Source organism: Lepisma saccharinum, chromosome 14 (assembly GCF_977018435.1).
Source record: "Lepisma saccharinum chromosome 14, izLepSacc3.1, whole genome shotgun sequence".
Lineage (NCBI taxonomy): Eukaryota > Metazoa > Arthropoda > Insecta > Zygentoma > Lepismatidae > Lepisma > Lepisma saccharinum.
In genome coordinates, this window is record NC_139242.1 from 60,445,881 (window position 1) to 60,506,828 (window position 60,948).

The window sequence follows — 60,948 nt, forward strand, 5'->3', positions numbered from 1 at the left end:
GTGATTTACAGTCACGAAATGGCATTAATTTGGAAAGAAAAGTCAAATAAAATTAATAAATAAATAGCATGCGTAACACAAGAAGAAACATCGCAATGTGATTCCGGACGTCAGGTGTTGGATTGTGTACTAGAGTTTATTTTTCTATGTTGTTAGAATATAAATAGTATCCTGAGAGATATTTCATACCGAGGCGACAAACCACAAATGTCGCTTGAAACCGAGCAGTCGGAAATCAATGCAGCCTTTCGAACCGTAGGGACACAAGCTCTGACTACACCGTTTCCTCAAGGAGATTTTAGACCAAAGCGACATGCGACAAATGATATGAGGATTTCACACCAAAGCGACACGGGAAATTCGGTCCAAGGCAACTTTCATACCGAAGCGACACATGTTGCTTGGAAAGGAGCCAATCAAGAGCAACATTTCACATCGTAGCGACATGACGGGAATCACAGGCCAGCGTTCGGTTGCTGAAATCCTCAAGCGATAAGTGTCGCGTGCTGCTTGTCGCTTTGGTGTGCAATCTCACTAAAGCAAGACACTCATTGCATTGCGTATGCGCGAACAACAAACCACGTCAACATGTTGCAAGCTATTGAGGAAATGGCCCAGTTTGAGAGACGCAGAAGCGACAAAGCGACACGTGTGGCTTATCGTGTCGCCTAGATCTGTTGTTGTCATATGCGGTTTATCGTGTCGCCTATCTGTTATTCGCAAGCAACGCTTGCTAATAGACTGAAGGCACCTTGTCGCTTGTCACTTAGTTGGGAACTCCCCCTGTAGCGCGTCGCTTCGGTCTGAGCACCCTTCCTTTAAGGAGCTTTCCGATCGAAGTAACAAGTAGCACGCGAATACGCCATATGAACGTGTCTTTTGCTGTTTGGACCCTCATGTGCAATGAATGCTATTTTACAGTCTGGAAGTGTGTGTCACTAGTGTGACAGTGTGAACATCCCGTGTCGCTTGTCCCATTGGTTTGAAAGATGCCTTACAATCATGTCGATGGCACTAAGAAAGTTTTGTGGGGTTCCCCTTGTCGATTCATGCAATCATCATTATCATCATCGCCTCGATTAGTTTAAAGCGGAAGAAAAGAGACAGTAAATATAAAAAATATAAATGCTTCAGTGTGTATATCTTTAAAAGAAATGATGATGATAATAATAACGAACCTAATTCATACACAAAAATTTAGTTGCCAAGAGTATTCCACGCGTATTTTTTCTCCCGGATTATTAACGAAAGTATGACGATAACAGGACGTGGTCGACTGTCTAGAATGTTCGTTAATATCTTCGCGACCACTGTACCAAATATCATAGCAATTATCACATTCATAGAAATGCTTCATGTAAAAGAATCAGACGTTGCAGTGAAAACTCCATTTACTTCCATTATAAGCAGTCGAACACCAAGCACCAGGGTCAACACCAGCGCCTCTAGCGGATCATTTTCGAGTGGAACCATCTAGAGAGCGCAGAACCATTCCGTTTTCCACACTACGTTATTCTAGGCGCTGTACCCCAGCCAAAGAGAATGGGGTTTGGCCCCAGCCTTCTCCTCTACTAGTCTTGGCGCGATACAGATACACCTAGCGACATATCAGGGAACTAGCAATTCTTCTCGCTTGTGTCCTAAACTAGAGGAAGAGCACAGGCCGGGGGGCAGAGGACCTCCCCCCCCCCCCCATGGTGGAAAGACTTGCCACCATGTCTCCCCCCTGCCTTCACCAACCCCTCTCCTTCGTGACCGCTGCGAAAGGGCACCACCTGTTTCAATTCATTCTGGTTCCGGCTTCTTTCAAGATTTCTCCACTGGCAAAATATTCACTGCATGGGAAGTGGCTACGGCAAACAGTCAGAACCTTCACAAATGAGATTTGGATTGAATAAATTTTGTTGATTACAGTGGCTGCTATAATTATGTAGAATTTCTCTTTGTGCGGTTGAGATTATAAATTGAGAGTAAAGAAGGAGGTAGAGATTATCAGTTGAAAGTAACGACGAATCAAGTAAGAATAACTAATTGAAAGTACGCTGTGTAAATGTATAGCATACCAGTGGCAGTGATAACAAGGCAAAGGCATACTAGTCGCCATTTTCTTTTTCTTTTTTGTAGGGGGTTTCGTGTTGATACAAAATTTGTATCTAATAGTAATAAGCACAAAAAATAGTAACAGTTATTATTTTAACTACTACGAACAGTGCTGATAATAATTCGAGATGGACGGGAGCGAGACTATTTCGAATTTAAAGGAAAAAGTCTCGGATATGTGGAATGACCTAGGGATAATCAGAAGAGGCGAGAGACAAACCAATGGAACAAAATGTACAACTACAGTAATAGCAATGATGTAAGGTAACGAATAGGTAAACATTGAACTTACACTTTATGTATTACCCATCTTAAAAACAGCTCAAACGTATTTGAAACTTTCTACATGTTATCATTTTGTATCATTATGACAAGTGATTCCCTTCGAACTAATATTTATTGTTGTTAATTTCCTTTCTCGTTGCACAAATGTTTATTGCTCTTTCCAATTCTAGAAATATTTTTAATGTTATTCGTAATACCTTTAATTTGCTGCGTGATTTTTGTGTTATTTAATATTAAGACCTATTACTGATGATGTCACAGAATAGTGACTCACCTGTATGTATATATCTTGTAAGACCTGATGCTATGGTAATTATGGACTGTGTTTAGTTTTTAGCTTTGGCTTTCGCACCCCTCAGGATAAGTCACGTATCATCTGGTCATCTTGCTCCGAAATAACTACAAGTATTACGGCAGTCTTACGGATGACGTCATGATGGAATGTTTACTGGAATCCGAACAATTGAAATGTAACACCACCGAGTGTGTAGATACGTTGATTGATTGTTTGATTATTTTTCGTCGCTTTCTGTCACTTTTGGCTAATCATGACATAAAATGGTGATTACATGGAATTGATGAAGGGATACTCGCAAAGAACATCCGTGCTCTGGCAGCTTATAATCCCCACCTCCCCATTTCTTTCAGTTGATAATACGCACCTCTCCATTACTATCATGAGTGAATATACTTTACAGTATTTTTCAATAGCTGTTAACTCGACATAAATCTTCTTTACTGATTTGAGTTGATTTTTGTTATTTAGCGTCGCTTTCTCGTCACTTTTGGCTAATCGCGACGAGTTTAAAATCCTTTTTGCACCACAGTAAACTATCTTATGAACATGGACGTCCGCAGGATCTTTTCCAGGGCGGGGGGGGGGGCAAAGAAGGCAGATTTTTCCCATGATAGTGATGCCCGCTCAAAAAAACATTATTTCAGTCTGGAATTATCACGCTCCTTAAACACAATTATAATGAGTAACATAAATTACTGTGATGGAAATTAAATTATCTGTGAAAGATATATATATAATTATTATGTTGACAATCATTCTCCCGTAGGGGGGACATGGCCCCTCTTGCCCCCCCTTCCGGACTCCCATGCTTATGAAGGTACAGGAACTTTTTTTCCTAAAGAGAAAATAAACTGAATAAATAACAAGCAATAGCTCTGTCGTTGACAGCTAGTACTAAGTTCCTCTGCTTCAATGAGAAATGGATATTTCTTGCATGCTTTAGTGTATTAAATTTTATATGTATATAAAGCAGAGGAACTATACCATCTTGCGTGAATAATATATTGTTAATTTCATACAGTGTTTATCCTCTGCATATGTTTCTAATTATACATTTTCGTAGTTGAAAATTACACGTTTGACACGTCTGTATTTGTATTTTATTTTCTGCTTCTGCCACATTTGACAATTAGCGACGAGGAGGATGAATGAAGACACGCACGCACGCACTCATTCACTCACTCTCTCACTCTCACTCTCTCTCTCTCTCTCTCTCTCTCTCTCTCTCTCTCTCTCTCTCTCTCTCTCTCTCTCTCTCTCTTTTACACTCTAACACTCTATATCCAGGCTGATGCCATGGCTGGAACGTTGAACCTTCCATGGTCAGACCATCGGGCAACTGCTGAGCGCGCTCGGCCACAGTTTCCTTTTTTATAATCTTCAAGTCCCTTTGTGCAGTTCTCAGTTCACAGCAGATATAATGGGCCAAGGTTGATCTGTTTGGTCTATTTTACTTCGCCTTTCTGCCACTTCTTACTATTCGCGACGATGGGAGGGAATGAGTGATGATATGAAATTGATGAAAGAACACCCCCCCCCCATGCCCAGGCCTGGATTCGATTGATTGGTTTCAAACTGAAATTTCAGTCCAACTAACGATAGTATGATTTTCGAGATGAGCACTATACGTGTTACAAAGTACTCTTAAAAAATCCCCAGTGAATTGGTCAAAATAAATTGACAGAATTTCAAGGAGAGGTCGAGCCGCTGTGAGACCACACCTTACCCCAATATACGTAAGTAAACCCGTGGCGCAACAGCCCGTGAAGGCAAGGGCCTACTCACTCACTCACAAGCGCCGGCCTCACTCACACACCAATCAGTTACAGGGTGACGTGTGGTCAGCACGACGAAACCCCCAGTCGTTGTTGAAGGTTTCCCTAATCTCCTCAACAGGTCCTAAAGACCAGCCATGTCAAACTCAATTCGTGAGTAGGGCCGCATAACGATAATGTCAAAACTATCCGGGTCACACATCTAGAACCCCAACACCTTGAAGTCCAGAACGAAGTGGTTCGACCCAACGGTGCCGGGATTCCAGTGATTATTATTGCAGCATCGATATGTAAATTATACATAGACCTCCCCCCATATTTTTTCATGGTTATAGTATTTTACATGTTATTTCGAGTATAAATTGGTTACAATTGTGCAAAACTTTTTGCAAGAAACTGTGTGCAATTATAGTTTCGTTTCGCACAGATTTGACAGTTTTTTTAACAAGCTTCTCAAAAGTCTGCAATAAGTTTTTTTGTGAGCATGAAACTCTTAATGCAGACAACAAATGTTTTGTCAGTCATTCTTGATCATTCGGCTCGGCTGTTTCATTAATCTTCATTATGGAAAACAACTTTTCACCAAGGCAAGTGAAACCAAAATTAATAAAATTTCTACAGCAAAATAGCTTATTCGAGGATACTGCTATGGGAGATATAAGAAAAATCAAGGATAGCCCACCTATACGAGTTGCACTGCAATTCAACAAGTTCCATTCGAAGTCAGGACTTGCACACGCATCATCAAAAGAAAAGGGAGCAGAGCAGGACAAGAAAATTGCTCTTCGCACTCTCTGAAGTCTTGAAACCTGTTTCCAAATTCATCACGTAGTATTTTTACTGTGGACAAATATTCCTGCCATTCCTGGTATTCCTGAGAAGTTGAGAAGGACAAATTATAACTTTATTAAAAAAGTTATAATATAACGGAAGACTGTAACTTTGCAAAATGGCCTCCACTTCCTTCAAAATATCAGCCCTTGTGTCACGGGGAGGAATCATTCAAGTAGTTTTACTGTCATATCAAGATGAGAATCGCATCCACAAATGAAGGGAGCTAACCGAGCTAGCTCGCAGACGTTCGTAATTTCACATATTGTGAGCGAAAAGGCAACAACACGAACAATTTTTGCTTTCAATTGTTCGTTGACTAAGTCATCAATCCTCTCCTCAACTGTATTTCTGATTTTTTTATATTTTTTTTATTAGCGTTGCTTTTCTGCCACGTTTGGCTAATGGCGACGATGAGGATGAGTAATGGTATGATGAAATTGATGAAGAGACACATACAAAGAACACCCATGCTCAGGCCAGGATTCGAACCCGCAACCTCTGGTGTCGCAACGGGATGTGCTAACCACTCTGCCACAGAGGTTGGCAAATTTATTTCGTGATATAGAAATACTTCTGAATGAATAAACTTTATCAGGGTACAAATTTTCTACGCTTTTCACTATTTACTTCACAACAAAAGTAAGCATTTCACTTGAAAAATCTACATTCCTCTTCTATAGTCCTTTTCTTACTCCCACGAAGTTTGGGCAGCCATATGGTTCTCTGAAACTTTTACAGAAACTGACTTTTCTTCCAGGTAAATCCTTGAAAATCAAGAAACAAACTCATAGGCGACAGAAAGTATGCACGCTGCCCTCCCCCAGCTGGCAAGATATTTTCGTACTTCAGAAGTAACATGTCCATCAGCTTGCTTAGTTGACACAACACCTACTCTATAATGGAATGTACGTATACCTGTGTAGGGAAAATTGGTCAATGTGCTGAAGTTTGGATGAGTCTGGTCTTGTATCACGAGAAAAGAGAAAACGGGATAACTACAAATGTATAGATAATTTCAAGCATGAAGTGTTAAGTGGGGCCAAGGCGGGCCGCATTAACGGATGCTGGGGTCTGCATGCGGCCCGCTGGCCGCGAGTTTGACTGGCCGAAATATCAGGAGAAAAGTTGTTACGCTTCTTCCAGGAGACTCGAACCTGCGCGCGTCCCGTAGCTGGAGAGCCCAAAGCATAACGACTTAGACCGGACGGTCACGATGCAGGACAGCTGGCCCGTAGGCAGATTTTTTTGGGGGGGGGGGATGCTCATCCCTTATCAGCAGCTGCCATCTAGGGGCGAAAAAGTGAGGGAACCCCCGAAGATGATTTTTTGTTTCCTAATTTTGATTTAGCAAAGCGGAGCTCTCTCACTGCACCAAGCGCCGTCAACCCTATGCCGGTCGTTTGAGTTTCTGTAAGTCTTCTTTATGTATAGATAGGCTAATCGGGACTGGACCTACATTTATAGTGGGATTGAACTATTGGGCGTCCACCAGGTACCAAACTCGGGACCTTTTGACATTACGAGGGTCATCTTTACCATTACGCTATAGGGGAGGCAAAAATATCTGAAACTAAGAAGACATTTTGAATGGACATGTAGAATGCAGGAGGCAGGGTTCGCGCTGAAGAGGAAGAAGACGGAATTCTCCCTCCCCTTTCCTAATCTGTACATCTCTAATGTAATTCTCAACAAGCCAAGAGTCTTGTCTAGTGTTGCCCACGAGACGAGACTTTGGCCTGTCTCGTCTCGTGGAAATGCTGTGAAATGCTGTCTCGTCTCGAAAATATTCGTTTTCCGGACACATGATCAATCTCGTCTCGTCTCGAATTTTTAAAAGCCTGTCCCGTCTCGTCCCGTGGGCAATACCAGCTCTTGTCCTTCTACATATTATGTCATTTTTGTTATTGTTATGGAGAATTCAAATTAATAATTTGTCTTTAAATCTCAAGTTACCAAGTCAGCCAAAATTATGTTTTTATACTAAATTTTAGATTAATTGAAGATTTGCAAAGAAACAGTAGACCTTTTCATGATCCTTCCACTCCAAAAACAAATGTTTTGTAAGAGTCACATCAAGTTTATGCTTGGAAATAGTGAAGTTCTAGGAACCACACACACATATATGTAAGCAACAACGATAGTAGGCTATTGTAATTTGGAGAGGATATGATTTGTGAGCGGAACAAGCATGGGAATTTAACGAAGTTCCTTTGCGAATCATCAATGTGTGTGTACACGTATTTCCTATCTGCACCGTTGACTCACAAAGTACGACATGTGAGGTAAAACTATCGAAATGTAAAAAGAGGAAGCGCTACCACCCTCCCCGCCTTTTCTACATTTTATTCAAATCGAACACCAGGCACGTATCGAGATATATATTTCGGAGGGGCGTCCTAACGTAATGTCTCAAAATAATAATATTAATAATGTTAAATTAAAATAAGTATAATTATATTAAATTAACCCTTTAAGTACCACACCTTTTCTTTTGATTTTATTGACTGAAATTCTGATTGGATATGATAAGGGGGCAGGCGCGGAGCGTCCATGTAAGCCATGTAAGCCGGGCTTACAGTTTAATACATCCAGTAAAATGTATGTAATTATGTGGCAAAATTCGTAAACAAGTTAAAAGTTCAACTTGGGTCGACACCAGTGTTCAAGATCCTGTTTGTTAGATTGCAACACTTCAGCACTAGGCGGCACAGCACATGGGAACTCCCGCCTTTTGCCTGTGGGAAGCTGTAAGCCTTCTGAATTTTGCCTTACAAGTTGCTGACCGCGAGCGAGCAGTGCCTACCCTCCTTCTCTCTGCCAACCCTATCTGCTTGGAGAAGAGCGGGCCAGAACCCTAGGTCTGTAAACCTTCGGTCAGAGGCTTACAGCAGCGTTGCAAACCTCATGTTTAGATAAAGTGTTGTTCAGGGACGTCCGCAGTATTTCTTTCCACCAGTATTTTTTCCAGGGGGTGGGGGTAAACTAGGCATTTTCCCCCTTAATAGAGTTGCCTCCTCAAAAGATACTAATTCAATTTGAAGTTTAACATTTTTCTGCAATGCCCTTACAATAATTAACATAATTTGCTGTGACTGAAATGAAATTATATGTGTGAAATATATAATTTTATGGTTGACATTCATTTTCCAGGAACGGCCTCCCCTCCTTACCCTTACCGAACATCGATGGTGTCTTTATACTCTGAAATTATGCTACATGCTACTATATTGTTCTAGGCTCTATATATTATTAATATTAATTTATAAAGAAAACAATAATTTATTATTTTCCTAAGACTAGTTTCAAGTTCAATTTATGCATCTACTTTAGAGTTTTAAAATTGCATTATTAATTAGCTACATACTATAGTTAAGTAAAATATGGAATTTCTTCCGTATAATATAAATTAGAATGGTTCAACCAACGGGATGGGTTCGACGTTAACGTGAAAAGATTGAGAAAATTCAACCCCCACGAACAGCGGCCCTCTTGTTTTATTATATCTCCGACTGTCCAACGACTTCTTAAACTTGTGCGAGATTTAGCACCATTATGCTTGGGTGGCATCACTGGCTAACCGTGAATACGGTCCAGCGAGACACCGATTGCCCCGCAAGAGGAGGGAGCCACAGCGTTGTCGGGTTTTAGCCAGGAAACAGTGGAAACTGGCCAGATGTGCATTCTGTAGTAAGGCGATCTTGATATTGCTGGCGCGTTAGCAACTCACATTGTTCAAGACCACACTTGACAAAGACCAATAAGCACATCCCTCTGAAGGAAAGATCAGAAAGCTAGCAACCACCGCGCCACCTCCCCTCCTCACTTCAAGAACTGTATGCAGTGCACTCAGTCAAAGAGTAGCAGACGACTTTCTAAGTCTCTATCGTATCTGCAGCATCTGGCAACTATGTATGAAGAGGTGGTTGCAAAGGAAATTTGAGACGGTTGTGTTTCAAGGAGGTTTTTTTTTTACAGGAAAAGGGAATTTTGAAGCAAAGAAATTAACAGGAATGGGAAAAAGAGAAACACCTAAAATGAGCAAAAACGAGAAAATGATAAAATATAATAATATATACATTAATGTGCTTAACGCTTGTTTTTGCTTGTAGGATTAGTATATACATAGGAAATCTTAAGATCTCCGTTTTTAATTTGAACTCTGCTTGTAGTAATTGAGCTAAATAGTGCAAAAAGTTGTTTTTTTAAGTTAAATGTTTGATGAAAACTTAAGATTGAACCAGTTTTACAAATTATCATATCAAATTTGAACGAAATATCATTCATTAATTACATAGTCCGTAATTTAAACACTCTCCGAAAATGCACGGAAAGCTTATTTATGGTCTGTCTCTCTTTTACACTCCCCTTAGAAATATCTCCTTTGATAGAAATTTCTGGATAAACTTCTACAATTAGTGAGCATTTATTTTATATTTTATTTTTGAATTTATTTTTTCTTCCTCTCTTTACGAATTATAGGGAATTTTAAGGCCAGAGAGGGAATTTATTTATTTCCAAAAGGGATATTTCACTCTGACTCCGGAATATCACTGCTTTGGGCAGTGGCTGCTTTTGGGTTTGGTTTGTTTCCCCTTTCTTGTTGTGTGCATCGTTAACTTCTCGTGTTTTTTTTTCTTTTCTTTTTTTGCGAATTCCATCTATTGAAAAGTGGGCGGTGTGGTGCAGTTGTCCCTGTACTGTGGTGTGATACGAAGTGCATTATGGAAGAAAACGAGTGTGATTGTGTGGTGGAGAACTTGTTGAAGACGCCGTTTTCCAGCAAGGATTTTGCTGCAAAGAAGAAACTTGTGGATGTAGGTAGGTCCACTCCTTCTCTAGCAGGCATGGTAACGGAAACAAAAAATAAAGTGCGCCGGTTTTGTGACTCATGGTACGAAGCTGATACTTGGTTATGTGGTTGTAAAAAGTATTCAGCACTTTTCTGTTGGCCCTGCCTTCTCTTTTCAACAGAAAAAACTGCTTGGACAACAAAAGGTGTCGGCGACGCTAATAATTATCATTTATTAAAGAAAAGACATGAGATCTCCGTAGCACACGTAAATTCAAAGATTGCGTTGTTGAAATTTGGAACTACGTGAATTGAAGATTGTTTAAACCTTGCCTTCAAATTAAACCGAGAGAAACACAACGAAAAAGTCAAAGCAAATAGATACATCGTTGGTTGTTTAATCGACACTGCTTGTTTTTTGGCGGAACAAGAGCTCCCTTTCAGAGGTCATTTGGAGGGTTCAGATTCAAACAATAGAGGTAATTACGTAGAAATGCTTCATTATAGGGCAAGCTATGATGAAAAACTACGTCATCATTTGGAATCATCTACAGTTTTTGCTGGCACTTCTCACGATATCCAAAATGAGTTGATTGATGCAATTGCAACTTTGATGATGAACAAAATAAAAAGTGAAGTGAAAGAAGCATTATTTGTGTCTGTCATCGAAGATGAAACAGTAGACGCCTCTCAGAAATCTCAACTTTCATCGGTGCTACGTTATGTAACTTCAAATGGTAACGTAGAGGAGCGGTTCATAGGTTTTAAGGATGTCAGTGGGGATCGCACGGCTGCTGCCCTGGCAGGCCATGTTTTTGGTGTAATAAATGACTTCCAGTGTGGCGAGAAATTAGTCGCTCAAACCTATGATGCAGCAGCTGTCATGGCTGGAGAACACAATGGTTTGCAAAAGTTGATAAGAGACAGGTATAAGACAGCGCTGTTTGTCCATTGCTATGCTCACAAGTTAAACTTAGTTCTCAAACAAAGAATGTAAAGTATTTTTTGAAACTTTGTCGGCTTTTGCAGCATTCTTTTCTAAATCTTCAAAGAGGAAAGCAGCGCTGGACAAAATGGTAAGCAGACGTCTGCCACCAGTTGCTCCTACTCGATGGCTCTACGCAGAGAGATTGGTTGAAGTTGTTTCCCAGTTGAAAACAGATCTAATTAATTTCTTTGAATCAGTGATACAGAACCAAGAGCAGTGGGATGGAGAAACGCGTCTCTCTTCTCGTGGATATTTTGCTACTCTCCATGATTTTGATTTCAATTTTATGTTAATTGTATTTTCGGCCATTCTTCCACCAGCTAAAATACTTTTCGAAATTTTGCAAACCAGAGTGAATGACATCGGCTACTGTACTCGAAAAGTAGAAGAATATCAAAGTTTCTTGAGTACTAAGAGGGAAGATTTTGAAAAAGTGTGGTCCGAAAGCGACAGTGCCAGGTTGGGAGAAGAACACTTAAAGGTGCCAAGCAAAAGACAGAGAATTGTTCTCATCAGTAATGAGAGGAAATCTTCTTATCGAAGACTTTACTATGAAATTATTGACACAATGAAAGTCCAATTAGCCAACAGATTCTCCGATATCCAGAAACTAGAATTGCTCTCCTTGCTAGATTTTGATAATTTTCAAAATTATTCTCTGAAATTTCCAATAAATGCTTACGAATCATTATTGAAATCATATGGACGATATTTTGATCCTCTAATTTTGAAAACCGAACTTACTGCTATTTATTCGTCGCAGGAGTTTTTGAAACCTTCAGTGTTAGACCTCCATAAATATTTAATTTCAACAAACCTGTGCAATGCTCTTCCGGAAACAACAAAGCTTTCTGCCTTAATTTTAACCATACCTGCAACTAGTGCATCTGTTGAAAGAACATTCTCTGCCTTGAAGAGGATACACACCTACCTGCGCAGCACACAGACCCAGGAGAGACTTACTAAGCTATCGCTGATGGCAATAGAGAGAACTCTCTTGAAGGATTTAAAGAAGAGCCCTACCTTCCATGATGCTGTAATTGACATCTTTGCCGAAAAAAATCGCCGCCTGGATTTGAACTACAAGTTGTAATGGAACAGTAGCATGTAAGAGGTATGTTTATTTTAAAATTCATTTAGATAAGAGGTTCTGAATCGAACTATTTTCGTTCTATATTTTATCTAACTTTGCGTTTTTTTTATTGTTAGGTTACTCATAGTGATAGGAATAAGACTGACGTAATTATTAGTTCTCCTCTCAATGTATTCGATACCTGGTGGAGGCATATAGTGGTTCGGATCCCACTTTAAACTGTAGGTCCAATCCCGATTAGCCTTAATGTGCATAAAGTTGACTTAAGACACCAAATCAACCAACCATTCCTCTCAATGTAGAAGAACGCAGCCTAGCAATGAAAACACCACGCTCATGGATGTTTCCAGAACTTTTAATCTGGTGTAGTGTCACTTTGTTTTTAAGGGGTGTAAGGTTAAATTTAGTGCAAAAATTAGGCTTTTCTGAACAATTCTAGGGAACTGAAAATAATGGAAAGGGGGGGGGGGTCAATATGCCATCCCCAAAATAAGCACAACGGGAAATAGCCTTCATCATGCTAGGCTTACACTGTTGGAAAGCTCACGCTCCGCCACTGTAAGGGGGTTGTTTTAAAGTGATCCACGCAGCAATAAAAAAATTACCTGTTACCAGTTTCATATAAATAACTGTCCTAAAAATAGGACGCTGGTACGAAAGGGTATCATAGTCATCATATGCACCTTTCTGACAGAACCTAAGATGATATAAGAAGTTTCAAAGCTTGGTTAAAAGTTGTATTACTACTTCTCTGTTTATTGATTATTACATTTGATACACAAGATACAAATACATTTTCAAATAATAAGAAAAGGAAACAATACATATATGGAACTCTGGTTGCTTATTGTGTGTGGTAAGGTGTGAAACAATCTTTGCACAATGTTACCTGACATTCTCACAAAATGTTAAGGGTTTAGATTTGCAGTTCAGTCGTTGGCACCTTATTTGTTTATCTCTTCGCGCAACATAATGTCCAATGCCTTCATACGTCACATCTTGAAAAGTGGATTGTAATGATTTTTTCGTGGGTTTTCCAAATGCAGATGGACGTCCTTATCCTGCCTTCAAATATGGCAAAGCAATTGATCTTCTGTATTCCAGCAAGTCCATTCCTGATTGTGATACCATTCTGTACACAATCCACGCATTTACAACTGCCATGTCAAGCATTCTTGTAAACAGACACCAATACCATTTCTTACCTCGAACAGAAGCATTGGATTTGCTTACGAGCCAGTCGTGGTGGTCAACGCCACCCATGTATTTATTACAATATGTGCCTGAGAGATGGAAATTTTCGCTCTAGATGTTCTGCTCCATCGTGAAGTTTGACACAATGGCTCAATAGTATCAAAGTTGGTACCGATTGCAACACATTTATTATCGTTCCACTTGACAAATAGTATCTCTCCTTCCGCATCAAAATAGTAGTCAAATGTGCCCCTTGCATCTTTACTCAATTCTTTTGAATCCTTCAAGGGACACTTACTAAGGCGATTCTGTCTCAACGTGCCTGTAGCTCTAATGCCTTTGTCTTGCAAGTGCACAAGTAAGTCTCTGCTGGTAAATAAATTATCAAAAAATACCCAGTAGCTGTTTGGCTCTTGAATTGGTTCCAACATATTGAGCACAACACGGGAACCCAAAACTAAGTCTTCTCTTTCATTGTGTGCTATGTCTTTGCCACAATATAGATCAAAATTAAAGCAGTATCCACTTTCACCACACAAAGCCCACATCTTATATCCAAATCGAATTGGTTTTCCCTAGGTGTAGGGATTTCTTCAGGTTCTTCCACATTCAAAGACGAAGACTTCATTTGGTACAATTTGCAAAAGTAACTCACCAGGAACATCTGAAACTTCTACATCATTTATTTGATCATCTTCAAAAATATCTTCATCGCTGATGATGTCATTATCAAGAGGCAGAACCACCACTCAGTTCTGCAGAGTTGTCAGCTACGGCTGGCTCAAGGAGAATATCCTTTATTTCACTTGCTGTAAGCCCCTTTCTAAACATGTCGACAAAGGTAAGATGATGGATACTGGACACTGCAACATGCAAGCCGTTACCTCCTGACACGCAAAAATCACAATGGCTTTGCATACGCAGCTATTCGTTTATCTTCTCTTGCAACGAATCTACAGACATTTGTGAGGAAAAAGATGATATTGATACCTTTAAGTTCCAGCGTCCTATAAATAGGACAGCAAACTTCATTACCATTCCACAAAGATAAAAACCTCATGGGTTTGAGATATTCTTCATACAAATCGTATGGAGACCCTTTCAAAGTTATGTATAGCATTTTTACACGCCTACTGCATATTGTTTGCAAACTAGATGAATGAAACTGATAGCATGACATAGTACTAAATATTGCTTTAATTAACTGTACTTTTACTTATGCTGTTCTCAACCCAAATTGTTATATTTATATATGAACATAGTTATTAATATGCTTTATTGAATAATAAAACAATTGCTTGTTCATAAACTTAGTTTTACATTTAATAAAAATTAAGAAATCAACTGTCCTATTTATAGGACGCTGGTACATAATGGGTTAATTAATATATTTTTATTACATTAATAGATAAGAAGGCGATATAACAACAGTGATACAGTATAACATCACGTATTCATTATCTAGCTTACGTGTAGTTAACGTCGGCAAAATTTGTAAATAAATAGAAACTGCCCTGGCAAGGAAATTAATGCCAAATAGGGCCTCCCCGATGGCGCAGTGGTAGCGTCGTCGCCTTGTAATCAAGGGGTCCCGGGTTCGATACCCGGTGGAGGCACATAGTGGTTCGGATTCCACTTTAAACTGTAGGTCCAGTCCCAATTAGCCTTACTGTGCATAAAGTGGACTTAAAACACCAAAACAACAACAACAACAACAATGCCAAATAGATAAAGAATATAATATTTATTGAGTATGAAAAAATGATGTTAGATTCAGTTGACGAAAGTAAAATTCCTGGTAATATTTTGCATGTTTTTATAAGTAGTAATAATTCTTGCATAAATCTTCTTTGGTACTGTCATTCAAAGTCGTATTGCTTTCCAATATTTTTGCGGAAATAAACAAATTGCGATTAGACAACAACCTTATTTTCATTACTTAATTGAAGTTATTTTATGATCTCATTATTTAATTTTTGTACTTGGTAAGTCTTTCGGGGGGAGGTTGGGACTCCTGGATCCCCCTGAATACGTCCTCCGCGGTAGGGATCGAGATAAAGTTACTGTGTCACTGGTTCCAATTGACGGTAAATATGCTCTGCTTCTCCACACTCAAAGATACACAAACTCATGGTCTTCCTGCTTTCTTGGTTTCTTGTCTGGGAAAGAGGCAATAAATCAAGCTGTGACAGCTACGGGACCTTCTGACGAGGGGACGGAACCCAGCTGTGCAGAGGATTCAAACACCCGTGCGAATTAGCCCTCCCCGTCACCCTGGGGCAATTTTCGAACAGAGACATCTAGTGGCCAAGTGGCGAACTATGATGAATGAAATTCGGCTGAAGCGGCCGTATCTTTCGCCGTCGATAATACATGACATTTTTAAACAATCATTTTGGGCTGTGCAAGTGACTTTTGAAAGAAAAGCCCTCCCTAGCTTAGTCATAAAAGGATTGAGCATTACGTTAGTATGCATCATAATGGCCATTTTCGTTGGTGCTACCCACAAATCCTATAACCATTCTGTGCTTATTTACGTATTTCCTTATGGGAAATTGAAAAAAAAAATGGAATTTGTGCACATTTAACGAACTGAAATTGCATAAATGTGTCATGTACTCAAAGTTTCATAAACTAAGTTCACATCCACTGCGTGTTTTCCGGCAAATTTTGTCCTAAAACGTTATATTCAACAAAATGCAAAAAAGCCTATGTTAAATTTAAGCGCTTTCCACGGCGACCTTCGCCAAACTCCACCTCCCTCTTAACACCACAAATAATTCATTTGTCTGTGATTCTGTGATTTCACCCACTTCTCTTTCTTCTCGCACAACGCTGGCGAGAACTTCCGTTCTGACGTCATCGTAGAATACTTTCATTTCTACGCTAAATACCTAAGTTGTTGGGTTAGGCTTGTTAAGTTTGGTTTTGTTAGCAAAAAGGCAAATTTCAGCCGTCTGTACCATGCGAGAAATTTACCAGCAAAAATATTAGTTTGCTGTGTATTTTTAGGCCGAGTCTGCTGCCACGCACCTGTCAGCAGTAAGAATAAGCTTAAAATTTGCTCCTGCCACGTAATTCGTCTGCTAAGAGGATTTTACAAATCTTAAGAACAGATTGAGACGAGAGAAATGCAAGTTTATGATTAGTGGGAATGAATGTACAGGTAATTTAGACCCTTTTTCTTTAGAAAGCATTTAGCGATATTATTTTAATGCTAACAAAACCTAACCTAACTACGAGAGCATTTAGGTTTATATTAGAAGAATGCTAAGAAACATAATCTTAAAGAAAATTTGTGAAAGTAATCGCTACAACTTCACAGTATGTGTTACAGACGTAATCGCATGCATAGCATGATGAAATCACGATGAGACAAAGACCGAGTCTGCTGCCACGCGCATCATTTTTGAGGTTCCAGCAGAAAAAGAACGTGGCAGCAGACACTGCCGTATTTTTATGCTATGGGAACCAAACCAAACAGATCTGTAAGAACACAAAGTTGGTCTAGTGATGTGCTCTTGTAGTTGGCAATATTGACAGACATGCACGAACCTGCACGGGTCTCCCTTATCGCACAACGCATCTTCAACTTTGCGTTCTGACGTCACCAGAGGCAACTCGTATTCTTAGGCTATATGCCCAAGTTGTTAGATTAAGATTGCTAGGCTTAGTTCTATTAGCAAAAAAATAAATTTTCAGTGTATTTTTGCTAATAGAACCAGACCTAACCTAACAACGTAAGTCTTCCTCATCTGACGTCAGAACACAAGATTGATCTAGTGTTGTGTGATAAGGGAGACCCAACATTCACACAGGTCACAGATTATCAAAGTTAATTTCCGTACCCGTTCTTCTTTGCAAGCTGTGACCTGTACCTCAGCAAAAGCCAGTAACAGATCATACAAACATACAAATTGTGTCTTGTGGTGTCCTGAAGAAGTGAGTGTACTTTACGTATATACAATGGAGGTAGCAGGCACATCGAGTAATCTAGGTTTGGAAAAAATGTGGCGTTGGTGGACGTTGGAATTCCCAAGGCCGCCTTCCCCTAATTTCAGTAGTGCATCCGAATATTCAAGTGTACATGCGAAAGAGACTGATAGTGTTAAGGATACCTCAGATACTACATTGACGTCGGATTGTAGTAATGCTAGTAATAGTGATATGGTTGAGTTCGAAATAGGTTCTGGGTCGGACGAGCGCCCCTTTAGTGACGATTCGTCCTCTGGTGGATCTGATGTGACCGTTGAAATTTACATTCGCCCTGTTATCGATGAAAAGGACGTATCTGATTGTTGGGCAGACATATCAGATGCATCTACTTCGTCCGATCCAGAATTGACTACGGGAGACCTTTGGACTTGTTTGAGGTGCAAGTGTGTCAACAAACCTTTACCTCGGTTTTGCCGAAAATGCTTTCAAGTTCGAAAAAATTGGTTCCCATCTCGCCCAAAAAGGCGTAGAAAAAATAAATCTAAAGTAGACAAGATTCAATTGTCAGATGACTTGCAGCACGAACACATTTACGACAGTGGAATTAGTAGCCAGTCATCAGCTGCTTCACAGTCTTCTAATGTGTCTAACGAAGAAAGGATTAATGAGGGTTGTGATTTGTGTGGTGTAAAAGATAAGAATGCTGTTTTTATTCATGGGAAAACAGCCCATCAGACAATGTGCTACAAGTGTTCAAGTAAGGTTAGGCGGACTAAAGGACGCTGCCCTGTTTGTGAAAGGAAAGTTGAAAGAGTTGCTAGAGTATTTTAGTGTAACTGCCGTTGGTTTATTTTCACAATTTTATTTTGGCCGAAATACAAATGTAATTTGATCATGATTAAAATCGACACACATCTAGAAATGAATATACATGTCCATTTCAGTCGTACTAAACATAAAGATAATTGAAGATGCAGAATAGAGTTGTTATTCATTGATTGGTAACATTATCGTATGAGAGAAACAGATTCCTTCAAATTTACAGGAGAAAGTACTTACGGAAATCATTTTCTTTAGCGTTGTGGAAGTTCCTGATTGTAGATTTGATCCATTTGAATGTGAATGCATGTTGTTTTCTGCAAAATTCTCTGTCCGACACGCTGTTTCTGCTCCCGCCATTTGCTTTCTGCACGAGAGTGCAATGTACCGTGGGTTAAGATGATGCAACCCCATAGCCAGTGTTTCAGTCTCACCGTGTTTTCACTAGAACAACGTGTCGAGTATTTTTAATGTTTTTTTTTAACTATGCTTGCCTAACCTAACCTTACGGAAAATGGTTTTTGGGGCTAACGTGAATGGTTTTTGGGGCTAACGTCAATGGTTTGCGACGTATTAGCATAATTTCAAATCCAGTCACGAAAGTAGATATTTTCCGGTGAACGAGGTTGCAACACTGCATAAATCGACAAAACACACTCAGAACGCCCCCTAAACCAGTGCGCTATCACGGCCATAATGTGTTACAGATTCGAAACAACAAGTAACAGTAAGTACTCGTAAATAGAAGAAATAGATATTATCTTAGGTAGAAATGCATTATTTCACCTTAAGAAATGTTCCGCATTCGAAAATAACATGTTAGCAATGTAAAGAAGTCCGAAATATATGATTCGTAGGTGTTTCCCTCATACGATAATAGTACCCATTGATTTGTTTATTTTGTGAATTTCTTGCATGTGATATTCACTTTCTCATCGTACTTATATTTGGTAGTGCTTTAAGGGTAGGATACTGGCAATGGGTTCCATTGTGCATTGGTTTTCACAAGTTGTTGAGAAGGATAAGAAAAGCATCAGTATTCGGAAATTGGCTAGACTACTTTACATCCTTGTTGCCTTTTGGTGGTAACCGATGGGAGTTAATAACACTGCAGGATCGTCTTTGTGTCCGCGTTGTGAATGCGTGTGCTTTGCTCGTTTGTGTTCTGCGTGGTGATTGGTTCTTTGCGTTCATGTTAGCTCCAAAAACCATGCATGGGTAGCCCCACGAACCATTCACGGGGAAGAGGTATGCCTACGAGGTTAGGTTAGGTTCCATTAGCACTCATTTCACCCCTAAATATGTGCTTCATCATTGAAAAAATTCCTCAGTACGTTCAATTACGCATATCCGGACAACACCGGTTTTTATCGATTTCCTCCTCCCAAGTAATTTTTCCTCGCTTTGGAATTTACGTTGTTGAATTCCTTATACAATAAGCTTTCCAACGATATAGGACACGTATTCCTTAGGAAAAGGACGTAAAGTAGATTCTTACCCGGAAATTTTACCGAAATGATTTATTTATATGCATGCAGGAGAAGGGGGTAATGTGATCCCAAACATGACCCTGATCCAATATCATAAATTGAGGAACAATAACAAAAATAATTATTCTATAAGATGCTACATTAAACATATTAAAATATTGTTTAATTTTGCGTAACTGTCTGTATCTATGGCAGTATGTGGTGTGAATTTTCGTGATAGGCAATGGATGGGTCAATTTTTCATTTCGGCTAATTACTTACATTTTCAAATGTAATATGTGGGGTGAGGATTAATGTGGAGCCAAAATTACTAAAATTTGGACGTTGGTGTAAACTTTTAGGAGGGTATTGAAGAAATTTGGAGGGGGGGTTGTTGGTTGTGTGAGGGTGTACACACAGGAGGGGGCTGGAATTGTGAATGGGCCTCTTGCTCCCCCTACAATTTGTATTTTTTCATATTTTCCTCCATCTAGCCTTCTTTTTTAGGAATACTGTGCCAAAAGAGGGGTTATAACCCCTGCCAATCCCCCTTTTGTACGTCAAGCAAAAGACTGATTTTCGGAATGTTCATGTTTTATAATTAACATTGCTACTACGTAACCACACAATACGTAACATCTTTGCCTTGTAATGAAGGGGCCCCGGATTCAATACTCGGTCGAGTGGTTCGGATTCCACTCGAGTCCCAATTAGCCTTTCGGTGCATAAAGTGGACTTAAACAAATTCAATCATAATATTGTCATTTTACTTACTGAGAAACTTTTAATTGCTTAATGAAAACTTTCCCATTTTACTTACTTGTTTTGGTTATGCATAGTTTACGACACGGGCTCTCCATGATTCACCACCTCCAACTTTTAAGTACAAGTTCTTTAACTGAATGGTTTGCAAAGATGATCCCTAATCGAGTCCTTCCATGCACCACTCCAAATCGATGGGTCGTCTTATTTGTCAGCCATGGTGGTTGGTTATTTTCAATGTAGACCATACTTTAACACAAGATGGCAAAAACACCACACAAAACAACAGAATAACAGAGGACGATGGCCACAGTACAGAAAATACATATCCTCATTGCAGCTCCCATGCTTCCAAATACACCCTCTTTATCACCCTGTTTGCAGTGTTGCATACCCTCTATATTTCGAAGTTACCGGCCACATGACGGATATGCCCAAGTTTGGGCTGGTGATTTTATTTGTTATAAATACCATACGAACGGTACTCGTAGACTAACTTTATAACCTAATTTTTCATTACTGTTAACTTTCATACATGAATAATCATGCCATGTTAGGTGGTGTTACGGATGCATAGAAATTTCTGGAAGTTGGCAACACTTGTAGCCAGTGTGGACGATGTGTTTCCAACACCCTTGCAAAAGATGAAGCGAGCCGAGGATCGCTTGCGGTTGACCTTTTTTTTTTCATGAAAGAGAAGGGACAGTGACCATGCAAGAACTGCGTAAGTCACTCAAGAAGTGGGGAAAAAGGCAAGCAGTCCTCTTCCATCTAACGTGGATCAGCTGTGCCGTGTTGCCGAGCGTCAAGAAAGGTGCAGCTGCTTTATGTTTGCAACCAATACGACAGGAAATAGGGGAATTCAAAAGTCTGTCCATGTAAATATGTTAGTAGATAAATGCCTTTGCAAGGTGTATAAAGGCATTAAAAAATAAACTTAAGATATCAAAATGTTTTTTTGTTTTTTTTTAAATGCAAGCGGCGCTTGCTCCGCCTTCCTTTACCTCACGCTTCTGATTTGTGGTAGTCATTTTAATTGATGAAAATTAATTCTATGTTCACCCAAACATTTTTTGAGATGCTACAGAAGTGATAGAAAAGCCATGGACATTGCAGGATTTTTACAGGAAGGGGCAAGCAAGGTTCCTGCAATGACCCTTTACTGATATTGTTTAGAATTGTCATTCCCTTATGATAATTACTCTGACAAATGAAATTACATGTATAAGATATATCATTTATATCATTTTAGTCTGACATTTTCTGTTGAAGGGAGGGAAGTATGAATCTAGTTTGGTAGTCATCACGTTTTGTTTCATTTCCTCAATAGCAAACACCAAACAAAAAATATTTACCTAAGGATATGTGTATACCGGTACCAGTTTCATAGATCGGAGACACATTAAAATTGGATATTCTGTGTTTCGCATGGTTCGTACTTATCAATTGTGTATTGCGGAACATAGTTTAAGGTGCCATTATGCTTTTTACTCGAAAACAACCTTCTTCACCGAAAAAATACCTACTACCTTGTTCGGCAAGTGTGCAAATTGTACATTATGCACGAGTAGCTGACTGATAGCCCCACGAACCATTCCGATAAGGTTAGGTTAGGCAAGCATAGTTAAAAAAAAAGGGGGGGGGCTTCGAAACACTGACATGATTTTCCGGTCAAATAGATAGCCGATGAAAGAAAATACCTCGACTAACGTTGGAAACCTTAGAGAAATTCATTTCCGTAAGTAGTTTCTTCTGTAAAAATGAAGAAATGTGTCTCCGATGTATGAAACTGTTACCGTATACCTAATTGGTGCTTCTCGGAACTTGAACCACGGAAATGCATTGGGTATACAGATTGTGGTATTTTCATTATACAAACCTGGTAAAGCAGGGAGTTTTCCTTTCGTGGCACATATTTCAGCAAAAATTAAATTCCTAAATTGTTTTTCCAGTGTCGTCAATAGATCAGTTACACTGAATATGACATTCCACAGAAATATTACATGCACTTGCCATGTTCCATCACACAAACATGACACTACGAATAAAAACAAGTAAAGATCACCCAGCAATTGAGCATCACTCCTCATGGTGAAAACATTTGGTAACAGCAAACAAAACATGAATTGCTGAATTCCAAGGCCCCTTCCGAGTATCACTGTCCTTGCGAAAACTTGGAGCTGACTGTCTCATCCTGTCAGAAGCAACCAATTCATTCCCTCCTTGCTTTACTCCTCACCCACAAACAAGGAACAAATTGTTGTGCAGGCCAACTCAAAAGTTTCCATTGGTGGATTCAGGCATGTAAGAACTTCAGTTAATAGGAATTGTAGTTTTTCTGGTGACATAATTCGAACAAGTGGTCTTGGATTACCAGCCAGGTTATGAAATCGGCGCATATATTGCTCTCATCATCAGCGAATGTAGAAAGGGAGATCGGCGTAGCTTTAATTGTATGATTATGATGCGGCTCACCTTGGATGCTGTCTCCCTATTAGCTTGCTCTGGATCCTGATGTTCTTATTGAGTAAATGAAGCTATTTCATGAGAAAGCACCAATCTGAACAGGGACATGGAACTCCAGTTCAGTCATGATTGGAACCCACTCCCCCGTAAAAACACAACACCAGCTAATAATAACGCCAGGATCCAGAGTGAGCAAATAGGAAGACGGCATCCAAGTTCCACCCCATCATAATCATACAATTAAACCTACACATGTCTACATTCCCTGATGATCTGAGCAATGTATGTGCTCCAAGCGTTAGAAGATAATGCCGATTGAACCTGGCTGCTAACCAGAGAACACTTGTTCCAACTTCAGTTAAATACTTAGAAAGGTTTGCAGAATTTATGATGTACAGTTTTCTATATATTACAGCTAAATGGCCATTCTTGAGGAGAGACGTTGGTTTACTGTTGGTAAATGTATTCATATGAATGTTGGATTTTTTTAATTTTTGAGGAATGACATGGTGAATGGAATGATTATGGTTTCAAGTAATTTCTCTCTGAAGAATGATTTTTACATGAAAAACATTCTATGTGTGTGTGTGTGCAGTATTGAGGGAAGTGCTAGAGTACTGAAGCTATCAAGCCTAACAATCCTATTTGTTCAAAATGTATGTGGTAACACCAGAAGCATGTAGGATTAACATGATACACTACGAAAACCAAACCTAACCCATCTGACGCACACACACAAATATAGGAGCATGATGGGAAAACATCGTTCATGAAATATGCAGCAAGTAATCAGAAAACCTGTTCAGTACTTGTATAGAACTTAATTCATGTTGGAAACATGCGGGTATCACAAAGATATTGCAATTATAGATTATGTGGGTTGGGTTTCATGGTCAGTTTTAGCGTCGAGCATGCTTGTGGTGTTAGTCTACATTTTGAATAGGATAGAATTGTTGTGTGATTAAAATGAAACTCCATGCCGCAATAGCCCTGTGAGGGCCAAGCAGATTTTCATTGTGTGACGAATGGTCATAGCATCATGTCCCATTGATGCTCTTTGCTGACTTTCGGGGACAGAGCCTGCTACTCAAGGTGGATTCATTTAAATACAAGCCAGGAAAATCAATTACAGCCTTAGGGCTCCCCCAGCCTTCCTGAGGAACCTAACATTTTCCACACTAGTTGGTTATAAATCTGTAATGTCTCACCAAACAGAGAATTATAATGAAATTATATTTGTTTAGATTTAGAATGAAAAGGAAATATGCTGAAAAGTCACAATTTTTCATATATCCCTGGGATCAGGGGAGACAGAACAGCTTTGATGAGAAATCTCATCTGATTCTACAGGGTGTCTTATAAGTCACTGCCTATTTTTAAATAATTATAACTTCTTTATGTTTTACAAATCACTCCTTGATGTATTGTTTAGCCCAATTCAAAACTCTGCATAAGCCCCAACATTCTAGGCACATTTTCATAATCAAACAGGTCAACTGTGGAAAATGTGACAATGCATCATTCTGCAATCCTCGGCCGTCCCTGTGCTTTCTTAACATAGATGTGAAGATTCTCACCCACCTGATATTGATAGTTGTACCTATTAAAAAAAACCTTCAACCTCATCTGATCACAAAATGTTGTCAAACATTTTGGGCCACTCAACAATTTTCTGCAAATTCCATCCTCGTGACAGTCAGTGTCTTCAGGAAGCAATTGCTGGATGGATGTATGTGGTTTCTATGGCTTAAAAAGAAGATTCATTTCATGAGAATTATTGCAGCTGTATAACATGAGGGGTCACTTTCATGATGCTCTTGACACACGGATTTCTGTGGATTACGTACCACTAAAGAGCACTCTTTGAGAAGATATTACTTTCTCATATTTTTTTAAAAAGGAAACACAAAGATTAAAAAGACCCTCTGTTGACCATCTTCCACAATGTCAAACAAAAACTTCAGGAATGGAATGTATAATAACACTAGTTATAACAGAATCGGTTAGCAAATAAAAAAGTTATAATCATAGAGTGACTTACCAGACACCCTGTACATTCTGCCAATCAAAAGCATATGTTTTAATACAAATGTGACACTACTACTTTATTTGTAAAACTGCTACGTAGCAGTTCCCAAAACAGTCAGTGTGAAAACAACATGGCACATCAGCGCAGAAGTGGCCACAAAAAAAAAAAAAAGAAGAAATTATTGTACCAGGAATAGAAAGTGTGTACAATGAGGTAATAAGGCTGTTGCTGAAAGGTACTGGGCAGAGTAGACTCTAAGTGTGCCTTCATGGTAAATCTTTGCATTGACAATGGGTCCAATCCACTCGTGCATACCTTTCAAGGGTTATATAAACTACCCTCCATGTTGCAAATGCATTTTGAGAACGAAGTGTGTGCCAAGCAACTTTTCATTGGGTTACAAGTGATCAAATAACTTCGTAATTAAGTATTCTCATGATAGTGGGTCAGCACAGAAATTTCAGAGGTCCCAGCAGGGATCAAACTTAGGATCACTTGCACCAAAGTAGAGAATCATAACCATTCAGATGTGTTGCAGCTTACTTGCTTCAATATAAGAACATATGTATCAATATATATGGTTCTCGCATTTCAAACTTGTCTCCGGAAAATTAATTTTTCAGATCAATATATACCACTGTGTGCACGTGAGAGAGAAGAAACAGAATTATTTCTCACAATGGTTTCCATGTCAATAATAATAACTACCAACAGTGCTGTTGTCCCAAAATTTTTGCAGTGTATAAGCTTAGTTTTGTGAAGTGTTATCAAATTTGCAAATAAATTTACAAAGGAATTTCATAATAAAAGTTGCAATTTCTCCAGATTGGCAGTAATTTTCAGACTATATTTTCATTAAGTTTGGCTTGGATTACATTTTGATTAAATATATGGATGAAATCAATTACCATCTACATTTTTTTTTCTAAAAAAAGGTAGAATGCCGATGACACACCCAAAATCAGCATAACAGAAGCACATTGCAATAGAGAAGGTGTTTTTAAAATAAAAAAAATATCTGAATGCTTATTTTAATAACTCAAAAGCTACAGTACAGCATTTTATAATCATTTTGTATAATGATAATTTTAATAATACTGCTAATTACAATAAAAGTGAAATTCTTGGAAAAATAATCGTCAAAAAACAATAAATGCACTGAAAAAGCAAAAGTTATATTTTCTTTTATTCTGTCAAGTGTTTCAAACTAAAATGTAACAGACCTCGGTTTGATGATAAGAAACTTTATAGTCTGCCATCAATAGTTTTGGGGATAAAAGAAAGAACATAATTTTAGGGAGATTTGCTTGAGCATTAAACATCCTTACAGCTAGGAAAATTTGTGTAAGCATCCCATGCCTGCTTCACAATCTCCATTCTGAACCGTACAAGCATCTCCCAACTAGAAATTTACACTTCAAACACTGGTTATAAGAATGGATCATACACCTTATTGAGATAATGTGGTGATGTGCATATGTGTGACAATTAATATAGCTTAAGTTTCTGTTCATGACAGTAGCATGCGGTTAGTTTGTCCTTTTATTGATTAACTTATTTTACTACGCTTTTCTACAATTTTTGGCTAATCATGCAGACGGTGAGGTGAAGGGGCAATCACGAGCATCCACTGGACGACACAACATGAGCCCTACAGAGGATTATACTGGCTGCAAGTCCAGACGCCAGATCCTTGCTAGTCTGCAAACTGCACTTCAGGGTGTACTAAGTGGAAGGGGTCTTAAGAGGCTATAGTCCGGGGGCAAAAATTACAAAAGGTTGGCAGAAACTTTTACCCCTAATCGACGCCATTGATTCGAGTAGTACCGCAAATTATTATTATCAGTGTTTTCACGTATTTTTTTTACTAGTACACAACCACAATAATTTCGTGCTTAAAAAATAAGGTAAAAGTTTGATATATCGGAGACACATTAAAATCTGATATTTTGTGTTTCGCATGGTTCGTACTTACCTATTGTGTATTGCAGAGCATAGTTCAAGGTGCCATTATGTTTTTTACATGAAAACAAACACAATTTTTTACATTTACAGTGATTTTTTTTATTCATTTCTTAGCTTTCATGACACACAATATGGCGGGCACATTTTGACATGTTGTGGGAATGCAGCGTTTCCAACCTTCTTCACCGAAAAATACCTACCATGGTGTTCGTCACATTTGCAAATTGTACATTATGCACGGGTAGCTGACGGATAGCCCCACGAACCATTTCCGATAAGGTTAGGTTTGGTTTGGTTAGGCAAGCAGTGAAAAAAAGGGGGTTGGAAACAGTGACATGGGATTATGTCATCAAACGTATGCAGCTTGCAGTTCATATAGGCGAAGCAAATGAAAGCAATGGCAATTGTGCGTCGGTGAGATATTTCTCTTGAAAAATACATGATTTCCTGGTCAAATATATTCCACGATGAAAGAAAACACCTCGACGAACGCTGGAAATCTTGTAGAAACTCATTTCCGTAAGTAGTTTCTTCTGTAAAATTTAAGAAATGTTGCACCGCTATACCGAACTTTTACCAAAAATAATATATTTATAAATTAAGTGATAAGTATTATCAATGATTCTTATAATGAAAACATGTCTGAATGCGTAAACAAAAAAAGGAGGGGGCTTTTTCACATCATGACTAAATTCGAAAAAAGGCTGAATAGGGATTTCAAAGAATGGACTAAACCAGGACGTCTGGTAGCTTTGCATGAATGGTTATAACCTAAATTCTCAAATATTACGGACTGCAGTCTTCTGGAGCTTGCCTCTCTCCAGAAAAAAAACATTCATTTATGCAAGGACAAAATCTGATAAATCGTCAATGTTATTTTCCTATTATTTTATACGTTCATATTTTAAGAAATCATAGTTCGAATAGGGGCATGGTCTTTTTGGGTACAAGACTCTTCAGGCCTGTAGCTAGAGGGGGGCAACAGCCCCCCTGAGAGCCTGCTTCCCCCCCCCCCTCTGTGAAAAAATACAGAACACATTTCTGCCTGGAATTCTCACTAATCTTTACAATTATATCCTATATTACTCTAGCAACATAACAAATACATTTATTGATTTTGTGATTTATGAAGGTGTATGGGATACCATATAATGTCCTATCAGGATTGGGGGAAAATATTCCCTTCCAGATTCAGACTTTGTGAAATGATTTCGCAATTTTCAGTATCTAGAATAGTTGTGACATTTTGAGAAGTCTTGTATTAAAGGTGTCTAATGTATTTGGATGTTTTTCTTGGATGTGTAGCTATGAAGTTTGAACTGCATATTGTTTTGTTTCCCAAGTCTACCTTTTGGTAATAGTGATTCATGTGATAGAGAGAGGGAGTGGATATTTGATTCTTGTTACTTAGCGTTGCTTTTCTGCCACATCTAGCTAATCGTGACAATAAGTGATGACGTGAAATTTATGAAGAGGCACTCACAAACAGTGCTGCAACTACAGGGGTCAGGGGCATTGTCCCTCCCCCCCAATCTTGGACGGAAGTCCAATCTAGGGGGGCAAACATTGAAGTAAAGAAACATGACTAGCAAAATTTAAGAATAGCAGAACAAATGGAAACCAAGATGGAATTTGTTTTCAAGTGTTTCTTGCATTTTTCTCTCAGACGGCTAAGGTCACTTGCAGGGGGCACAGAGGGGCAATTGCCCCTTCGATTTCAAATTTTATACAAATAAAAGTACATTTCGTAAAATTTTCTTGCTCACTTCGCTCGCATACACAAATAAGATAAGCAACATAGGTGTGTGTTATGATATCCATTTTATAAAGGAAAAGTTAAGTCAACCCTGACTGTTTCCATAGCATCTTATACATTGCCCTCAGAATTTTAAATGGCAGTAAAAATAAATGACATTTGCAACTGCGAAGCTATCAATGGGATTGCATACATTAAGGACAGAAGATGCCATATTTCGATTGCTTGTAACATCGAAAGAAGAATTAGACGAGCAAATAGTGACTGAGAAAAGTTTATTGCCTTGATGTCCTGTATATGTTGTGAAAGTTGTCGGTGCTATCAGGTGACACCCTATGAATATAGGTTCAAGAAAATGACAATACATTGTGCCTTTAGCAGACGTTGTCTGTTTAAAGTACCTCAGGCACAACCTATTTTTTGACAAATAATTATGTCAACTCTTCTGCTATGGAGTGAACTCTCCTAATTTTAGTCATATATCTTAAGCCATTCTGTGACTGGAAGAAATCCGTATCAGCATAAAAAAACCCTGATATCTGGGGTTTGTACGCTTCTACTCAAAAAGTGGTGGTGATAAGCGGCCCAGAGACCTCTTGCCGCGGAAATGGAGTAAGGAGAAGGAGGCCCTTATATCGTTTGGTTTCGTACCTAGTCATTAAGGAAGGCATTTTTCATAATTTAAATAGGATACAACATTTCCCTCTATAAAACTTTATATGAAATATTAATGATGACACTGTAATCCAAGAAGTCATTGATCAATCAAGGGATTCCTAATTGTTTTTCGGGTGTCAAACATGTATTTCACAAACACAATATTTTGCAAAATGATTAACGTAACCAGTAAGCAAACATTGTCTGTATTGATGCAAGAGTCTTTCATTTGAAGCAAATAGAATCCGTGGTGGAGTAAGGGACCCATGTTTTAACAAGTAGGCCTACAAAAAATTACAAATTTTTACACAATTCATCCAAGTGTAGATAATATATAACCATTATTATTTAATTAATTTGATTTTTCTTGCATAACACAACACAATGGTGTTGTTTAATTCTTGTTAGATTCCTTTGTGCGTAAATATCTGGCATACTGGAAACTAGAGGGCATCATTATGAAGCATGATTTATCAAGGGCTCCCTTAATCAGTTCTGCAGAGAGGCCCAAAGCTGTTGGTACATACTAATTGTCTATTAACATTATCCACCTGGGTACTACTTTACTGTACCGGAGACACCTATCAATGATTTATTTCGCAATTTTTTACATTGCTAACGTAATATTCTGCATTGCAGAACATTTCTTTAGGTGAAATAATGAATTTATAATGAAAATAATGTATATTTCTTACATTAATGAGTACTTACTGTTGTTCCTTATTTCCCACAAACCATCCACGGGTAGCCCCAAAAACCATTGACGTTAGCCCAAAAATTCACGATAGCCCCACGAACCATCACGGGGATGAGGTATGCCTACTAGGTTAGGTTAGGCCTGTTAGGTTAGGTTCCATTAGCACTCCTTTCGTTCAATTTAGCATATATGGACAACATCATGGCGGCAGCAGCAATAGCGCATCGGAAATAGATTTTCGTAGAAAACCACATGCATTCGCATTAAAATGGATCAAAACTACATTCCCGAACATCAACAACACTACAGAAAATGATTTGCGTAAGTACTTTCTCCTGTAAATTTGAAGAAATCCGTCTCCGGTATAGTAAAGTGTTACCTCGACCTGTAAATATCAAGTAGATACAGTCCCTATTAGCCTATTTATGTTAAACTTTATATTATTTGGCAATCTGGAAAGGGTCATTATCGAAATATTGCTATTTGATGTTGCTCGAAGTTTTTTTGTTCGTTGGAGTTTCAAGATGTCATCCCTTTCTGTTACTTATCTCTTGGGGGAGCGGCAATTGCCTCTGTGTACCCTGCTATATCTGCCAATGCAACACAATATATTAAAAATTTGCCCTCCCTAGAAATAATTCCTGGCTACGGGCCTGGGACTCTTCCAAACCAACCTTTAAATGCATTAAATTTATTTATCAGAAAAAGCAGACTAAGTCATTTTCGATAATGTGGAAACCAAATTACGCCTTCATGCAAAAAACGAAAAGACCAAAAACATTTCTTGCGAAAAATATGTTGCTACAAATAAAAAAAAATACAAAGTGTATTCTAAAATACTGAATAAAGATTGAAATAAAAGCCGTGCCACACTGGGACACAATTTTCGTTTTTAAAGTTTTAATTTTAAAATGTCTGTAGACATTCCTATTGCGTCTTAGCTATGTTAAACTAACCTGTTAAAACTAATAGTTTTATACATTAATAGATGAATGTGAGTGAAAATACGGTATAATTTAACAATACAGGGAATTTCTCCAATTTGTTTGAATTTTCGGTTACTTACTAATTTGGGTCTCCTAATCACGAATCTGCACTTAAAATTTGGCGCTCACGTATAAATTTGGCGCTTATTTGGGGGCAGGTGAATCCGGCCACTTTCTAACATGCCCTTAACAGGGAGTCTATAGATATAGGCGGGAAGCCGGAGCGGAGCGGAGCGGAGGCGGGGCCGCGACAACGGTTGGGGGCGGTAGGTCGATTACCCCAGGGGCGGAGCCCGGAACCGGCGGGAAATTCGGAAATCGAGGGTGTGGAAATAAGAACTTAATTTCGATTATTTTGCTATTTCCACGTGTGAGCGCCAAATTTTGACTGCAGATTCGTGATTAGGGGGCCAAAATTAGTGAGTATGCCGAATTTCAAACAAAATGGAGAAATTCTCTGTATTGTAAAATCGCTCCGAAAATACATTATTAGTTACGGTGTTTTGGTGGGGAAAACATTAACGTAAGATAAACAGTTGAACAACATGAATCCGAATAAACGAAAATAAGACAGATAAAATTATGAACACATTCCTTGTAAAGATGTGTGTCGTAGATAATCACCTAATCTGTTTTTCTTCATGATATGAGTAAGTTTTCTAGTTCCCAAAATAAACGATAAATCACTTTTATTTTGGTACTTTAGGCTTAGTTTCTGTTGACACTTGATATTCGAGAAACTTCTCAACCTTTCCTCCTTTCCTGCAGGTTCTCAACGCTACTAGGCGTTGCTGTGGCAACGACACTCCTCCGACTTTCGACCAATGAAAACGCAGGATCCGCCCACGTTTGGACCGCTCTAGAGCTTACTCGAAACAGCCTCGAGAACTTTCGTTACGTCACTCGAATAACAGCTGATTTCTATATATAACGAATTCGTCGCGAAAGGCGGCAGTTTCTATCAGAAAGCAAGAAGCGAACAGTCAAGCAGAAGACAAGTAGTGAAGGCTATTCTGCAATTGTTTTGCGAGTGATACGCACAAAAATACTTCTGTTTGTGTTGGTGAACGTTGAGAAGTGACAAGGACGATATGGTTCGAAAAGTTCCAGCGATCGGCATTGACCTGGGCACCACGTACTCCTGCGTGGGTGTGTGGCAGCAGGGAAAGGTGGAAATTATTGCCAATGACCAGGGGAACAGGACAACACCTAGCTACGTCGCTTTCACAGACACCGAAAGGCTAATTGGAGATGCCGCCAAGAACCAGGTAAGTGTCGAATGACATGTGCAAACGCAACGTAAGAAAAAAAAAAATGTTTTATATCAATAGTTTAATAGACTTGCATGTTCACGAAACTATTGAAACTATCTAATCTAGGCAACAGCTAAAGCAAATCACGTGAATGCTCTAGAAGAAATTTTAAGCATAAAAACATTTTTTAGATTTTGGAATATGGCAGAATTTCGAATGAAGAGGAAGATTCGGAAACAACTGCGGGTCCTGCCGAGCCTTAAATTGACAAGGCTAAATATTAAAGAAAGTATCTTGCTTGTATTGGCGATGTTTCAAAACAGGTGTCAACCATTAACTTCTTCTGTTTCGCAATTTTTCCAACAATTTCAATTTTGCAATCTGAGACAGGGGTGTTATCTTTCCCTCCATGATTTTCTTATGCTAAATCTTTAATCATTGGCGGCGGTTAGGGGACATGGGTGGGCAGTTACCCTCCCCCCCACACACACTATCCTCTTAATGCTACGCCTTGTCTACCAAGAGAAAGTAAACTGGACCCCCCCCCTTTTACACCCAATCGTCGCTATTGTTTTTTTATTAATGTAATGTGGAGTAGCATTTAGCCAATGTTACTGATTTTATATTACGGAAATTTCGAAATTTTAAAAATCCCAATGTCATTGTCACATTAACAAATTTTGAAATGAGATTAATTTAATTTGTGGTAGTTCCACTGCAGGAGGCTACAGGAAAGTGCTTGGTGTATTATTTTTTAATATTAATATTACTCTGAGTTGTTTTTGCCATGTACGATAAAAATGATAATGTAGAGAGCTCTTGTGTAGACACTTCGGCCCAACAATGTGTTTAATCTTTCTATTTCTCCAATACCTCCCACTTACTTCGGCCTTAACAAGCCTTCAAAATAATATTGTGAAGTTTAATTGTTTGGTTTGCAAGAGCAGATTTCTTCTCTCGCAAAGGCATACCAAAAGAGAATTAACTAATAATAAAAAGCATAATAATTCTAAATCTCGTCATTCCGGCAGATAACAAAAGTTTTTTCGGGAGATTGAGGTTGATTCCGGAAAACTCCAGGCTTTTTCGGGAGGGTTGGCAAGCCTAATCTCTAATCATTATGTCCGGCTTGTCTGGTTTTCAGTAAATAATAATAAACTTAATAGTGGTAATTTGGATCAAGATATTGTGTGTTAATATCAGCCGGTTCAAATACTGATAGTTGAATACAATTTAAAATTATCAAATCTAAATATCATCAGAGGCCAAAATCCATCCTAACACTCGTTGAAAATAAATAAATGTTTATCATTCTGGAATATACTTTGATATTTTCGCAGCCTCTCCAGTTACAATTCTAATGTATATCTGCCCTATGATGAGGATCCATAACTATTTCAAAATTTTGAAAAGATTCTCTCAAATCATCAACTACTAGTAGTTCAGCTATTTTGAAGCTTCAGCGAGACAACTGGTTGCATAACATGACCTTTCATCTTTATTCATCATTAAGAAGCAGTAGCAGGGGCCAGGAGGGCTGAGCCCTCCTGGAATTACGAACTCGTACCATCAACCCCCCTGGCACTGAGGTCAGCCCCTTTGACATTAGGTAAAGCTATTTTGTGTAATTTGTTTTCAGTGAAAAGTGAAAATGTAGATAGCAGATATTATTTTGCTCACAATTTTGGTGAAGGTTAAATTCAGGGAGCATGAACAGCAATTACATTCATTCATTTTATTTATAAGAAGTCTTAAGTAGCGGCAAGTATTTAGGAGATTCTCTTCTCTAGACTTCAGAAAGTTTCTTCAGAGGGAGCTTCTTTATATGTGCCTCCGTTGCCCCTGTTGCGATCTCTCATTTATACAGAAGTCTGTTTATGTAAATTCCCTCAAAGGTTAACAGCTTCCAAGTTTTGGGAACGAAGAGGAGTTTTATTGTTTCGGCCAGGGAGTGGAATGTACGTTAGGCACTATGACTGAAAATCCATTTTTTCTTGTGTAATATAAATATCTGTATCATCAAACGTGTATGGAGTGTGTAGTAAGGGATGATTTCAGTAGCAGCCAAGCAACACTTCAAGTGATATTTTAAAAGATATAGACAATGTAGTATTTGTGTGATATTTCTAAACTTTATCTAACTTTTCTGGCTACGGGCCTAAACAGTAGTGGTGGCGATTGGGTGCCAAAACTGGGGGGGTTACTTTCTCTTGGTAGACAAGACTTAGAATTAAGAGATCATCATATGGAGCACATGTCCATTGGTGTGAATAGAACCAATTTTAGGGCCTCCATGATGGCATAGTGGTAACGACATTGCCTTGTAATCAAGGAATCGTGGGTTTAATATCTGGTTAAAACCCCCACTTTAAACTGTGAGTCCAGTTCCGAAGTCTGTCTGTGCCTAAAGTTGTGTTGTTGATTTTTTTACAAAATAAACTATTTCTACACTTATCAGGGTTATTACTCCCTCTGTCCCATAATTATTGTCCGGTAAACTTTTGTTTGTTGTCACAAAATACTTGTCCGATATTCAAACTGTGACATTTGTGTATACAGAAGAAGAAAATGAAACACGGGAATGAGTCATACAACGTTATTACTCAAGGATCAGTACAAATTGTCCGATCAAGTATCCAAAAGAACATAAATAAAAAGTTACCATTTTGGCATACCGGACTATAATTATGGGACAGAGGGAGTACTACTTTGTCAGTTTGTTCTTGCTATCATGTTTAAATTTTATGTGTATGCTAAAGTTGGCACATACACAGCTTTTTGTTTATTCTACATGTGGCCAATATTCTCAAAATATGTCTCTCTTGTTTCTTTTCAGGTGGCCATGAATCCAAAGAACACAGTCTTTGATGCCAAGAGGTTGATTGGGCGACGTTATGATGACCCTAAGATCCAGGCTGACATCAAGCACTGGCCATTCACTGTCACCAGCGACGGTGGGAAGCCAAAGATCCAGGTTGAGTACAAGGGGGAAACAAAGAGGTTCAACCCCGAAGAAATCAGCTCCATGGTACTCACCAAGATGAAGGAGACAGCAGAAGCCTATCTCGGAGGGAAAGTAACAGATGCTGTGATCACTGTCCCTGCTTACTTCAACGACTCTCAGCGACAAGCCACCAAGGATGCTGGTGCAATCGCAGGACTCAACGTGCTCAGGATCATCAATGAGCCGACAGCCGCTGCCCTTGCTTACGGTCTGGACAAGAACCTGAAGGGCGAAAAGAACGTCCTGATCTTCGACCTGGGAGGAGGAACGTTTGATGTGTCCATTCTGACGATTGACGAAGGGTCCCTGTTCGAGGTGAAGGCAACTGCAGGAGACACCCACCTTGGGGGAGAGGACTTTGACAATCGAATGGTGAACCACTTCGTTGAGGAATTCAAGAGGAAATACAAGAAAGACCTGACGAGCAACCCGAGAGCCCTGAGGCGCCTTCGTACAGCATGCGAAAGGGCCAAGCGTACTCTCTCCAGCAGCACGGAGGCCAGCATAGAGATCGACGCCCTTTACGAGGGAATCGACTTCTACACAAAGGTTTCCAGGGCTCGTTTCGAGGAGCTCTGCATGGACCTCTTCAGATCGACGCTTCATCCGGTGGAGAAGGCTCTCAACGATGCCAAGATGGACAAGTCTTCCATCCACGACGTGGTTCTTGTTGGAGGCTCCACCCGCATCCCGAAGATCCAGAGCATGCTGCAGAACTACTTCTGCGGGAAGCCGCTGAACATGTCCATCAACCCAGACGAAGCAGTGGCATATGGTGCAGCAGTCCAAGCAGCCATCCTGAGTGGAGACCAGAGCAGCGAAATCCAAGACGTCTTGCTGGTGGATGTCGCTCCTCTTTCCCTTGGATTAGAAACGGCAGGTGGAGTAATGACCAAGATCGTGGAGAGGAACTCCCGAATTCCCTGCAAGCAGACTCAGACATTCACCACTTACACTGACAACCAGCCAGCTGTCACGATCCAGGTTTTCGAAGGCGAGAGAGCCATGACCAGAGACAACAACCTTCTGGGGAAGTTTGACCTCACGGGCATCCCGCCAGCTCCAAGAGGAGTTCCGAAGATCGAGGTGACCTTCGACTTGGACGCAAACGGCATTCTGAACGTGTCTGCCAAGGATTCCAGCACGGGCCATTCCAAGAACATTGTGATAAAGAACGACAAGGGTCGCCTGTCGAAAGAAGAGATCGACCGGATGGTGTCGGAAGCAGAGAAATACAGAGAGGAAGACGAGAAACAGAAGGAGAGAGTGTCCGCTCGGTATCAACTAGAGAGCTACATCTTCAGTGTGAAGCAGGCAGCGGAGGAATCTGGTTCCAGGCTTAGTGAGTCTGACAAAGAGAAGCTTCGTTCAAAGTGTGATGAGGCGTTGAGGTGGCTGGACAGCAATTCACTGGCAGAGAAGGATGAGTATGAGCACCGCATGCAGGAACTACAGAGGGAATGTAGTCCTCTCATGACGATGCTGCACCAGGGGGCTCAACAGGGTGGCAGCTGTGGGCAGCAGGCTGGTTATCAGAACAACTTCCAACAGGGTCCCACAGTGGAAGAAGTTGACTGAGTGCCGAAAGCGTGTGTGAAATAAATTGTGTGTTCGTCAGTGGATATATTGATACCAAAGAAATGTATGTATATGTATACAAATAATGCTCTAATGTATGTTTTCAGACAGTATTTCTGTTTCTAATGTTGGATTTCCAAGTATACTCAGAAACTATTCCGCTAATATTTCAAACAGTGAATATCTCTATTTATTGATTAGCTTTTAATAAATTTATATATTTAAATAGGGTGTTTCATTTCTTACATGAGTGTTGGTATTCATACAGCGAATGGTGAGTGACAAGTGAGATCTTGGTGGTTGTTGTTGATTTGTTGTTTAACGTCCACTTTGTGCACAGTAAGGCTAATCAAGACTGGACCTACAGTTTAAAGTGGGATACGAATCAGTATGTGCCTTCATCGGGTATCAAACCCCTTGATCACAAGGCAACGATGCTACCACTGCGCCATCGGGGTGGCTCTTGAGATATTGGTAAAAGCTTAACTTTTTTTTGTATGGACATATTATATGCACTGTAAGTATAACTTATTTACACTAAACTATGGTTTTCACAAGCATAGGAGACACTATTTTGGTATTGTAATAGTTAGGAGAAATCTCGCATTTTCTTCTTTTGTTTCCAAAGCAGAAGAATCATAATTGATTGTAACTTTGTTTTTAAGTCCACTTTATACACAGATAGGCTAATCGTGACTGACGAATCCGAACCACTAATTGCATATGGCCCCACCTGTCATCGAACCTGGGATCCTTTGATTACTGAGCGATTACATCCATGCCATCGGGGAGGCCCCAGATGGTTTTTAAACTTAAACAAAACTTTACTTTTTATGCCTGCAGTTCAATGCCAAAATACTAGAATTTAAACTTAATTGAAACTTGTGCTCTGAAGGAAGGCATTAGATTGATGATGTGATGTATTTTACTTTGCTTTTCTGCCTCTTTTGGCTAATTGCGAAGATTAGGATGAATGGTGATAATATGAAGGGGCAATCACAAACACGTATGGACAACACACAACAGAAGTCCCACAGAGAAATATACTGGCCATCGGCGCCAGAGACTCGTTAGTGTAAAAAGATGCAGTCCAGGATGTAGACGTGGAAGTGAGGTTGACATTTGGGTGTCCTCAGAAGGCATTAGAATTCAATTGTTTTAAGTCACATTTATGCACAGATAGGATAATCGGTACTGGGCCTACAGTTTAAAGTGGGATCCGAACCAGTGTGCAATGTGCCTATACCGGTTACGAAGGCATTAGAGATTGGGAAACGCAAACGCAGAGGGATTTTCCCCCTTGTCATGGAATTATGTATTGTACACCCAACAGCGAAAGAAACAGTAGGCGAATTGTCCACCACTATTTTCATTCTGTCTGAATTACACAATGTGTTGACAATGAATTGAAATAAAGACGTCAATAAGCAGAGAACAATGCCTGCTTCTAACCAACATAGTTTCATTCCTTAAAACAACGCAGGATGTAGAATAAAAAAGTAATGAAAATAGCGGTGGACAATTTGCTTACCATTATCTTTGCCGTTGACTGTACCAAGATATGTGCATCGTCAGAAAATATAGGCTAAAGGAATCCCCCTCCCTTTTCTTTCATACTCAATATGTATCCTGATACTCCAAGAACAACAATTTCATCTGATGCAGAGTAACATTTTTAAAACCTGTTAAAAAGCTAATCTTGACAATAGGCACACAGTTTTTTTAAAAAATATATAATTATATTTTATAATTATATAAAAATATATGCCGAATTATTGTTAATTTCTAGCATATGCAAAAGAGTATCTTGCTTTAAAGCAGGGGTTCCCAAACTTTTTCGTTCCACGGTGCCTTTAGTGTTTCAAGATATTTCCGCGGCGCTCCAATCAGAATGTAAGCCTATCTAACACTTGCAATGCTCAGTTAGTGTGGTTAGGTTGCTTGCCTTAAGTTAACAAATATAAACATATTTTGAATTCAGAAACATTTTATATGTAAGTACTAGGACAGCGCATATTTTGAACAATCATATAATTTCAGTGAAAATAATGGAACATTTCGCGGCGCTCATGTAAGCCAGCCGCGGCGCACACTTTGGGAACCAGTGGTTTAAAGCTTAACAGCTAGGTTTTAGTTAAATGAATCACTGCTACCATTAAACTCAGGGGCCATTCCTCAAATTGAAATTTGAAAGAGTATCAGTCCTTATGCTCAACAACCTTCTAAGGGCCAAGGATTGCTTTCTCTTTGTGTGACGCGTGGTCAGCGCATCGAGTCCCATCGCCGCTGATTTCTGCTTTTGAGACAGGAGCCCACTACTACTTCTTTTCAAGTATCATGAGGCTGGGTCAACGCCGAAATTTTGGAGGCTCACACCGGGAATCGAACCCGGGACCGCTCGACCAAAGGCGGGAGCGCTAAGCATTTGGCTAGCATTGAAGGTAGTTTTTTTTTTCGGATTATTGACAACTAAGGTGTATCTTGTAATGTTTTCAGTTTTAACTCCACTTTATGCACAGATAGGCTAATCGGGACTGATGTGTAATTTAATTAAATCAAGTACAACTAACTATCATTTTAAGAATGAGATTATGAGAATCAATAACATAATATTATAGCATGCAATAACTTACATCTAAGCTTTTTTTTTTACAACATACGCTTATCTGTGTAGAACATCAATGAAACTACTTGTGGGTTCCTCGTGCCCCTCAGTTGACAGCTTATACGCTTATTGAAGCGTATCCTGGACCTACCTATTTCTTAATTTTGTCATCACCCTATTCATGGCGCTGAATGACCCTTCTACGCCGGCAGTCAGTTATCAAAACGGACGATAATGCAAATTAGTTCACTATTTTAACTGTTCATTATAAAGGGGACCGAATCAGTGCTTATTATAACGAAAAAGCAGGGAAAACGTACGTTCAATGTAAAATTAATGTGAATGAAAGAAAGCCAAAGTAAACAACGTTGCCAGATTTCTTAGCTGTTGTCCGAATTTTCTTCCAGATTATTGAAATTTTCGGGGGTCTCTCTAATTTCCGGGGGATTCCCCCCACCACGGGCCACCCCAGGAATTCATCACTAAGGTGAGTCCATCTGAAAACATTTTGTCTACCATTGATTTCACCCAAACAAAATTACCCGACAACCACCCATTCATTTACTCATGTGAAACAATTCCGCGAGATTGCTTATGGAAGATACGGTAATGCAGAATGTGGTTCAAATTTTGTATCCCTGACAGCGGGATTACTGGTTTCCTTATGGTTGAGTTCTGATGTCACCCGTAGCTTGGGATCAAATTTCATCGTTCCTTTCCCAGGGCACGTTCCATTTCCGAGTCGCTTCCTGAAAAAATTGAACATATTCAGTTAATGCTTTTAGCGTGTGTGTCAATAAAAGAAAAATATCTACATAACTTTTCTTTCCTCAGTCATTAAAACTGATTTCCAACAGTATGTTCTGTTGAACTGATATATGTGCAATCAATGGTATTAACATGGATATAAGTTATGCATGTGTATGTATAAATGACCAGTGGTGGATTCTCACTTCTCAGGGTAGGCATTGAGTTTTTTTTAAAAAAAGATAAATTGTCCTGCAGGGTGTTTCAAAAGTTATTTTCTAAGTTTCCTCTTCACATTTGGGATTTAGATGACAATCGGTAGTGCGGTTTCTGTGTTTTCTTTTAATCGACAATTAAATTGCATGTTTATCCTCATTCTTATGGTGCCGCGACCAACTTTGAGCAGACCTCCGTGGCAGAGTGGTTATCACAGCGCGCTACGACACCAAAGGTCCAGGGTTCGAATGGCGGCCTGTGCATGTTCTTGTGAGTGTCCATTCATCAATTACATCATATTATCACTCATCCTCATCTTCGCAATTAGCCAAAAGTGACAGAAAAGTGAAGTCCCATAGAATAAGATTGCATGCCTGAATCTTCAAAGCGCCATATTAATATATTTGATTCCAGCGCCATCATCGGGAAATGGCTGAACTACAGATTATTTACGTCCCATAGAATAAGATTTGAAACCTACATGTTTAAAGGGTAATTTTAATATATTTGATTCCAACGCCATCATCGGAAAATGGCTGAACTTCAGATTATTTACGTTCCATAGAAAAAAAATTGGAAACCTACATGTTTAGAGGGTAATTTTAATCACTTATCTCCCTTTGGATGTATGTATCCTTTCTCAAAGGGAGATAAATGTGTAGTTCACCAATTACCCGATGATGTCGCAGGAATCAAATATATTAAAATTACCATTCAAACATGTAGATTTCCAATCTTATTCTATGGGACGTAAATAATTTGTAGTTCAGCCATTTCCCTATAATAGCGCTGGAATCAACTATATTAAAATTACCCTTTAAACATGAAGGTTTCCAATTTTATTCTATGGAACATAAATAATCTGTAGTCTAGCCATTTCCCGATGATGGCGCTGGAATCAACTATAATAAAATTACCCTTTAAACATGTAGGTTTCCAATTTTATTCTATGGAACGTAAATAATCTGTAGTCTAGCCATTTCCCGATGATGGCGCTGGAATCAACTATAATAAAATTACCCTTTAAACATGTAGGTTTCCAATTTTATTTTATGGAACGTAAATAATCTGTAGTTCAGCCATTTCTCGATGATGGCGCTGGAGTCTACTATATTAAAATTACCCTTTACACATGTGGGTGTCCAATCTTATTCTATTGGATGTAAATAATCTGTAGTTCAGCTATTCCCCGATGATGGCGCTGGAATCAACTATAATAAAATTACCCTTTAAACATGTAGGTTTCCAATTTTATTCTATGGAACGTAAATAATCTGTAGTCTAGCCATTTCCCGATGATGGCGCTGGAATCAACTATAATAAAATTACCCTTTAAACATGTAGGTTTCCAATTTTATTCTATGGAACGTAAATAATCTGTAGTTCAGCCTTTTCCCGATGATGGCGCTGGAATCAACTGTATTAAAATTACGTTTGAACATGGGCAGGGACGTAGCTAGGTTTATCAGTTTGGGGGGTTCCAGGTTCGATACCCGGTGGATGCTCATAGTGGTTCGGATTCTACTTTACACTGTAGAACCAGTCCCGATTAACCTTACTGTGTATAAAGGGTACCTAAAACACCAACTCAATCAATCAATAAATTGGAAAGGAACATTATTTTCTTCTGTAGCCCCCAAAAGTCGAAGGATATACTCTCGCGAAATCCACAGCCATTATTCGGGAAACTAAATGCAGAATGAACTCATTAGCTTAATGACTGACACACCAAGAACAATGTTATTAGTATTTAGATTTGAAAATTTGCTGGAAGAAAATTGAGAAGTAGATAAACCCCTTTTCTGTGGTTTTAGAAATAAAGTCCTGGAACCAGGTTTACAAGTATTGGCAACAGTGCAAATATGAAATGTGTGGGTAATGAGTTCAAGCTAGGCATCTCAAGTATACAGTTCATACCGGACTCAATTCCTGTATCTCTTAGTTCAAGGGCGGGCCCGAGTCTTCTATGCATCTGATTGTTCACTTCGGAAATGATGACGATAAGAAATTATATGCAGACGTCTAATTTCCTAAAATTAATATTATTTGTGTGTGGAAAACTGAATATATTATGGCCCTGGATAAAACGAAGTTCCCACACGCTCAAATGATTACGCTCTCGTCTTTGGTTCGGCAGGTTCAACAACATGACCGGGTTCGATTCCCGATGGAGGCACATAGTTGTTCGGATCTCAGTTTAAACTGTAGGTCTAATCCCGATTAGCCTTACTGTGCATAAAGTGGACTTAAATCACCAGTTCAATTAATCAATCAATCTAAAGGTTCAAGGTTCGATCGCTGGTAGTGTTGCCCACGGGACGAGACGGGACAGGCTTTCAAAAATTCGAGACGAGACGAGATTGATCATGTGTCCCGAGACAAACGAATATTTTCGAGACGAGACAGCATTTCACAGAATTTCCACGAGACGAGACAGGCCATAGTCTCGTCTCGTGGGCAACACTAATCGCTGGTGGTCAGGCGGGGAGCCTGAATTTGATTTCGGAAGGGGCTTATACCTTATCAGGCGAAAGGCGAAAATGTTGGGGGAGGGGTTAATGCGCTGAAGATGAATTTCTTGGTATATTGCAACTACCATATACAAGATGTTTAATTCTGTTAATGAAGTAAATTTAATTACTACTACACATTATTAAAATCAGATATTTGTAGGATTTCGGGAAAGGACTGCAGCCCCCTAGCCCCTTCCCTGGGTATGTGCCTGCTTGTATTGGTTCCAAAATTTCTGTGCTGTTCCAACATCGTGAGGACAATTTGGGAAGTACTTGAAACCGAAATGGAAGAAAATTCTGCTCTCGATACTATGGGAGTCGATGTGATGACCACCGAATGAAAGAACTCTTCGCAGGCCTTGTCATTCAATATTAATTTTACTGACTAATTGTAAGTTTTCCTCGACCTCCTCGATGACGCAGTGGTAGCGTCGCCGCCTTGTAATCAAGGGGTCCCGGGTTCGATGCCCGGTGGAGGCACATAGTGGTTCGGATCCCCGATTAGCCTTACTGTACATAAAGTGGACTTAAAACACGAACTCGATAATTGGAAGGTTTTAGAAGAACTAAACATGTCTTTTTATGCATCGTACAACTTTGCTTCTTTTCACCCTATTTTTACAGTTTTTCTTCCTAAGAATTCCACTGAGTATAACACGCTACGAAGCCAGAGGTGCAAGGTTCGGGCATTGGAAAGGTATGGCTGTATCATGTCTGTCCCATCGCCATTCCTTCAGCTCATCATTCATCTTCATCGTCTCATATAACCCAAGAGGTAGAAAAGCGGCGAAATGTAGAAATATATAAATGATTGATTTGGTTTATTTTACTACGCTTTTCTGACACTTTTTGGCTAATCGTGAAGATGAAAATGAGTGATGTGAAATTGATGAGAGGACCATCATAAAGAACACACACGCTCAGTCCGGGATTTGAACCCAGGACCCCTGGCATCGTAATGCACCTTGTTAACCACTGCACAACCAATAGAAACAGAAAATGCTTGATAAGCTATTTGCTACTCCATAACTCATGATTATATTATAAGTATTATTCGCTGTATAACTAGATATTAATTATATTTGTATGTCTAGCCAACCTTCCCACCTAAGCAGCAGCAGCTTCCGCATTTGCAGGTGGAGGCTAAATGAAGAAAAATCACAGAAAGTCAGAAAGATATACAAAGTTTTGTAACATAATACTTATAGGCTGTAAAAACAATTGCTACATACCTAGTTTCCTTCCTCAATTTAAACGTGGTTTATTCTTCATTATACACGAGATCAACCACCCTGGGAGTCGAACCCAGGATCTTGTCTGGTATTCAGACTCTATTTTAGAATGCCAATATGTTGGATATTTGGTCGATCAGTCGATGCTGATCCATTGTTTCCAGAGAAAGACAATCTGGCAGCTTCTCATTCGACATTTCACTCGCGATGTAGGAAAACGAGATCACAAACACTTCGTGATTCTATCTTCTCGGTTTACAGAAGTTAACCAGCGCTCGGACCACAAACCCTACTTCAAACTATCTGACAGACATGAAAAATTGTCCACCGGCCTCCCCGATGGCGCAGTGGTAGCATCGTCGCCTTGTAATCAAGGGATCCCGGGTTCGATACCCGGTGGAGGAACATAGTGGTTCGGAACCTACTTTAAACTGTAGGTCCAGTCCGGATTAGCCTTACTGTGCATAAAGTGGACTTAAAACATCAAATCAATCAATCAATCACTCAATTGTCCACCAAATCAACAGATGAACCGACCGCTTCTATGTTTCTCCGAATTTTCAAAAAGTGGCCTTTCCCTCCTTTGCAGGCCAGGTCATTAGCAGGAGGGTTGAGTGCATGTGAAAAGAACCGTTACGTCATTCATTCCCGCGCCGAAAAAGGGACAAGCAATATAATTCTGTTCTTGGAATTTGAAACGCATGGGGATATCTTTTCTGAACCATAAAATAATTAACGCAGAAAGTTCTAGCCACCCGCAGCTAAATCTTCCTGTTTGTGTCGTCCTTTCGGCGCCCATGGTGCCAGTGCAAGGCCAGATGAAGAGAAAGTGCGGGTTTTGGGGGGTTCCTGGATCTGGTGTGCAGCAGGGAGGAAAAGTGCATTTTCAATAGGTCTCAGACTTCCCTGACCGAGGCAGATCACAAAACCATTAACTGCATCACCTCCCAATACATCTGTTTGTGTTCAACAAGCAAGAAAAAGGGAAATAAGAAAGAAATGCCTTGCTTGGGTTCGTGCTACTGAAAATTGAAGAAGCGTTTCAAACTGCAAGCAAAATTTACTGAAGAATTATTTTGCAATATTTTTCATCAAAGTAAAATTTCCAGCAAATACAGAACAGTTTCCCGGGGCCACGTAGACATTTGCCGGGGCCAGTGCCCCCGCGTGCCCCCTCCTAACGACGTCCCAGAACATGGTAGTGTTCAATCTTATTCTTTCTATGGGACGTAAATAATCTGTAGTTCAGCCGTTTCCTGATGATGGCGCTGGAATCAAATATATTAAAATTACGCTTTTAACGTGGAGGTTTCCAATCTTAATCTGTGTTACGTAAATAATCTGTAGTTCAGCCATTTCCCGATGATGGCGCTGTAATCAAATATATTAAAATTTCGCTTTTAACATGGAGGTATTCAATCTTAATGCATGGGACGTAAATAATCTGTAGTTCAGCCATTTCTCGATGATGGCGCTGGAATCAAATATATGAAAATTACGCCTTTAACATGGAGGTTTCCAATCTTATTCTATGGGACGTGAATAATCTGTAGTTCAGCCATTTCCCGACAATGGCGCTGGAATCAACTATGTTAAAATTACGCTTTTAACATGGAGGTATTCAATCTTCATGTATGGGACGTAAATAATCTGTAGTTCAGCCATTTCTCGATGATGGCGCTGAAATCAAATATATGAAAATTACGCTTTTAACATGGAGATTTCCAATCTTATTCTATGGGACGTATATAATCTGTAGTTCAACCATTTTCCGAAGATGGCGCTGGAATCGGGGTTGGCAAAACTATTATTTTTTTTAAAAAAAAAGTTTTTTGTTTTAAACATGTTTTTAATGTTTTAAACAAGAACTGAAAAGAACATGTTTTAAACAAATAAAACGTTTAACGCATAATGCCATGAATACTTACTTCCCAAAAATTAATGATTAATAAGGAATCTGTTAATAATCCAAGGAAGGACTATGTTCCTAGTTATAAAGTAAAACGCTTGCCTTGACTAACTTCTTAAAATACTTATTTTTGTTAACCTTAAAAGTTCATTCTCGCATGTAGGCTGATGTTCAAGAAGCTTCAACTAATGCACAGTTGCCAGGCCCCTCTCTATCTACGTGGTAGATACCCTGGTTTTCGGAATACGACATTTTTTCGTGAATGGAAGAAAATATTGACATACGCAACTGTGTGCAGTGTACAGTATTAAGTGAGGAACAAAACCACTGCATGATAAAGATGCGAACAACTTTCACTATTTTTTTTTTTACCTTGGACTTTAGGCCCTCCCACCGAACCCCTGTTGAAGATACAAGCATTCTATGCTAAATTTTAGTCCCTCAACCCAACACTTCAAAGTGGAAGAGCGATTACCGCTCAGGTTATCACAAATTTAATCCCCACCCTGTCAAAAGTTCAAAATAATTGATTATCCACACCCAGCTAGATTAATTAGATATAATGGAAATAAAACACAACTAAAACAATAATAGGAATCCGACAACTGCAAATGTTACGTCAATTTTGGTATTTTTCGTAAAATTTTCCTTTTAATTTCTGCGTATACGATCGGGGAGGAAACCGAGTTGTCAGCATTGGAGAACAGATCAGTGGCAGTTTACTTAAACCCTATTTTAAAAGCTCGTTTTAGTAGTTTCCATAATATATAATGAGCAATTGTACATATACTATTAAATACTTTATTTAAAATATGCGAGGAAAGTTGGTGTACTGGCGGTAACATGGATAATACGTTACTGCTGTAAAATATACAATTCATTTACTGTACAAGAGTAGACAGGTCTTCATTTATAACACTAATTGGGAAAGATGTTAAGAAACAAAGAGTTGTTTACCTTTTGTGCACTAGTATCTCCAACAAAAGGATACAGACTGAGGAAACGACACCAGCGCCAAGCAGAAAGAAAGCCGGTGCCAATCCCGTGAGTTCCAAGGAGACGAATTTGGATTTCGAACATTCCGGTTTCATCATGTCAAGGTGGGAGATGATGTAGTTGAGGATTCCAAAATCGTACATCTTTATTGTCCTACGTGATACGAGAAAGAAAAGTACATTATAACAAACTGCGAGTTCTATGATAGATATATCAATCAAACTCAAAGAGCAAAAGGAAAATATATACAGAAGCAGGTTGGTCCGCCAAACTTTGTTGCCGAGAATATCTTGTGGTATAGGTTGGAAACATTCACAGAATTTGCAGAAAATGTGTTTCTTTCTTAAAGTTAAGGCTTTCCTAGGGTAGCTCAACTAAATTAAGGCATATGTGAGAAATTAATTGCATAAACTCTACCATTATAAATATTGTTTTTCATCAGGAAATTGAAGTTCTCTACCTGACGTGTGAAAGAGCGAATTTCAGACTTTCAAATGTTGTGTTTTTGGTGGAAATACATCTTACTGAAAAATGCAAGTTTATTCACCTCATAATAACTGGAATGGAGAATTGGTAATTGGGGAAATGTAGTGTTTGTACTTATATAGCAAGTTAGAAATAGTTACGTTTTGTCAGAATTTAAGGTTACGATCTAAAAAGAAACAGGAACGTGTGCTGAACTCAACCATTGGAATAGCGATTGTTGCGTAAACCACTAATTCAAGTGTGTGTGTGCATTGATTTGATTTTTGTTATTTAGCGTCGCTTTCTGCCACTTTTGGCTAATCGCGACGATGAGGACGAGTGATGATATGATGAAATTGATGAAGGAACACTCACAAAGAACATCCACGCCCAGGCGTGGATTCGAACCCGTGACCCTGGAGCGCGCTTTACAATTACCGCCATTACAATTACTGCTTATGAAGCATTGCGCCTTTCTCCACCCCCCCCCCCCCCCGCGTAAATACCTTAAATCGTTTACCTTACCATATCGATCGAGCACTTACTTCTGGAGAAATGAGAAGACGTCAGATGGTGTTTTACAGTTTACTGGCCAAACAAATAAGAGTAGGAGGAGAAGGGTAGGTGGCTGAGGGATGCGCCAGCACTTACCTCTGTTTCCTGGCGGCAGCACTGGCTGCTACTATCAATGATCCACCAACTAATTACAACTGAAATAAGGCCTGGTCACAGGGCACCCTTCGCTTAAATAGTAGCCAGTTCCGCTGTTCTTTGCAACCTCCGTTTCCTGTGGAATTCTCCTCTGCAAGTCGGAGCATTCCAGGAGACGGAGGAAACCGGATGTGAAGTACACGAGGAACCAAACGTTCTGCACCCGCATCCCTAGCCATCTACAATACATAGATTGCAGCCTTCTTTACTTACAGAACATGGTTTTAGCAACTTCATACTTTGGTAACAAAATAGTTTTATTTATCTTTATGTATCGATATGTAAAAGAATTGGTGTATTGTACATAACTCAAAGATAACCTTTCTTATGTTTATGATTGTCTCCCCCCTCATCATTATCACGAGTTCATTCAAATACGAGTGTATTTACTTGTACTTACATTTGTTCAAAATGTGCGAAATTTTTAGAGAAATGCTAAATATCACACAAAATATTAAATTTGCATTATGTTGTTCTTAGAAGCTGTTTAGCATGTTACTTTATCCACTTGTAAAGAATTTCTGTGTTGTGATTGCTAGAAAAGTAGGTTCCTACAGGGGTATACGATAAATTTCCAGGTTATTTTAGTTACGTTTCCATGCAAAGCAAGGAAAACAGAGCCAACCAATGAAATGGCATTTTCGAATTCAGCTGTCCAAAATCTATATAAAGCGGTAACTTTCATTCCCGTAAAAATTTCATTCTAGAGGAATGTGATTTGGCAAAATTTCAGGTGGGGCTCTGGCCAGGTAACGGCTGACTACGCCACTGATGCTAAGGGTTTATTGAACTTTTGATAGAAGAAAAACATTTCGTTTTCAAACCTTGCTTACCCCCAGTTGAAGAGTTCCAGATAAGGCGAATGAAGGACGACAGTCATGGCGAGTTTCACCTTGGAAGCCGGCAAAGCAATCGCATCCAAGTTGCATGACTCTGTCTCGGTGTAGTGGTTGTAGATGTGAATGTCGGTTGCTATGATCTCGGAGCAAAAGGCGTAGAATCCCCGTTTCACGTTCAGGATTCCATCCAGGGCGTTGAATTTCACATACCCCGCGTCTTCTCTGTCGGAAGTCTTTGCCCTGACATTACTCAAGCGAAGACCATCCGGATTCTTCGTTTGCTGCAAGTATAAATAACACAGGTTGCAAGTTTCGAATTGAAAAGAATCAGTATCTTCTTTTTCTTTTCATATCCTGAGATTTGATTGGTTTTTTTTACTTAGTTTTTATGCCACTTTTGGCAGTCAAGGTAATTCTAATGCCTGTGGTGAAAACGTTTCTTCCTTACTTTGTTCGCCACGGCAGTGATTACTATAACTCAGTCTGCAAGTCGCAGAAAACAGTATTATTTATGATTAAATATCACCACACCAATTTCATTGTCTTTTCTCAGATATCTCGGGGGTGGGGGCAAGTACCCCCTGCCCCCATTCCGGGTGCCCATGACAATAGTAGTTACTACTGACATCCTCTCCCTCGAAACTGATTATAATTGTGAAATGTATAATTTTATCTCTATTATAATATGTTAATGACAATTTGTGTTTGTCAGAAAATATATTAAGACTCGCGTACTTTCGACGTGGCCAAGGCCACGTCTTGTACGCTCGCATGCGTGACCTTCGGCCACGTTGTGGGCGCAATCAAATTATAGATGGGATAAAATGTCTGCATGTTGTATAAGTTCGCTAATTTGAAAAGTTTCGAAAGTTACTTTATGTGTGTATGAGCTCTAATAAGGTACAAATATTCAAAAGAGTATTGTCTAATTTCTTAATAATAAACTGAGTAAGTAATAACCGTTTCAAGATAATTAGTTGGGTGTTTTCGCATAAACGAATTCAATAGCGACACTAAGTTGAAAATGCAATATTTACGCCTTTGTCATTTCCACATTTTTGAACGTAATTGGATAATAACTGTTTTCCGCCATTTCCCCAAATTTCTACCTTGCGTCTGTAATAAATTCTGACGCTCGTATTTTGAAATACAAAATGTCTAGTATAATTCACTTACAGTAGTTTTTGGGGTGAAAATAAACTTTCTTTAAGTTCCCTAGAAACGTCAGTTTCCATGGTGAACAACAAGCACGGCAAACTCTCTAAATAAGTGTTTGTTATTATTCCTCTAAATATTTAGTTAAAACAATCACGATGTAGATAATAATTTCGCATTGAGTTTACCAATATATACGTAATTGTATCTGGGCTGAAACTCCTTATTATGTAGATGTCACCCTTGTTTGAGCCACCTTTTCAAAGCCAGGAGTTGATTCATCTATGTGTTGTAGATCTGTGAGAAATATAATGTATCTCGACAATTAAGAATTGAAGGAAACAATGTGTGCTGCAAAAAATGCCCGTGGCAACGGTTGCTAAGGACGTGAAAAAAGGGCATTTTCACCCTTAAGGAAGGGCAAAGTGGGCGATTTCTTAATTTTCTTGGCCTTTTGGGACGATTTCATGGGGAGTCGTAATCGGGCATTTTTCGCCTCCGGGGCTTCCTTCATGGAGAACATTTATGTCAGTGAGTCAGTGAGTCAGTGGTGGGATTGGGGCTTTATATATATTGGACTCGCGTACTTTCGACGTGGCCTTTGGCCACGTCTTGTACGCTCGAATGCGTGACCTTCGGCCACGTTGTGGGCGTAATCATGTTATAGATGGGGTAAAATGTCTGCATGTTTTATTGGATGAAGCCAAACAAGTGTATAAGTTCGCTAATTTGAAAACTTTAGAAAGTAACGTTATGTCTGTATGGGCTCTAATAAGGTACAAATATTCAAAATATTATTGTCTATTTTCCTAATAATAAACTGAGTAAGTAATAACCGTTTTAAGATAATTAGTTGGATGTTTTGCATAAACGAATTCAATAACGACACTAAATTGGAAATGCAATATTTACGTCTTTTGTCATTTTCACATTTTTAAACTTAATTGGATAATAATTGCTTTCTGTCATTCTCCTCAAATTCCTACCTTGCCTCTATAATAAATTCTGACGCTCGTATTTTGAAATTCGAAAAGTCTAGCAAAATTCCCTTACAGTAGTTCTCGGGGTGAAAATAAACTTTCTGTAAGTACCCTAGCAACGTCCGTTTCCATGGTGAACAACAAGCACGGCAAACTCTCTAAATAATTGCTTGTTATTATACCTCTAAACATTTAATTAAAACAACCACGATGTTCGCATTGAGTTTACCAATATATACGTTTCGCTTATTTGGAAAGTTTTGAACGTAACTCTGTGTGTGTGTACGGGCTCTAATATGGTACAAATATACAAAATATTCAAAATTGTCTATTTTCTTAATAATAAAGTGAGTAAGCAAGTTTCAAAATAGTTAGTTAGATTTCTTGTATAAACGATTTCAAGAGCGACATTAAATTGAGAAAACAATATTTACGTCTTTTGCCATTTTCACATTTGTAAACGTAATAGAAAAATAATTGTTTTCCGTCATTCCCATCAAATTCCTACCTCTCCTCTGTAATAAATTCTGATGCTCATGTTTTGAAATACGAAAAGTCTAGCATAATTCCCTTACAGTACTTTTCGGGGTGAAATTAAACGTTCTTTAAGTTCCCTAGCAACGTCCGTTTCCATGGACAACAAGCACGGCAAACTCTCTAAATAATTGTTTGTTATTATACCTCTAAACATTGAGTTAAAACAACCACGATGTAGATAATATTTTCGCATTGAGTTTACCAATATATACGTAAGTAATTGATTCTGGGCTGAAACTCCTTATGTAGATGTCACCCTTGTTTAAGGCACCTTTTTGAACCAGGTGTTCATTCATCTGTGTGCTATTGATCTGTGACAAATATAATGTAGCTAGACAATTAAGAATTGAAGGAAACAATGTGAGCAAAAAAGAAAAGCCTTGGAAACCTTAAGGAAGGGCCGATTGAGCGATTTTTGAATTTTCTCGGCCTTTTGGGACGATTTCATGGGGGGTCGTAATCGGGCGTTTTTCGCCTCCGGGGCTTCCTTCATGGAGAACATTTATGTCAGTGAGTGAGTGGTGGGATTGGGGCTATATATATATATTGGATGAATTCTCGCGTGTTATGCTTGAACACAAAAGCGTTCGGTGGTCGAGCGTGGTCGACTATTGATCTCACCATCGAAGTTCCCAGGTTCGAATCGCAGCCTGGGCATATGTGTTACTTTTTATAGTGTCCTTTCATCAATTTCATCTGATCATCACTCAACCTCATCGTTGCAATTAGCCTAAAGTGGCAAAAAAAGCAACGTAAAAAGAACCAAAATCCAATCTGCAAAACAACACGATTTTTATCATGCCTTACCCAAGTCTTCGTAACCAGTCGCGAAGCGTGACATTTTTTATGTAGTCATCGCAAGATTTGCCAAACGTCAGGGTCGATCTTTCAACGGAGTGGGCAGGGGGGGGAGAGGAGGTGGAGGAGGTACAATATATCTCTGCGATAAACGCCAAGGTCATTGCAAATTCAATGTAAAGGCTCATATCACAGACCTTACGACTACAAAATTCACATAATTCTATCCCATACCATGAGGATTATTAAATATGATCGAAACTCAAATAAAAAACACCTCAATTGTCGCGTTAAAAGGTAAGAAATTTTATGGTCCGCCGTCAACTGTTGTTTGGATAATGAAAAGTAGATTTCATATCGTCCAATGTGTGCTTTTCCTATTAACAAGTGGAAATAGCAGACATTCGCAGTGGTGTGCCCACGATTTTCGAAGGGGGAAGGGGTTACGTGTACTTTTTAGTAGTAATTCCTGTATTCCTCATTTTGCCATCTTTTCCTGTCTTTGACGTTCCTAAGCAGGGATTATGATCCTCACCAACCCCTCCTTGAGCACGCCACTGGACACTCGGAAGAATCTTGCCGTGGCTGTAAGCATGGGGATGGGGGCTGGAAAAAGGGCCTGTTATGTCCCAGACCTTCAAGACAGGGGGAAAGTAGAGGTTGTTGGACCTTGTCGTAGGGTCTGCCTGTTCGGAAGCGTTCGGCTTTTCTCGGCACGGGCAAAGACAAGGGATTCGCACCACTTCTGAGGCTTCTAACACCATTGCCTTCAATAGGAAACTTGGCGGGAGGGTTAGGAGCGAGGGGTTGAACCGGGGCTTCATTTTGATGTGCTAAGATTAGCGAATCTCTTGCGTATTTCCAGCTGTCGCTTGGCTTATTTCGCACAAATATGCGAGTATGCTGACTTATTTTTTACTTCTTCTCTAAAATATTTAAAAAGCAATATTTTTATTACTTTCTTTGGTCATCGCCGCATTTCCCGATGACCGGACGCCTCGCCTCTGTTCGTAACCAACGCTTACAAAGAATCCTCCACAAGGGCAGTGTGTATAAACAGGGAAACATTGGTAAATTTTACATGTGCAATCATCCGCAATAAAAATCATTCTGTATAAAGTTGTGTGAGTTGCCTAACTCTACGGCGAACTTCAACTGAGAGTTCGGCCATTGGCTGTAACACAGCTGACGTCATGCAAGGAAGCGAGAATTTCAGGATCTAGGTGTATTATTTTTATAGCGGATGATGTAATGACATTTTACTTAATCTTTGCGCAATTAAATATTCTGCTTACCTCAAAGTACAGATTGATGTATGGGTATTCGTCGGTTACCACATAAAATTTGTTCTCAATGAGCCCTTTGATGGTCGTGATTGATCTGTCCCTGGTAGAAAGTAGAGAGATGACGCCCCCCGCGTAGACGCAGTAGAGAAGTACGAGGGGGAATAAGTACCACAAGATGGCTATGCGTGCAGAATTTATCAGGGGCAATCTAGGGGCACCTTGAAAAAGAAAGCATAATGGAAACAATTGATTAACGCTGTTGTATTTGCGTGCTTTAAAATATTGTACAAGATAACAAAAAATATTTTTTTATCTCTTTCTGGGAATTGTCATTTTCTAATTGTTTATGTCGGCAAAGTAGAGTTGCAAAAAAACAGGAAATTTTGATCTTTATTTTTAAAATTTATTTTACCATTTACGGACAAACTTTTTTCAGTTGCAGCTCCAGCTCTTAATGCTGTTCAAAATTACAAAAAATAGCGATTATTAACCTACAACTGTTCTTTGAATAAAATTGTGATATTTTGAAATTCCCTTGATACTGAAAATTCTTAGTCAGCTGCAAAGCACATTAATTACCTTGTTCAGTGGCGTATTTATGCAGGTCTATTAGATTCAAGTTCTCGAAATGTCTTTCATTTGAAAGCGTGAAACACAAAGAAACATAATGGGCCTCCCCGATGGCGCAGTGGTAGCGTCGTTGCCTTGTAATCAAGGGGTCCCAGGTTCGGTACCCGGTGGAGGCACATAGTGGTTCGGATCCCACTTTAAACTGTAGGTCCAGTCCTAATTAGCCTTACTGTGCATAAAGTGGACTTAAAACACCAAATCAATCAAACAAAGAAACATAATTATGCGATCATAAAGTGTACAGTCACAGGCAATAAAAATTGAGCATCTATATCCTAAAATAATGGCTTCCCTGCAGTGCGTTATGTGGGTTGCCTAGCGATGAGGGGAAAGCAGAACCTCCTACTGAAAAGTTGCTATTGAACTTGGCTCATCGTTCTAGATTTTGGCAACACGCATAACCATCGCAGTGAAGCAGGCATTTCAGGATATAGATGTTCCATTTTTATTGTCGGTGACTGTACATACTGGAAAAACATAAATTTGTATCCACTGACCTTGTTGGCAAACAGCTCCCAGGGTCAACAGAACCACTTCTCCTCTATCCCACGGTTTGTCACGTGGCTCAAGAAATAAGATACTGATCTGCAACAGAATTATCACTAGGATAATGCTTATCACAAGGGCTATCCACACTTCCAGCTTGAATGGCAAAGCGAAGACATTCCTCACAGCAGCGATTGGGGGTTGCATGAAGAACACTGTCGGCCTAGAAGAAAGGAACAAGATGTAATGGTTCATTACCATGTCGTCAATAGCTATAAACGGTAAAGTTGAACTGAAATAAGAAAACTGTACAAGGGCAACTTTCTTGGAGTTTTAATCACTGCTAGGTAAACCATGACGAATAAGCTTGTAGTCTTGTACATTGTATTGCTATCCAGATCATTTGCAAAAGCAGTGAAACTCAAGTCACAAGTGTAATTAAGATATATTTTAAACTTTTCAAAACCTACTAAAACACAAATTTAGCAGCTCAGAATAAGAATACTAGGAAAATTTTCGTATTTTTTATTTCCAATTAGTTTTATGTTGTTATTGTGTACAGGTAATCCATTTTTGATCGTGGACGAATCAATGTTACGAAAAAACTTACATTCTTTGGTTCAGCTATTGAGAAAGAACAAGAAACTTGGGGGAAATTAGAGAACTTGCCTGAAATCCACAATGCTGTGTACAAAGTCTGCAACTAACCCAACTGCTGGCAACTGTGAGATAACGGTGGCGGCCAGATCCACTTCGTTCTGTTGGACCAAACCAATCATACCTCTCCAACCGAAGAGGGTAGGTAAGCCAAATTCAGAGACTATCAGGTCTGCCCTGAAATGCAAATGAAAACGAGAAATGTTGGTCATTCATACTGCAGTCATATTCACAGAAAGACGATTATTGATTATACATATAGGTTTGGTGATACTGTAAAATGGTTATCATAAGATTATCTGCATAAGATGGTGTTGTGAGTGCATTATACTATGTGTAATGATACTAATGTCTACACAAACAGCAAAGCTCTACTCACGTGAAATTGAACAGCTCTGTGAGAATAATCAGAAGGGCTGCATTGGCATCGTGAGTTGGAAAACCAGTCTTCTCGTAAACGCTGCTAAAGTTGTAAGTTGAATAAAATGGCTGAAAGAAAGACAATGAAATATACAAAAACCTTTTATCTGAAATTATTAGTAGTTTGTCAGTGGTGAAGTTACATTCGCAAAAACACGGCCATTCTTTACTTCATTAATTATGAGAACGAAATATTTGTGCAAATGTAAACACATTCATACGATGTTTTGTTGTTGTTTTTGCTATTATTATTGCCTCGAAAATTATAGCATTAAGACATAATGCTCTAGAGAATCCTTTCATCCTGAATGTATGCATCTATTCCGAACATGTTCAAAGTTGCAGCTATTGGATCAACGTTTTAATTATGATAATATATACTGTATATATATGAGCTATCTATAAATAATCATGGAGATATCCACTTTGCAGTGGCGGAGTGGTTATCATAGCGCGCTACGACGCCAGGTGTTCCGGGTTCGAATACCGGCCTGGACATGGGTGTACTCTTGTGAGTGTTCCTCCACCAATTTCATTATCGTCCATCCTCATCTTCACGATTAGCCAAAAGTGGCAGAAATGCTATGTAAAATAAAGGGAATCAATCAATCTATCAGATATCCACTTTGTATGTATGAATAAGTCCCATAGTAAAGTAATTTTGATTTTCGAGTAACATAAATTAAAGTTTCTCAAATTGTATGCGGAGACTGATAGTTTCAGACATTAAGTCTCGGTCTCGTTTCGATTTTTACAGAGGTCTTGCTCATCTCGACAAGTCTCGAAGGCTGTGATTTCGTTCTCGTCTCAATTTTCAAAGGCTGTCTCGGTCTCGCCTAGAATTTCGAGACCAGACCGAGAATTGTATCATTCTAAAACCCTCGTAATACTTACAGCCATGGCTGTCCTTAGTGGCACTCCATGTAAATTCCCCCTTCTCTTGTAAATGTAGTCGGTAGGGAGAATCGAGGACAATCCGATAGATCCAGCTTCCCATGTTCCCAAGACAGTGAAGTTGAATGCATTGTACGGTGGCCAATACCAAATTTTGTAGGCATCCACAATGGCGAACGTGTCGTTGCTGAACCTCACGGCAAAATTTCCGTCGCTGTGTAGCATTAGGTAGAAGTAGGACGACAGTTCATATGGTAAATGCACCTCTTCGTCTTCTGGCCGAAGAGTTGGTGGTGCTTGACTCCAGATGAATAGCCAATGGAACGATTTGCCAAACTTGAGTTTGTTGAACGCCTGGGAGAAAGATAGATCGCCAATTCTTTATGTACTTAGAATATGTTCATACAATATATGGGGAAATTCATCTTCACCGACAGTTTAAACTCTACGTAACTACTAACAAACCATCTCACTTAAAAGTGGCGTATTACTCCGCTTCTCTTCGAGTGGCATTATTCCTTAGTAAAATGCTATGATTGTGGTGATCTAAAGGAATCTTTATTGAAATAAGGAACTAAATAAATGCGCATTTACAAAATGTATATGCCTACAGTTTTCTTTGAAGTGCAAAGCTTTAAAAGCGCAAACAATAACTGGCGGAAGGATTTTGTAACTTTAACTGTTGCCAATCTTGTTGCTTTTACGCCAAGTCAGTAAAGCAACAGGCGTCGTATTCTTGTTCCTCATTGAGGAGGGAATTGACTATAAATACTATTAGATATAGATATGTGTACTTCACATGTATCAACATTTTTGGCACAGCTTGTTTCGCTCTTAGAATTAGCGCATTTTTTTTAATGTTTCGAGTTACTTTGATACTGACTTGTACTCATTTCGGCCTTGCCGATCTAAACCTTTTCTCAAAACATGTATTTCCTATTTGGAGCTCTGCTGAACGTTCAGCACGTTTCCACTTTAAGGAAAATGCAAACGTTTTACTTTCTAGCGTTAAAAAGCTCAAACCTTTGTCGAAATATATTTCTGTATTTCCGTGTAGTAAAAATGTATGCCACTCACAATAGTGAGCGTTTTAACACCAAGATTGATTGATTGATTGAGTTGGTGTTTTAAGTCCACTTTATGCACAGTAAGGCTAATCGGGACTGGACCTACAGTTTAAAGTGGGATCCGAACCACTATGTGCCTCCATCTAACACCAAGACTCACAGTACAGAATATTGGGTAGTAAACAGCACAGCTTTTTATATTTACGTTGTGGTTTCAATTGCACTGGTCGCATCGCATGCCCAGTGCTCCAAGTGGAGAGGTATCCGTAACAATGATATCCTCCAGCTAGGAAAAATTATGTAAAGCATTCCCCCACATATCACAATGTTCCCAAGTTAAAACACAGGACTCAAGCAAATATCTTCCACCTAAAAATTTCCACTTCGAGCACACTAAATCTAGCCCTGCTCACATGTCTTGATAGTTGTGATTACATCTGGAAATTCACATTGCTGCACCTCACCTTTTCTATGATCCTGGAGCTTCTCCGACATGAAAGATCGATCATCAAAGAGAGTCTGTTTTCTGTTTGGGTAATGCTCTCAATGTCCCGCAACCTTTTGTTGGGATCCCAGACTTTCAGCTGCAGATTGACGTCAGATGCCCTCTTCAGGAGCTCGTGGTTACCTGAAAGTTGAAATTAGTTGTTTCTCAAATGTTGGAACTTTCCTCAACTGTGCCTTGCACCACTTTTGCCCCTGCACTATGCTAAACCTTATCGACCAAGGAAAAATATACTGTCCTTGCCCCCCAACCCAGTTTTGGAACCCAATCGCCGCTCTGACTGCCTTTGCTCATTACCTCAGAAACTCTGCCATTTACGTACAGTCACGTTGGATGCGGCTTCGACCGAACTTTTGCACTGCCGCACAATCACCACCATTTAAATAAATATCAGAAGTCACACTGGCGCCGAGCTGTTCTGCCATGCACGGTCATATTTCACCGACCTTATATTCGAACTAAATCATTCTTAGGCCGAATTAGACAGAAGTGTAGTGATGTGAGCTCTTTATACTTGACTTTTGCGTTGTATGGGTGATAATATTGGACAACAAATAGTTTGTTGACTTGGTTTACGAACGTAATCCATTAGATACACATCAATCAAGAACCATCACAATCAGGAGCCAGGAAACTATGGCTTAAGATTAGAGGGGAATTGCAGAACACTAATATTTTTTCGTTATAATAAAAATCTTCCAAAATCTCTCTAAGCCGCCACTTTCAACCTCTCCAATAATGTTTTCAGAAACGGGTTTCAAATGTAACATTTCGTCGGCGGTATCGGTACAATGTGCACATCAAATTTCACCAGTAGAACGACGATTTTTCCTGATGTAATGTAACCAGACCACCAATGGCAGGCGTGATGGCTGATAGTGCAATGCAAACGAGGAAACAAGACCACATTGAAGTTTCAAAGACATTAACGTCGCCAAGCACCCCCCTGAGATTTATGGGGAAAGGTTAATGTAATTCGAATGGTGAAATTGTAGAGATATTTTATAACAAAAAATATTGTTTTCTGTAAGTTACAGCAACTATTATTATTATTAATATAATTATCATCATTATTGTTATTATTATTTTACACTACCCTTCGGTACGTAAAAACATGGATCAGAGGTACCATGAAGGACAGTAGATTAAGTGGTCTCTGACTCTGATTGATATTTGTACAAAAAGAAAAAGAACTGTTCATCAACAAAGTGATAGATATTTATGGAAAGGAAGCAAGGCGAAACCAGTTTCTATCTAAATAATAGACTCGACTCTGAACTTGTATACAATGCCAATTGCCAAAGTATTTCCAATTCAATTTGAATTTTTTGATTTGTATAGTAGTAGTAACTAATAATAATAATAATGATTATTATTATAATAATAGCAATAATAATAATAATAATAATAATAAAAGTTTCTATGACTCTGCCCCCTCTCCGAAAAATCCTGCGCCCCCCCCCCCCCCTTGACCGTCGCTGTACTATAAAGCGAGCGACCATAAACAAACGAAATACTGATCTGTAACTACAACCTAAACATGAGCAGTCGAACAGTATCAATCGTATCACCACTGTTAATTGCCTAATATCTCTTACCATGTCCCCAACAAGTGAAAGCTAATCCTTGACTCTGTTTTTTAACCACGAAGAAATCAACGGTGAGCTCTATGAATACTGGATCCACAGACAGTTCAGATGGATTTCCAAATGTGAATTCAGTCAAATGGAAAAGACACAAGATGGCAGCACATGTTATTCGCCTTAGGCTAGCCATTTCGTGTAACTGAAGCGAACGAGAAAACTTCTGGCTTAATATAGGCTACTAGTAAATTACATCTTTACAGTTGCGGCGAGAGTAACGTTTATGCACGCTTGAAAGGTGATTAACAATTTAAAGAAAGAAACAAAATGATCAGTCTCAATACCAGCTGAAGTGTAAGATTGGCATCACCTTTCTTTTCCTTTACAGCACCATAGAATAACAAAATTACAGGGTATAAAAGCACTATTCTCCTCTTTCCGTTGCCAATTTTGTGTAATTTTAACCTGTGGTGAAATTATTACTCACTACGATAGGCGAGAAGAGAAGAAAGAAGAAAAATTATCACTGTATTTTAGCTTTCTTGTCGGGAGAATGCATATTTACTATTCTGCACAAGCGGTATGCTAGCGAGTGAAAATATTACTGCCTAGTTTCCGGATAAAGAATAAACAAATTTCAAACTTGCAGAAATTGATTATAAGGAAGGTAGCAAGGGAGTTCCCCCCCCCACCTGAACTCCACTTTATGCACAGATATATGCTAATCGGGACTGGACCTACAGTTTAAAAAAGTGAGATCTACATCTCAGGGCTGACGTTAGGAAACGCGAGACCCTGGGCTTTGATTGACATATTGTTTTATTTTACTTCGCTTTTCTTCCACTTTGGGCTAATCGCGAAGATGAGGATGAATGGTGATAAGATGAGGAGATGGATAAAAGGACAATCACAAACATATAAGGACAACACAAGCCCAATAGAAGATTATACGGCTGCAGGTCCAAGCGCCGTATGAACATAGAC

General features: G+C 39.2%; 3 protein-coding genes across 3 annotated transcripts; 2 read left to right on the top strand and 1 right to left on the bottom strand.

Moving 5' to 3' along the window:
• The first annotated feature begins 17,177 nt into the window (after window positions 1–17,177).
• Window positions 17,178–21,270, top strand: LOC145998938 (E3 ubiquitin-protein ligase Mdm2-like). The gene has a single exon (XM_083135739.1). It carries the CDS (start codon window positions 17,323–17,325, stop codon window positions 18,121–18,123), a length of 801 nt encoding a protein of 266 aa, XP_082991865.1. The 5' UTR covers window positions 17,178–17,322; the 3' UTR covers window positions 18,124–21,270.
• A 10,539-nt stretch (window positions 21,271–31,809) lies between these two features.
• Window positions 31,810–36,928, top strand: LOC145998940 (heat shock protein 70 A1-like). Its single transcript, XM_083135743.1, has 2 exons — window positions 31,810–32,166; window positions 34,988–36,928. The coding sequence occupies exons 1-2, from the start codon at window positions 31,990–31,992 to the stop codon at window positions 36,731–36,733; spliced, it is 1,923 nt and encodes a 640-aa protein (XP_082991869.1). The 5' UTR covers window positions 31,810–31,989; the 3' UTR covers window positions 36,734–36,928.
• A 3,002-nt stretch (window positions 36,929–39,930) lies between these two features.
• On the bottom strand, window positions 39,931–60,157 carry LOC145998381 (putative glutamate receptor). Its single transcript, XM_083134788.1, has 10 exons — window positions 59,980–60,157; window positions 58,341–58,504; window positions 56,810–57,163; window positions 55,875–55,984; window positions 55,508–55,672; window positions 54,850–55,061; window positions 53,732–53,940; window positions 48,961–49,247; window positions 46,913–47,104; window positions 39,931–40,087 (listed from the first exon to the last, which is right to left on the bottom strand). Exons 1-10 carry the CDS (start codon window positions 60,155–60,157, stop codon window positions 39,931–39,933), a joined length of 2,028 nt encoding a protein of 675 aa, XP_082990914.1.
• Between the last annotated feature and the right edge of the window lie 791 nt (window positions 60,158–60,948).

What these genes read in the sequence shown, in the direction of transcription:
- LOC145998938 (XM_083135739.1), top strand. Translation starts at nt 17,323, where the DNA reads ATGGAGGTAGCAGGCACATCGAGTAATCTAGGTTTGGAAAAAATGTGG.
- LOC145998940 (XM_083135743.1), top strand. Translation starts at nt 31,990, where the DNA reads ATGGTTCGAAAAGTTCCAGCGATCGGCATTGACCTGGGCACCACGTAC. An exon ending in GAGATGCCGCCAAGAACCAG is followed by an intron (nt 32,167 to 34,987) that starts GTAAGTGTCGAA and finishes GTTTCTTTTCAG; the next exon opens with GTGGCCATGAATCCAAAGAA.
- LOC145998381 (XM_083134788.1), bottom strand. Translation starts at nt 60,157, where the DNA reads ATGGCTAGCCTAAGGCGAATAACATGTGCTGCCATCTTGTGTCTTTTC. An exon ending in CACAGCATTGTGGATTTCAG is followed by an intron (nt 55,062 to 55,507) that starts GCAAGTTCTCTA and finishes CCTTTCTTCTAG; the next exon opens with GCCGACAGTGTTCTTCATGC. An exon ending in CTGGAACTCTTCAACTGGGG is followed by an intron (nt 47,105 to 48,960) that starts GTAAGCAAGGTT and finishes CGTATCACGTAG; the next exon opens with GACAATAAAGATGTACGATT.